This window comes from Chanodichthys erythropterus, chromosome 19 (genome assembly GCF_024489055.1).
Source record: "Chanodichthys erythropterus isolate Z2021 chromosome 19, ASM2448905v1, whole genome shotgun sequence".
NCBI lineage: Eukaryota > Metazoa > Chordata > Actinopteri > Cypriniformes > Xenocyprididae > Chanodichthys > Chanodichthys erythropterus.
Genome location: NC_090239.1, coordinates 26,621,169 through 26,682,779, shown reverse-complemented (window position 1 = coordinate 26,682,779; position 61,611 = coordinate 26,621,169). Strand labels below are relative to the sequence as shown.

General features: G+C 36.7%; 3 protein-coding genes and 1 long non-coding RNA gene across 6 annotated transcripts; 2 read left to right on the top strand and 2 right to left on the bottom strand.

Annotated features, from left to right (window-relative positions):
- The first annotated feature begins 4,045 nt into the window (after nt 1-4,045).
- Nucleotides 4,046-37,642, top strand: LOC137007675 (transient receptor potential cation channel subfamily M member 4-like). Its single transcript, XM_067369285.1, has 28 exons — nt 4,046-4,219; nt 5,418-5,479; nt 5,565-5,742; nt 7,516-7,696; nt 8,475-8,644; nt 12,635-12,803; nt 16,468-16,532; nt 16,616-16,849; nt 16,944-17,046; nt 17,152-17,273; nt 18,728-18,964; nt 20,650-20,751; nt 20,856-20,984; nt 22,491-22,620; nt 22,720-22,865; nt 22,940-23,052; nt 23,788-23,895; nt 23,987-24,036; nt 24,186-24,421; nt 25,750-25,865; nt 26,769-26,901; nt 27,451-27,625; nt 27,728-27,893; nt 27,991-28,172; nt 28,984-29,116; nt 35,912-35,984; nt 36,069-36,162; nt 36,423-37,642. The coding sequence occupies exons 1-28, from the start codon at nt 4,163-4,165 to the stop codon at nt 36,449-36,451; spliced, it is 3,693 nt and encodes a 1,230-aa protein (XP_067225386.1). The 5' UTR covers nt 4,046-4,162; the 3' UTR covers nt 36,452-37,642.
- A 2,881-nt stretch (nt 37,643-40,523) lies between these two features.
- On the top strand, nt 40,524-61,310 carry LOC137008034 (sarcoplasmic reticulum histidine-rich calcium-binding protein-like). The gene is made up of 6 exons (XM_067369826.1): nt 40,524-41,447; nt 57,932-58,032; nt 58,299-58,367; nt 60,163-60,217; nt 60,342-60,378; nt 60,515-61,310. The coding sequence occupies exons 1-6, from the start codon at nt 40,652-40,654 to the stop codon at nt 60,534-60,536; spliced, it is 1,080 nt and encodes a 359-aa protein (XP_067225927.1). The 5' UTR covers nt 40,524-40,651; the 3' UTR covers nt 60,537-61,310.
- Nucleotides 48,696-51,764, bottom strand: LOC137008217 (uncharacterized). 3 transcript variants are annotated; one of them, XM_067370121.1, is made up of 7 exons: nt 51,578-51,764; nt 51,417-51,492; nt 50,351-50,669; nt 49,543-49,747; nt 49,377-49,445; nt 49,209-49,274; nt 48,696-49,086 (listed from the first exon to the last, which is right to left on the bottom strand). In XM_067370121.1, exons 3-7 carry the CDS (start codon nt 50,546-50,548, stop codon nt 48,932-48,934), a joined length of 693 nt encoding a protein of 230 aa, XP_067226222.1. In that variant the 5' UTR covers nt 50,549-50,669; nt 51,417-51,492; nt 51,578-51,764; the 3' UTR covers nt 48,696-48,931. The 3 variants fall into 3 exon arrangements, with proteins under 3 accessions (XP_067226222.1, XP_067226224.1, XP_067226223.1); XM_067370123.1 differs by lacking the exon at nt 51,417-51,492; XM_067370122.1 differs by lacking the exon at nt 51,578-51,764 and having other exon boundaries at nt 50,351-51,455.
- On the bottom strand, nt 52,116-53,816 carry LOC137007376 (uncharacterized). Its single transcript, XR_010892609.1, has 3 exons — nt 53,357-53,816; nt 52,217-52,356; nt 52,116-52,139 (listed from the first exon to the last, which is right to left on the bottom strand). It is a non-coding gene; the product is annotated as an uncharacterized lncRNA (long non-coding RNA).
- Nucleotides 61,311-61,611: the final 301 nt, after the last annotated feature.

Genomic DNA, 61,611 nt, shown 5'->3' with positions numbered 1-61,611 from the left:
GCACGTTCACAACAATGGAAGTAAACACATGCTTTTGAACACATGCTTTTGATGGCGTCGTAAAGTTGCAAAGTGTCTGTTAAAGTGTATATGTCAAATCAGTAAATAAACTCCCTTTGCAATCATGACAGTGGTATCATTTTTGTTTAATGTAGAACCTCTTTAATACATTTTATCAGTTCTTTGAAGGTCCCAGAGTGGAGACATGTAGGCACTGGGAGCTCGAGACTCGACTCGGACTCGAACTCTGGTAATAGTGACTCGACTTGGACTCGACTCGGACTCTTCTTTGGTGACTCGGACTTGGACTCGGACTCGAACACTGGGACTCGAGACTCGACTCGGACTCGACAGTTGGTGACTCGACTACAACACTGCCTGGTTGATACTAGTAATCTATAACAAATCATTTGTAATATAATATATTATGATATACATGTTCTAAATGAGATCATTATACAAATTACATATCAGTGGGGTTTCAGTAAAATACAAATTCAGGTTTTAGTTTTTCAAAGAAAGTGTTTGTTTTATTACTCATATTTTCTTCGCAGACAGGTTTGTTCAATAGTTTGCTAGGTCTTCTTAGGTAAATGGAAAATCAACAGTTTGTATGGAGAGGTTCTTGGGACACCTGCTGTTTTACCTGTTTGCTGCTCAACAGTGGCTTTTTGGTGCCAACTTAATACAATTCATTTGACAGAAACGTTCCTTTAAAATGGAACTCGGTAAGATTTGCGAAGCTCCCCCTACTACAGGTTCCTTCAGTGAATCACACTGTCGTAAATACTCCAAGCACAGCTCTGGACTACAACGACTACAACGCTCACCAGCGCAGTAGTTTTGCAAATACAGTACAAGAAATCTCGATGGAGGTGGGTAATTTTCGAAATTGTCTTATAAAGTCATTGTACATATATGGTATTGTTTTTGAATTACCGTAAAGCATTTTGTCACTCGAATGAACGTGAACATGAGGCGAGATTGTGTCGGGTCGGTGCAGCTCAACTTGCAAGTGCTGTATTCTGGCGTAGACGTGCCAGAGGGGGTTAGTGCTCGCCTCAAACACGCCAATACAAGTCAATTAACCATTGTAAGGACTTAGAAAACTATTTATGAAGGTAAAAAAGTTACTTAGTTCTGCTTTAATAAGCCTTAATCTGACTGAATTCTTCTGTGCTCTGACTCACTCACAAATCCTTTAACAGTTCAATACTCCATTTAGTTTTTGCAGAATATAAGTTGTTCATGACTTTTCAAGGCATTGCACTTTCATGATTTTCATCTTCAGAAAGATCGTTTGTCCTCTCCATATTGTACAAGAACTGTGACTTGCTTAATAATGTGGAACAACTTATTTAAGTAGGTTTTACATTTACCCAAGAAGTATGCTAGAATATGCTAGAAATATGCTAAAGACAGAAAATAAATTATGTGAATGGAATAATAATTACAACATCTTAAATTCAATTAGACAAAAATTGAGTTAGCACTAATCTTAATCGTTTAAAATATGATTGTAAAAATTGTATTCATTCTGTTGAGATGATATTGCCTAAGAGTCAACTAAAATGTGAAGGTACATTTTCTCTTTTAATTGGATATTTGTAATAAATGAATCATTTGTATTAACAAGCACCCCACCCACCAATATCCTCCCATCCCTTTAGTGCCCCTTAAAATGTCTGTGCACGGCTCTGTGTGTGATTTGTTTTTGCACTCCACTTCACCTACAGGACGGTGAAGACATTAGTCTGAATACGTTTGGTGTTCTTCACAGCCATCTTTTGGTGAACAGAGGAACTACTATCATTCACTAGAGGCCTGTCTATTTGACTGACCAGATTTAAATATAGTGATCAAATATCAACAAAAAAACTGTTAAAATGATCTCTGCTCTCACCCACTTATATGTGATCATAAATCTTAAATGTTGAAGCCCATGATTCACATTTGTCTTCTCTCTGCAGAAGGTGAGCAGCTCAGAGAGGCTGTCAGCTCGGAAAATGTCAGGTACACAACCTGGCCGGCAAATTATACCGAATGGGTCAGAGTACGGGAAAAGACTAATCCAAAAAGGCAAATGAACCAACAGGATATGGACGCTAAGAATATATATCCCAGACGAGCTTCTGCTCATTCATCAAAGGACAGAATGAATTTGACTGGTACTGATCAGGATATGGCTAATTATATATATATATATATATATATATATATATATATATATATATATATATATATATATATATATATATATATATATATATATATATATATATATATATATATATATATATATATATATATATATATATATATAATGTGTATATATATATATATATATATATATATATATATATATATATATAATGTGTATATATATATATATATATATATATATATATATATATATAATGTGTATATATATATATATATATATATATATATATATAATGTGTATATATATATATATATATATATATATATGTATATATATATATATATGTGTATGTGTATGTATATATATATATATGTTAACCGTTCTTTATATTATATTAACTAATTAACTTTCTTTTATAGACGTTGTTTAGGCTGCTTATTGTAAAAAAAGTTGTATGTATTCTATTTAAAAATTGTATATAAAGGTGACAAATGTACTAAAATGAATAAAGAACAGGCAGAAAAAAACTTTATGGTTTATTATTTGTGTTGTACAACATAGTGTAGCATCATTTGACATATTTATTTTGCTCTTGTGAATATGAAGGGTACAATGGGGCTTTATACGAAAATAAGCCAAAATTTTGAGAACCAAAATATCTGACAATCAAATAACACACATTTCTGAATATTGCGATATTCAGTAAAAATAAATATTTTTTGATCATTAAATATGTTGGTACTCAAAATATTTGTCATATTTGAATAAAATCAATCAATAATCAATAAATAAAATAGAATATATATATATATATATATATATATATATATATATATATATATATATATATATATATATATATATATATATATATAATTTAAAACTAGGTGATGAGGGGGACCTTTTATCTTACATTTAGGGTAAAATGTCTTTCAGCATGGAGCAAAAGCAGTTTGTACTTTAATAGCTATTAAATGTATATTTAATATGCAATTTTTCATTTCATTTTATATATATATATATATATATATATATATATATATATAATAAACTATGATTTATATATATATATATATATATATATATATATATATATATATATATATATATATATATTAAATTTTCCAGTTTTACATATTACTGAAAGAACGAGGTTACCACCAGATCAAAATTGCATTTACAGTCAAACCAAAATTTATTCAGACACCTTGAACATTTCATTCATTAATACAGTTTATTCACTATAATTTAAAAAAAATGGTAATACAATATGACAAGTTCTCAGATTTAAACTGTGTCAGGAAAAAAAAAAAAAACTTAATTATGTCAGATAACAATTAAGCAAAACATGGTCCGGTCAAAGTGTCTGAATAATTTTTGGTTCCAAATGTTTTACTGGTAGTCCACTGTAGAGATTTTTTGGGTATAATATGTCACAGTTTACTTTATTTTGCTATTCTCACTTAAATGACACATAAATTAATTATGGTGTCCTGCACCCACTAGTAAAAATATAAAAAAAAGGCCTGGGTTTGCCTGTAGTTCCGTAGTACAAGAAATCATGATTAGGGTAAATTGGTACACTTTTTGCCATTGAGATAACAAGGAAAATTTATCTCTTATATAATGAGCGAATATAACAACTATAATCTGGTATTTTGTTGACGGTGATATTTGGAACAGCCTACCTAAACAAATCCTTTGTGTAGCGAACAATAAACCGGATTTTGATTCAAGTAAGCAATGATCATTATCTGTCGCCTCAAAGCTAGTCTAGTCTTTTTCCCACACACGCTCGCGTGGCGTGCCTCTTCCACCCTCTCCTCTGTAGCCACACCCTGCGCGCGCTGGTTACACCTGTTTTCTCAGGTAAACCGACTAGAGAGTTCCCTGACTTCCTCGTTCACGGGTGGAATGGACGTTACGTGCTGCTACAGAACGCTTTGAAGTGGAACTTCCTACAAACAGCGACTTCATAAAGTCCATAAACAAACCAAGATGAATGAAAAGGACATTGAACACGGTGGAGTGACTGCGATGCCGAAAACAGATCTGGTAGGTCTGTCAGAAAGCTACAACAGAAGCACCTCTTGATTTTGTATCGTTACAAACACGCTTCAGATGTTTGTTGGTCATATATTATGTTCTTAAAGACCTACTGCATGCACTCAGTATCGTTTCGATTTAATGTTGGCTATGAGCAGGACTGCAGGGAGTTTCTTCAAACAAGACTGTGCACGTGTGATTGTCATGTGCTGCTCCTATCGTGTTATTATTGGTCATACTTGTAGCAGTGTTCATGTTACAGTGCAATATGTTGTCTTTTTTTTAAGAACAAGTATTTTATGGAAGTTATTTGTGTTTTGCTTTTATATTAACTTTGTACTTATATTAACCCCCTAGTTTACACATATAGCTAGGTCAAATATGTATATATGTTTCCATATATATGTAAAGAGACATATAAGCTGTAAAATGTAGATGTAAAAAAGAAACATTATAAATGGTTATTTCATAATTTTATGAGATTTCAGAGTATAATTTCCAGTTACTACGTCAGTATTTAATTCAAATCAATGTAATCCATAAAAGAACAAAATGCCACCATTACATATATTCAAATAAATGTATTCTTAGCAGTTTGAATTTTATAGTGTAGTTTTAAATATTGTCTTCGTGTTCAGATGTATATATCTAAGAAAGTACATAGTAAGCCGTAATTTGCAGGCAGATGCTTTATATGGTGATTTACGGTCACCTTGGAGCAACATGAGGTTAATCTAAATTATCAATAAATTATAATTTCAATCAAAGTTGCAATAAAATTCTTAGTTAGAAGAAGACTATGAGTGTTCTTAGTGGGTGCACCAAACAATGTAATGGGAAAACTAAACGCAAAGCCTACAAGTTATGATCTAAATAAGTGATGAGGTACTGTAAAGGTAAACTGGTCTGTCTTGCTTTCCTGATGAAAGGGATGGGTGGGGATCTAATGATGAAATTACAAGAGGTGTTGGGGTAAAGTGAGCCATATACCCTAGCTTTGTGATTGATTCTCATTCTGACCTTCCTTGAGCAAAAAAGCATTAGATAAGATAAAGTTGCACTCAGTATTTTATCTTCAATAGATCACATGATGTTTAATATACTACCTTTATCTTGCTAACTTGTTGACAGTGTCACTGTAAGTCCAAGACCACAGTTATACAGTAGCTATGCATTATTTAAAAGTGATTTCTGTTTTTAATTTTAGAGCTGGATTCCAGATTTGTTTAAAAAGAGAGTGTGCACAACATTTGTGGAGGACTCTTTCAGGTAAGATATCTGACTTGGTGAGTATTCAGTATCTCTTGTGTTAGATTCCCTCTGTAGGACTGATCCTCCGTCTGTTGTTTTGTAGCAATGGCGGTCTGTGTCAGTGTGGGTCCATGCGAGACACGCACCCCTCAGGTGCCTTGGGCGATAACTTCAGCACAGCCATCGTCAGTCACTGGGACAGCACACAACACTCCTGCGAACAGCCCACAGATGCCTTTGGAGAGCTGGAGTTCGCTGGGGCCGGCAAGAGACACAGCTATGTGAGTTCCTCTCCATTGGGGCTGAGTCGTATATGAGCTCCCTGAGTTATAAATGTATTATCAAGGCCATAATCATTTTTTGAACATTTGGGAGGGGGGTAGAGAGCGGGTGTAGTTTTATTTAAATAAATTAATGGATTAAAAGGGATTTAAGGGAATAAAGAAGAAATAAAGGTCTAATTATAGTCTTTAGATGTGAAGTAATTTAAACTCTTTGCAAATAATATTTTATTTAAAATTCCACACATTCACTCTTGTTTGTCTAATATGTAACAAAATGGTCTCTTGTCTCATCACATTCAATTATGAATGACATCATTTAAATGATAGCATATTTTCAATTCAAAATGGAGACATTACATAAAGTTGAGTAGTTTGTATCACTGTATGTTACTTTGGGTCGTTAAAGGGATAGTTCACCCAAAAATGAAAATTCTGTCATCGTTTACTCACCCTCAGGTTGTTCCAAACTTGTATAAATGTCTTTTTTCTGCTGAACACAAACAAAGATATTTTGAAGAAAATTTGTAACCAGGCCACTTTGGGGCACCATTGACTTCCATTTTGGGTTCCTTTTGGGTGAATTATCCCTTTAAATGTATCAATCTTAAAACAGTTGTCAGATAATAAATGTTTAGCTACTTACCACGCACGCATTCTTTCATTGTAAAAACTAAAAGCGTCGCATTGGAATTCACACTCGTCTTCACTGAACGGCTTCTACACTTTGGTAAATAGGAACACTAACTTTTGGGGGTAAAAATTTGAACAAAAACTAAAAAAAAATCTTTCACTTAATATTAAAATGGTTTGTTCATTTTACTTTTTGTTTAGAATAATTAAAATTGAATAATATTTTATGATGGAATCTTTGGGTCTCTGACAAGGGTAAAATAATAAAATCTTTACATAAAAAGCATTGTAAAAGAAGCAGCAATAATTATGGTAAAAAGTGTACAGTTTTAATTTGACCCTCATGAAACAAAATTCCTGTTTTGATCACACTGCCCTTCTCTTTAGAATTTGTTTTCACTTTTTGTTTGGAATAATTAATATTAAAAAAGCATTTTAAAAGCATAACAATAAAAATAATCATTGTTAGTGGTGTACAATTTTAATTAAGCCTTCATATAACACAAAATTTTTAATAAAAAATCAACCCCTGGCACATAAAAAAATGCCAGTACCTTGAAAAAACAACCATGCCACAAATTAGTAGTTTGTTTTTGTTTTCACATTTGATTGCTGTTTTGTTCTAACACCCCTTCTCTTTATAATTATTGAAATTGCTCACGTTTTCACTTTTTGTTCATAATAAATGATATTAAATAATTATGTATTTGATAAATAAAAATTACAAACTTGTCTTAGTGCGAACTACAAAAACGCAAATTTGTAAAAACTGTGACATCATGCACATGCATATTACATGTTCAGTCTATAGTTGCGTAGTGTTTCTTTACAAAGTGACATTTTTGCGGATCCTTGTGAATGTGGATTGTTTTGATAATGGTGTCGTCTGTATGTAAAAAAGTAAAGGGAAAAACTTTTCGATTTTTTTGTACATCATTCTCATGGAAACTTACCCCTAAATTTGGTCTTCATATTACAAAAAAAAAAGGTTTTAATAGCAATCAATCCTTGGGACATAAAAATTGCCCATAGTTGAAGAAACAACCATATTTAACAAATCAATACCTTGTTTTTGTAACTTAAAATTTCTTTTCACCTTTGAGTCCTGTTTTCATCTCACTCGCCTTCTCTTTATCCCAGTTTTTGCGTCTCTCCAGCACCACGGATCCTTCCAAGGTCTTCAATATCATGAGAGAACGCTGGAAACTGGCACATCCCAACCTGGTGGTGTCAGTGTTTGGTGGTGAGAAAAGGTCAGAGGTCAAGACCTGGGTGCGAGAGGTGCTGAGACAGGGGCTGGTTAAAGCTGCACAGAGCACAGGTATCTTCTTCTCTCCTCACACATCTCATTGTTTTTCATACATTTCCATGCTATTCAAATGTTTCCATTATGTTACTTTCACAAATGTGTTGAAAAGTTGTAATATCTGAGTAGAACATTTGATTTATTGCCAGGCTGTAAATTTTCAGCATAAATGCCCTCTTATTTATGAAAAGGTTTGCCAGGTTATGCCATGTGACTCTTTGTTTGTACAGTAAATGTCATACCTGAAACGATCAATGAGAAACAGAAGTGCATGACCACAGTGACATGAGCAAACTTCAGCTGTCATTGTGTCTTCTATTGTGAACTGTCAGGATGCAAGCAGTATGAATATGAATAATACTTGTGAAAGTAAATAAATGCAAGTCATCAGAGGCCCAGTTACCAGGACACAAATTCATGCAGGACTAATTATTTCATCAACCTGGTTTATGTCAGGAAAGTTGCCCAGCAAGTTCTTCTGTGTGTGTATATAGTCAATTTTTTTCTTTTACATTTCTCTAAATAAAATAATGCACAATGCAATTTAAAAGGATAGTTCACCCAAAAATATAACTTTTGTCATCATTCACTCACCTTTAACCTGTTCCAAACCTGTATGAATTTCTTTCTTCTGTTGAACATAAAAAAAGTTATCTTAAAGAATGTTGGCAACCTGACAGTTGACGGTAGCCATTGACTTCCATATTATTTTTTTCCTACTATGGAGGTCAGTGGCTACCATCAACTGTCCGATTACCAAAAAAAGTAAATTTTGGATGTTGCTTATGTATAGGAGCATGGATCATAAGCGGGGGGTTGAGGGAAGGCCTCGGCAGGTGTATAGGAGAAGCTGTGAGAGATTATGCCACCGCAACATCATCTGTCACTCTCAGTAAAGTGGTACTCATTGGCATCGCTCCCTGGGGCCTGGTAGAAAATCGCCAACAGCTTGTCAACTCTGAGGTAACACAACTGTCTCTTTTGATGTTTTTATTTTTTTTTTTTTAAATCACAAAAATCGAACCTTTCATTGAAGTAAAACAATTGAAAATGTGTGGAAAATCTCATTGTGAAATGTTTTCTCCAATGCACAATAGCCACAATTATTGGCACCCTTTTATTCAATACTTTTTTGCAACCTCGTTTTGCCAAGACAACCGCTCTTAATCTAAATCTTCTCCTACAATGCCTGGTGAGGTTGTAGAACACCTGACGAGATCAGTGCCCAGTGACCCATTTTTTTTGTGTTGATTTTAATCTTCTTGATGGAAGATCCAACCATGGCCCTAGATTTTTAGCAGAGGCTGTCAAATCCATGACGTCATGTATCTCAACAAGATGTCCAAGACCTCTGGCAGGCCCACAACATTAAAGATCTAGCAGTAGGGCTGGGCGATATATCGCATGCGCATTTTGTCAGTAAAGCCGGTTCCCTGATTACCGCTAAATCACCATCATCTGCTTTCAAATGGAGCGCCATTTAATATACAGAGCCGTAGATCACTGACAAGCCATGCAATATCGCGCTCATTATCGAAGGCGATTCATCTGCGATATGAATGCGATATTGCGTGGCTTTTCAGTGATATTTAATCATACAAATGAGGTACTTTTTATCCCTCTGTGCACCAAACCCATCTCATGGGTTCACTGCCAAAAAGCTCTTTTAGAAAACGGTCCTGTTTGAAGTTCCAGTGGTGTCTGGCAATTGAATATGCTGGAGTTTGTTTCTGAATGAGAGCAAAAGATTTTTCTTGCAAAGTGTATTTTTTCCTTTTCAAACAACTTGTAGTGACTTTTTTTTCCTGACCACAAGACTTAACTAATTTCTGCAATTCTCCAGCTATGATCCTTGGAAAGTCTTTGGTCACTGAAACTATCCTCCTCACTGTGTGTTATAGGAACACTACACTTTTTTTGAAAATAGCCTCATTTTCCAACTCCCCTAGAGTTAAACAGTTGAGTTTTACCATTTCCAAATACATTTAGCCAATCTCCGGGTCTGGTGGTACCACATTTTTAGCATAACTTAGCAAGGAACTTTGCTGCCATACCATGAGTGCAGCAAGCACAATTATATTATGCAGCGTCTCTCACAAATGTCTCCATGGTTGAAAGGCATGCTCACTGTGCAAGCAGGGGGTCACAGGTGGTGTGTAATATCATTGCGTCTGCTGCACCCATAGTATGGCAGCAAAGTTCCTTGATTATTACGCCGGAATGAGAGTACAGTTCCTAGCCATATCGCCCTAGAAAATCGCAACTTTTCATTTTCCGTCGGTTTTAGTACACCATGTAACTACAGAAGAGTCAAATTTTAAATAGGGAAAATATTGAAACTTTTTGGTCATTTTTGAGCGAGATGCTATTGGGCCCTGTCCCAAATGGCACACTCCGGACTTGTGGACTTCCTCAGAGTCCACACTTTGGTGACGTCATGTAGTGCAGACCTATAGGGCCCTTGGCGCGAGTCCACGAGGGCACATTGAGAGGTATTTTTGGCACAGACTCGATCGTCACGCCGGAAATAACGTTCCGGTTGTTTTTTGACAGGAGCTGCAGGTTCAGGGAATATGCTGCCTATTGTGGTTGTTGTTTTTACCATTGTGTTTGCTTGCCATGCAGAGAAATCACATTGCGCTCCGACGTCGTAGTAGATGAGTCCCTTTATTAGATAAATATCACAAATATCTTATACAAATATTATAATATTTCATCGAGAACAGGTTTCTTTTCTTTTGCAAAATATTATCTCTATGTCAACTACACAGCCTGCTTTTGCTTATGCCACCTGGGCATTAGACAATATATACATGCTTATTTAAATAATGTATACAGTTGTCATAATACATAATGTTCAGTTTGAACTAAGATTTTTAACACATAATAAACATTTGCGTGAGTTTCAGATGAATTTACAGGTTTAAATATAAATACTAGGTTTACATATGACTCATAAAGCCCTGACATTCAGTTCTATTTATTTAATGAATCATAATGCGATCGTATTCAACGCGCTATTATAATGTTTGAGATATCAACAACTGGTTGATGACCATAATGTTTGTATAAACTGTAGGTAACAACTGGTAAAATGTACACCTACGTCATAAAAATAGTAATGATACCTACACTTAAATATTTTCTTCTCAGTCATGCTCTTGAGCGAAATCTCCTCCCATCCGTTGTCTGACTGGCATTTCGCAAGGATTCCTGGGTAGTTAAAGTGTGCGAAGCCTGCTTCTATGCGGGCTTCGCGGAAGACCGCTTCAAGGGTACAAAGGGGGCACTGCTGAGCACACTTCAGAGTGTTAAAATGCTGAATGGGACGGCCTACGGACTCGTAGACTCGGCGAGCATGCGCAATTTGAGTCCACGAGACCGCAAGTCCACATGAAGTGCGCCATTTGGGACAGGGCCTTAGTCTCATCAGATTCAATGAACTATGCTAAGCTATGCTAAAAGTGGTACAGCCAGACCCCAGAGATTGGCTGAATGGATTTAAAAACGGTAAAACTCAACTGTTTAACTCTAGGGGAGTTGGAAAATTAGCCTATTTTCAAAAAAAGTGGAGTTTTCCTTATAGACAGACACGCATCCTCTTCCAGGCAGATTCTGTTCTGTTCAGATCTGTTTATTGGAACTTATTAAGGGGAAAGTTCACCCAAAAATTATCCAATAATTTACTCACCCTCAAGCTATCCTAGGTGTATATGGCATTCTTCTTTTTAGCCAAACATAATCAAAGTTATGATAAAAATGATCCAGGTTCAGTATTCAGCACCAAGCTTTACAATGGGAGTGAATGGTACCCTAGATTTTGAAGCCCAAAAAGCACATCCATCCATCCATCATAAAAGTAATCCATATGACTTCAGGGGGTTAATAAAGGCCTTCTGAAGTGAAGTGATGCTTTTTTTTTTTTTTTGTGTAAGAAAAAATAAAGATTAACTAATGCTCTGCTGCTGTAAAGTAACACACACACACACACACACAGTAGTGCAGAAATGCATTGTGGACACTGTGATTGATCAATAAAATAGCTTAGAAACTGAAAAGTTCTATCATATATTTCTTATTAACTGAAGCCCACAGCAGTTTCATGACTGAACTAGATATTCTTTGGTTTTACCCATTGTGTGTACCCTTTTTGCTTCCTCATATTTATACTGATGGCTCAATAATTTCACTTTTCTAGTCACCCTGGTGTGCTAAAAACTGTAAATATGATAAATAAATCAGAGATATTTTAAGATTTTCTAGGTGTACCAATAATTGTGGCCAACATGTATTAGAGAAAAACAAGAAATTCTTGAAAGATCAAAAGGATTAACACTACAGATTTATTATCAGAGCCTTCTTAGATCATATTTACCAATAAATCTGACCAGGACTCTACTGAGAATGGTGCAAAACTAGCATACTACTATAAATATACTACTATATACTGTAGTAATAAATACTACTAGTATTTATCTTAGATTAAAATATATATTTCCAAAAATGAATTAAGCACTATTTGAACATTGCTGAAAGTCAAGAACCAAATCTAAATGTTGAATAAAATATTTAAGAGTAAACAATTTTTATCAATGTATTATTAATTGTAAAATGTTTAATATTTTTTTATGTTACGTTTAAATAAATTAGGAGGTTAATTTATATTATTCTAGAAATTTGAGTTTTTTTGTTTTTAATTATTAACAGTACATTTAAATCATATTACACATTGTGGTTGATATCTCCTTCACTTCTGTGTCTGTTCATATACTGCAGATGGAAGTCACTAGGCCACTTGGACATTTTATGCATACCAAAAAAAAAGCATACTGTTCAGAGTCTACATGCTGTGTATTGCATAAATGGATATAAAAAGATAAACTAGCATTGCACATTGCATTTGCATATGGTTTACAGTCTTTCAGAACAACAATGTCTCTCTCTTTCTTTTAGGGAAGTTTCCCCGCAAAGTATTTTGTCAAAAACACAGCGCGCAACTCTTGCTCTCTGGACAATAGCTACAAGGCTTTTCTTCTGGTGGATGATGGGACCATAGGGCGTAACGGTGGTGATTTCGGCTTCAGAGCCCGTCTGGAGGATTACATTTCACGTCAGCGTACAGGTACAAAATAAAATCCTACTCATTGGTCTTGCTCACTGCCATTATAAAGCTTGGATGTGCCAGGATATTTATTAATAGATCTCTGATTGTGTTCATCAGAAAGAAGAAAGTCATATACACCTAGGATGGCTTGGGGGTGAATAAAGCTTGGGGTAATTTATTTGAAAGTGAACTAATCCTTTAAAATCCTTGTAAAGTCAATTCTGAGAATTCTTTCTAAACACTTTATAAATGTTACAAATGTATTGCTGAAACACATTACAAAGTCTGTGAATTGTGTAATGCTTAATTGTGAAGTTAGAGCATTAAACAGTTTTTCACCAAGTCTCTGCTCAGGATTTTTTGGGCGGCGCTATAACGGGGGTCTGATGACGCACATCGTCCCCCGAGCATAGTCCCTCCCCTAACACTATATAACTGTCGATGACGCGCTGCCTCTACAGCGGTTCACTCGCTCAATCTAGAGTGTCATTAGTTATACAGCCCTTTGCACATTTAGCTAGTAATGCCTTTGTCACGCAAATGCATATTACATGTTTTTTATAATATACAATATGCTCGGTCTCAATTCTAAAGTGATACACCGGATAATTTTACAAACTTTCATCAGACAGCTGGGATTCACAAATAATCCGCTGTTTTTGGTAAATGTGACTGAACAGACCTCGGCCCCCCCTCCCGCCTCGGCCTTCATACCATCCCGACGATAACCGATGATATATGGGGTCGGACAGAGTCTCTCCCATCCCGGCCTTCATCCTCCCGTCTCGCGGCACCGTCATTTGTCGACTCGACAACAGTCCGGCAGTATGTGCCCAATGAGTGCAAGTTGTTGTGTGTGCTTATGTCATAATTAGTAGGTAGTCCACAGTAACTCTACTAAAAAGTGCAACCCTCTAACGTGATTCTTTTGTTTATATGCACCAGTATGTTTGACTCATTAGACAAGTTGAGACGGCAGCTCTCGCGAGTGGGTGTGGTTTCAGCGCCGACAGCGGACACAGCCCCAGTGTTTGAGAGCAGAGAGCGCTGCCTTTTTTTTTCGAGATTTTGATAACTTATTTCATTTACTTACAGATTTTTTTTAATCATTCAAATTTGGCTGCGTGGTTAATAACACATTTTTCTGTGGCGTGACAAACTGAGAACACATACTTTAAAATGACTTTACAGGGACTTTAAGTATTAAAGGCTAATGTCATGTGATTCAGAGAACTGAAATATTAATGATAATCAATGAATATGTTATATTAAAATCCATGTAAAAAAAAATAACAAGGACTTTATACTTTATACTTTATTGTTGCTGGGGACTTCAATAATTGCAACTTATGTAGTATGTGTAAGAAAAAATTACGAGGACGTTGAAGATCTCGATGAAGAAGTTTATTGCAGCGTAGCATTGACAAAGTACACGTAGCACCTTGGGTTCATCGGAGTCGGAATGAACCCAGAACATCCAAATCTCAAACCTTTTATCCTGTTTACAGTTTACCACTCTTCATGTAAATGAATTTCTCATGTTTTACCAGCTGTGGTCTGTATGTTAATGAAGTTGTGACACCTCATTGTCTGAAATGGTTCTCTGTGTCCCACACCCATTCCCATTCTACAATTGATTATCATTTGCTTAGGATTTGATCAATCAAATGGTACATAAACAATATACCAGTTGACTTTCTTCTTCTCTATGATAATTAAGCCATTTTGGGGATGAGCTCACTCTAAAATATACTTGGAGTGGAGTCTGGGTCGAGGCAGACTACAATTTCTTATAATGCTTCCTAAATTCCATCAGAATGTCTCATGTTCAACAATAGGACATACAATTTTGGACCATGTCTACACTAATGTTGCTGATGCTTATAAGGTTAAGCCAGAGATTATGCTTTCCGGTCCGGTGTCCAAGATGCTTACAGGGCCAATCTCAGGAGGGGTATTAACAAAGCCAAACACACCTACAAACACCGGATCGAAGATCATTTTGTATCTTCAGACCCCCGACATATGTGGCAAGGTATTCATTCTTTACAACAACTAGTCCAGTGCCTCAGTCCTGTACTGCCACTATGCCTGACCAGTTTAATCACTTTTATGCTCACTTTGACCAGTGTAATAAAGAGACTACATCAAAAGTGGTGTGGTGATCTTTCACTTTCCTCTACCGAAGTTTACAATACCTTGAGCAAGGTGGATGTAAGGAAAGCAGCAGGCCCGGATGGAATACCTGGGCGTGTGCTCAGAGTCTGTGCAGAGCAGCTGTCGGGTGTCTTACTGATATTTTCAATATATCTCTGTCTCAGGAAGTTGTCCCTTCCTGCTTTAAGGCCGCCACTATTATACCAGTGTCAAAGCATTCTACTGCATCAGCCTTGAACGACTTGCGCCCAGTAGCACTTACCCCTATCATTGCTAAGTGCTTTGAGAGACTGGTTTTACCACATTTGAGTGCCAGTCTTCCCACAGCCCTGGATTCTCACCAGTATGTCTACCGTACAAACAGGTCAACGGAGGACGCCATCTCCACTGCACTTCATTCTGCTCTGACCCATCTGGACAGTCTCAATTCTTATGTAAGAATTCTGTTTGTTGATTTCAGTTCAGTTCAGTTGAATCCTTTGATGCTGGTCTCTAAGCTTAGCTAGTTGGGGATCAGCACTTCACTTTGCAATTGGATGTTGGGTTTTTTGACTAACAGACACCAGACACTCGACAACCTCTTGTCTTCCACTCTCATCATGCACACTGGTTTGCCACAAGGCTGTGCATTGAGTCCTCTTTTATATTCTCTCTTCACTCATGATTGTGTTGCTGCATATGATTCAAACACCATTATCAAATTTGCTGATGATACTACAGTGGTTGGCCTGATCAGAGGGAATGATGAGACAGCCTATAGAGCTGAGGTTCAGTGCATGATTGGGTGGTGTGATGATAATAACTTAGTACTCAACACCCAGAAGACCAAAGAGATCATTGTGGACTTTGGGTGAACTCAGAGTCAGGCACATGCCCCCATTCACATCAATGGAGTCACAGTGGAACGTGTCTCTAGTTTCAAGTTTCTGGGGGGTTTACATCTCTGATGACTTTACCTGGTCCCTAAATACCTCCAAAATCTACAAGAAAGCACAACAGTTGCTTTATTTCTTGCGGAGCCTTAAGAAAGCTCAGCTTTGTCCCAAGATATTTGTTGACTTTTATCGCTGTACTATCCAGAGCATATTAACCAACTGCATCTCAGTATGGTATGAACCTCATCCTAACCATGTTTTTTTCTCTCTTCTTCCATTGAGCAGACAGTTCAGAAGTTTACGGTCCCATACCAGCAGGCTCAGGAAGAGTTTCTTTCATGAGACTGTGACTCTGCTGAACTCTCAGCCCTGAGACACTATTACCATTCCGCATTATTTTTAGTAGCACTTATTCTCTGCTTTTAGCATCAGTTGAACACCTTCCGGTGTTCATGTGACTTATTTATATAGTGTATTCATCTAACTGTATTTTTAATTTTTCTACGTGAAACAATTGCTATTTTATTCTGCATCCTTGTTGGATATTAACTGTCTTTCATTGGCTTTGTCTTCGGACTTTGGCTCAGTGACAATAAATTGAATTGAATTGAATTTTATGCACTTGCTGAAATACATCATCTCATGTGCAGACAGTGCAAGCATTGACATTCCTGTTCTGAATATGCTGATATCTGGAGAAGCATCAATGCTGGAGGTGAGCAGATTCCGGTTTAATTACATGCCAAATGTCCTCGGTCCCATCTCTTTGTTCTCTCTTACGATGCTTCTTAATTTCAGGTATTAGATATCTCTCTGAAGAATTCAATGCCCTGGTTGGTCCTGGCTGGTTCGGGGGGGCTTGCCAATCTTGTGTGCGACATCGTGGAGAACGTACAATCTGCACCGATGACCTCAACTGGAGGAGCAGAGAAGGAGGAAGGGACTCACAACATGGAACTTAGAGAACGATTGGCAGAGAAAATAATGAAATATTTTCCTTCAGAGCAAGAGATGGACAAACTTGTTGATGAGGTAAATGTCACACTCTTTACTCGATCATATAACATGAAAGTACTTAAGTTTTTTTTTCTTTTCTTCTTCTTGTTTCTTGGCTGGTACCTGAAAGGTTTTAAGCGTCTACCAAAACAAAGACCTCATCTCCATTTATAACGCAGAACAGGAAGGATCAGATGATTTTGACACTGTGATGCTTAAAGTGCTTGTTCAAGGTAAATTTTAAACTGTTTATTACAGTGTTTGTACATCTCGGACCTATGGCGTGTATAATATTTCTTAAATCTTTTTCTGTATATCATTTTTGCTGTGTGTGTTAGCGAGTAAAAAACACGTTACGGGTGGTACTAATCCCTATACTGATGAGTTGAGGCTTGCTGTAACATGGAACAGAGTGGACATTGCCAAGAGTGAACTCTTCAATGGAAACATCGACTGGAAGGTAGAGGATTGTGGGAAAAATGAATTATCTTTTAAACTAGGGAAAGTTGTCGAGTGTTCCTGTACTTTAAACAGTACAGCATTAAAAAAGCCAAGGTCATTTGATTCCCAGGGAATGCTTGAACTTATTAAATGTATAATATTATGTTGCTTTGGATAAAAGTGTCTGAAAAATGCATACATGTAAATGGAAAAAAATTTAAATATCTAAAGGAGGGATAAAATTTTTGTCAACGCCTTAGTTCAGGGTTCAATTCTCACTATTAACAAGTTGCTTATTAACATGCATAATTACTAGGATATTGGCTGTTTATTAGTACTTCTAAAGCACTTATTAATGCCTTATTCTGCATGACTATATTCTACATCCCTTAATCCTGCCCAATACCTAAACTTAATGACTACCTTACTAACTATTTATGAGCAGTAATTAGTAGTTTGAGGCAAAAGTCATAGCTAAAGGGTTAGTTCACCCAAAAATGAAAATTCTGTCTTTAATTACTCGCCCTCATGTCATTCCACACGCTTAAGGCTCATCTTCTGAACACAAATTAAGATATTTTTGATGAAATCCGATGGCTCATGAGGCCTGCATTGAGAGCAAGGTAACTTAGATTTTCAGATGCCCAGAAAGCTACTAACAACATATTGAAAACAGTTCATGTGGCTACGATGGTTCAACCTTAATGTTATGAAGCAACGAGAAAAAAAAAATGCACAATCCAAGTACCGTTCTCCTGGCAACCGCCAAACCCAGACTCGCTCGTCGGATTGCCAGACAGAGAACTGTGATTGGTCACTCCAGAGAGTATGTCTCCACTGCTCTATAGTCCAGTGGCGATGTGCTTTACACCACTGCATCTGATGCTTTGCATTGCACTTGATGTAAGGCTTGGATGCAGCTGCTCGGCCATGGAAACCCATTCCATGAAGCTTTCTACACACTGTTCTTGAGCTAATCTGAAGGTTCAATGATTTGGAGTGGTGTCCCAGTACTTTTGGCAATAAAGTGTATCTTAATTTGTCTTCTGAAGATGAATGAAAGTCATGCGGGTGTGGAACGACATGAGGTTGAGTAATTAATGACAGAATTTTCACTTTTGGGTGAACTAACTCTTTAATAGAATTGGACCCTAATCTAAAGTAAAACCAAATTTTTATACACACTACTGTTCAAATTCAAAACTTTGGGGTCAGTGAGTTTTTTTTTTTTTTTTTTTTTTTTTTTTTTTTAGCATATTAGAATGATTTCTGAAGGATCTTTCTGGAGTAATGAAAATTCAGCTTTGCCATTACAGGAATAAATTACATTAAAATACATTAAAATAGAAAGGTTATCTTAAATAGTAATAGGCTAATATTTCACAATATTACTGTTTTGCTGTATTTTTGATCAAATAAATGTTTTTTGTGGTATGTGGTGATAACCTGGTATTTCTATCTTGCAACATGCAGTACGATGATCTGAAAGATTCCATGACTGACGTGCTGATGAACAATAAACCACAGTTTGTGCGTCTCTTCATTGACCATGGTCTGAACATTTTGAGCTACCTGACTTACGGCCAACTGGAGGATCTTTACGACTCCATCTCTGTCAACTGCCAGGCCGGCAAACTGCTGAAGCAGATCGTGAATGAGCGCAAGAACGAGTTCAGCCATGATAATAAATGCCGCATTAGCCTTTATGAGGTGAGATCTGGAAATTATCAGACAAATATTTGCAGATTAATTGGTCTGTCACACCCCTATAAGAACACCCACTGGAGAGCATAACAAGGATTTCCCTTGCCAGTTATTCTTACCAGTATTGTACTTTTGTACTAAAACAGCAATATTAAAAGACCAATATTCAGTATATACCTTATTGATAAAACATATAGTTACTATATGTTTAATCAATAAGGTATATACTGAATTTTGGTCTTTTAAATATTGCTGTTTTAGTACAAAAACTACAGGCAAGCACATGAGCCCAGAATATGAACGCAAAGCTCTAACTAACATGTTAAGCATTTTCCCATTGAAAACTATTATAAAGAAAATGCTCATGTGGCTTAATGCATTACTGGGATATTTCACCCAAAAATGTAGTCATTTACTCAGCCTCAAGTTGTTTCAAACCTGCGTGAGTTTTTCTTCCACTGAACACATGGGTAACCAAACAGTTAAAGGGCCCCCAATGGCTTCCATAGTATTATTGAAGTCAATGGGGCCCAGCAACTGTTTGGTTACTGACATTCTTCAAAATACCTTCTTTTGTGTTCAACAGAAGAAAGAAACTCCTACAGGTTTGGAACAACTTCAGGGTGAGTAAATGATAACAGAATTTTCATTTTTGGGTCAGCTATTCCTTTAAGACCGTGATACTTGAGGATGTTGGAAATCTCAGAAGCGAAGACCAGGAGACTTGGATGTATCTTCAGCAAATTCTTTATTGAGAACATGTGCTGTTGGTAGCTGCAGTCATCAAGTGTACATTGGCAGTGTAAGGCAGTGTACATTGTAGTTTATATACATTTTAGGGGGCAGTGCTTAGAAATAGAGACAAAGCACTGGGCTGATGACCTTAAACAAAGCATAGAAAAAAATGAAATATCCAGGTATAGGAACCCGTCCCAGATTCTACAGTGTCGCAAGTCCTAATCCAATCAGCATAACTATTCAATAAATGGGACAGGGGCTCCAAGAGCCATTAAAAATAAAAGGTGAGATTTTCAGTAATCAGACTCATTTAGACATACAATAAAGAGAACAGGATCTGGCAGAAAACTTTTGCTGGAAACTTTGCTTATCAGAATCGTTCATCTGATATCATTTTAACCTTAAAATGCTAAATACAATGTACTTCACCTTAGTATTTCATTTGATGTTATGTCAGGACATAGGATCCGCAGATTTTAAAAAGATTCTTAAATTTGTAATCCCACAAGGACCAAGTTTTTGCCAAGAGTGAAACTATTATAAAGAAAATGCATAACATGAAATTTATTGTTCATATTCTGGGTTTATATACTTATTCTTATGCATCATCAATAAGATGTATACTGAATTTGATCTTTTAAAATCACTGTCTTAGTACATTAAGCATTTTAGACTGTCCCACTGTTTTTTTTTTTTAAGTAAATACTGTGATGAGATGGTTGTATATGGATCCAAGTGCCCAAAACGTGAAGTTTTTTCACATTCCTTTGTTTTTCTTCTTTTGAGATGTGTTATTAATATTTGTGTTTACTAAATATACTAAATATTTGATTGAAACCAAAGCAAAATCGAGCGGCCTGTGCTGCTGTTCTACAGATGTTTTGCCCGCCAATCATGTTACTGAAAACTATAAATATGCACTGTTGTAAATTTCACCGATTTCTCGTCCCAAGGTGTCCCAACTGCTGGAGAATCTGTTAGGGGAGGTATGCCAGCCTTTCTACAAGTCTGTACTCAATGTGGATGCAAATTTAACCAAAAGAAAAGCTTTTAAGGTACCAGACTTAGTACCTAGTAGCTTAGAATTTAATTCTGTCTATTAATTTTTCTTGTCTGCTCAGTCCCCAAATATAAAATGTTTTTAAATTCCACCCTACAGAAAGCATGCCAGGTCCTGCAGGGGGATTGTAGCTATCGGAAGAACTTTTGTAAGCACCCGTGGTTATGTCTCTTCATCTGGGCAGTGCTGCAGAACCACAGTGAGATGGCCATCTTCTGCTGGGAAATGGTAACATGATTTTGATGGGTTATTGTCATAATTGTAGGGATACACAATGTATCATTTATGGAACAATATTAGAGATTATATGTTTTGTCTTTATTAGTCATATTGGGTATTTAATTGTTCATACTCATTTCCCCTATTTTTATATTTAGATTACATGTGCTCTCTTTCAACGCTCACTTAGTTAATATTCACCCATTAACTAATATGAGCAATATTGAGCAATTTATATCAGCACAGCTGATTTCAAGAACCAGACAGAACTTTTTGCATGAAAAAGTATGTGAACCACTTGCAGAATCTGTGAAAATGTGAATAATTTTAACAAAATAAGAGAGATCATGCAAAGTGCATGTTATTTTTTTTATTTAGTACTGTCCTGAGTAAGATATTATACATAAAAGATGTTTACATTTAGTTCACAAGACAAAAAAAATAGCTGAATTTATTAAAATAACCCCATTCTTAAGTATGTGAACCATTGATTCTCAATACTGTGTGTGGTTACCTGATGATCCATTTTTATGTTTTGTGATGGTTGTTCATGAGTCTCTTGTTTGTTCTGAGCAGTTAAACTGAGCTCTGTTCTTCAGAAAAAATCCTCCAGTTCCTGCAGATTCTTCAGTTTTCAAGCATTTTTTGCATATTTGAACCCTTTCCAGCAGTGACTGTATGATTTTGAGATCTGTCTTTTCACACTGAGGACAATTGAGGGACTCAAATACAACTATTAAAAAAGGTTCAAACATTCAATGATGCTCCAGAAGGAAACACTAAGCATTAAGAGTCAGGGGTGAACAGGAAGATGATGTCAAAATGTTTATTATTTTATTTAAATATCATTGTTTTTCATTTAGTACTGCCCTTCAGAAGCAACAGAAGATACTTGCATGTTTCCCGGAAGAAAAATTTGAAGTTGTGAAGTTTTCACCGCCCGGCTTTTAATGCATCAAAATATACACAAATACACTGAATATATACCTTTTATACTGTACCCTTTCGGCTTTGTGATTGTTTATAATGTCGCAAATTGCATTATCACACAGTTCTGCAAATAGTTAATTTAAAGTAGGATATCTAACTTTACCTGCATATATACAGTAAACTCACATAAAGCAATTTATAATATATAGCAAATCTCAACTGCTTGACTTTTATTATCATAAAATGTAAATATATTATCGCCCAGGCCAGCTCTTTATATATTGTTGAATATAAAAGTATGTCCAACTTTATCCGTTTACCTACAACGGCGATGCTATGTAGCAAATAGTAATTGCTTGATTGCTGGTATTGTCCCAAAATTTGTCAAAAATTTCCCAAAATCATTGCTATATGCAACTATAAGGCATGAAGATATTAAGATATTATAAACATCAACATCATGATTTTCTGTAATGCTTTGAAACTATGTTTTTTATTTGTATATTTATAATGTTGTGATGCCTAAATTCACTTTTAGCATTTAAAATGACCAATTGAATTTTACTTATTTATCTTCTCTCTCAGTGCGGCGAGTCGGTTCTGACAGCTCTGGGAGGATGTAAACTGTTGAGGGAGCTCTCTAAACAGGGGATTGAGTCGGAGGCCAAGATTTCCATGAAGGAGATGGCCATGAAGTTGGAGAATATGGCTCACGGTGTGATGCTTGAAAGTATTTGGTTCTTGCCATCATATAAACCCAGCGATTAAAAGAAGGTTTTAACCCTCCGTTTTCTTCCTTGTATTTTTTTAACAGATGTGTTTAGCATGTGCTACCAAACCAAAGCAAGTGATTCCTATAAGCTACTGATTCGCAAGTCTAATATGTGGGGTGATGCCACCTGTCTGAAGATGGCCATGGCCGCTGACGCCCGTGTTTTCTTCAGCCATGATGGAGTACAGGTCTGTTAACATGCAAACAGTCAATAATAAGATTTTTATTTATTTACATTTTTTTTTTTTTTTTTTTTATTTAGTCGCTTCTGTCTCAGATCTGGTGGGGTGACATGGAAAGAGGAACTGAGCTCTGGAAACTGGCGCTGACTTTGATCATTCCTCCTCTCTGCTACACCAACCTCATCAAATTCAGGTCAATACTTCAGCTTTGCAAAAACACTTTAAAGTACAGTCCCATCAGTGAACATTAGTTAATTCATGAACTAACATTAACAGTGATCATTACATTTGTTATGGTATTTATTAATTTTTGTTAATATTAGTTAATAAAAATACAACTGCAACTTTATAATTGCAGTACCTGTCAAAAGTTTGGAAACATTACAATGTTTTTATGTTTTTGAAAGAACTGTCTTATGCTCAATAAGGCTGCATTTATTTCAGAAGTGACAGTGATGATAATTATAATGAAGTTTTCTATTTAATAAATGAAAATAAATGCTGTTCATTTAATTTTCTATTCATAAAAAAAAAAAAAAATACAAAAATGTCAAGCAGCACAACTGTTTTCAACATTGATGATAATAATAATAATAATAATAATAATAATAATTTTTTACCTGAGCATCAAATCAACATATTAGAATGATTTCTGAAGGATCATGTGACACTGAAGACTGGAGTAATGATTACAGGATAAATGACATGAAAATAGAAAACAGTAATTTTAATTTGTAATAATATTTCGTAAAATTACTGCTTTTACTACATTTTTGCAGCCTTGGTAAGCAGACGAAAATCAAAATCATTGAAAAATAGTGAATTATCAATGTTTCCATTTTTACAAGCTGTGTTTAACATTATGCACATTATATATTAAATAACATAAATGCATAGTAGGAATGACCAAGTTCTTTCTTTCTTGCAGGAATGAGGAAATCACAGAAAGGGAGAAATCACTGATGGCACCTCCACCCTCAGCAACAGACTGCCACTATGGAGAGACTGTCTTCTCCTTCAGTGACATCAAACAGCAGTAAATTAGGTTTCATTTAATACTTCATGCATAAATATAAGATATCTGTAGACAAACATGCCTTTATCTGTGATCTTCTTATAACATTCAGCAGTGAAGCCGAGCAAGATGTCTCAAATAATATCAGACGACCAACAAAAGGTTTGACTGTGCATTTGGAAACCCATGGGTTTATGAACAATTTACACAGAAATGTGTTCATTAATTATCTTTTTTGGTCTTTTGATTTGATGAGGTTGAATGAAATTTGTTGCCCTTATTGTCTGTCCCTGTTTTTCTTCCTGTAACAGGTACTCCTGTATACGGCAAACCTAAGCAGCCCTTTCTGTTGTCCCGCTGGAGGCAGTTCTGGTACGCTCCTGTCACTTCGTTTATCGGCAACGTTCTGATGTACTTCCTCTTCCTGTTTCTCTACGCCTACGTGCTATTGGTTGACTTCAAACCGCCGCCTCCTGATGGCCCTGCCCCTTCTGAATATGTGCTGTATTTCTGGGTTTTCACTATCGTGTGTGAGGAGATTCGAGAGGTGAGTGGCAACTCACTTGTAAACAATCAGCTTAAAAGTGATCAGTGTTCAGGGTAACGCATTACAGCTAAGCTGAGTTACGTTATCAGATTACTTTTTTCAGGTAATAGTAAAGTAATGCGTTACTTTTAAATTTTCAACAGTTATTTTTTCAAATACTCTTTTCCCATTTATTGACTGACACCTCCCTTGCCCCTGTGTTGAGAGAAATCAGGATTAAGTGCAGATAAATGTGCGTGTAAACATGATATTATAGTTCTAGAGTTCTGTAGTACATGTTATTGTGGTTCTAGACTAAATGTGAGCATGCATTTACTCATCTCATTTGCACAAAACATACAGTATTCCTCAAAACGAAAAAAAAAAAAACGGAAATGCAAACTCAGAATATAACACAAACCTGCAATAATTAAACGTTACTTTTAAAATACACTTTAATATGTATTTAATCTCACTTGATCACACTAATCACACTATGAACCAATGTGTTTGTTGCTGACCTTCAATGATCCAATTCAACCATACGAATCAGCAAAAAAGACTTTAGTTAAATATCACGTTTCACATATTTGTTTGTTTCTTGCAATCCTATTCCTCTGCAATCCAGAATGGTAGCAACGCTGAAAGGTTTGTTTGAACTGCGCTCTCTAATCTACTGGTGTGAATTTGCATTTCCTTCAACCTGAGGCTTATTAGGGGCCCCGAAGGGCTGTAGCCCCTATTGTAATTGTTATTTTTGTTATTATTATCAGAATGGGAGTCTATGGTAGCCCTATCAATGGAAATTTGTCATAAATTGCAATATATTTAAAATTATTAGACATATCGGCAAAATAAAAAAAAATTGGTAGCGTAAATTTGATGGGGTAAATTTAAAAAAAAATTGGTAGGGTAAATCATCAGTATGTCCTGAATGTACCTGAGAAGTTTGAACACAGCGCCAGCTAGTGTTCCAGAAATATAAGTATTTTTGCAAAAACGCTTATAACTTTTGAAAACATTGTCAAAAGTTTGTTTTCTCTGTTGTTTTGTTCTCTGGCTTATGCTGGTGCTCTTTCTGCTCCGCATTGCGCTACAGCAGATATATTACATTTTATTTCTGGTGTGAAAGGGCCTTTTATATTTAACAAAAATACAACTTTTTTTTTTTTATTATTTAAAAACAAACAAGCGAGCCCAGCCCAGGTGAGAAAATGTAATTTAAAAATAACTTAATGCATTACTTTCCATAAAACGTAACTAAATCAGTTAGCTAAAAGAGTTTTTCCTGTGTGGTATAATGATTAATCCATCAATTTATTCCACTTTTTGCTGTCTCTCATTCCCAGACATTTATTGTGGGCAGTAAGACATTTTCTCAGAGTTTGATGGTGTATGCTCAGGATATGTGGAATAAGTTTGATGTTCTTGCCATCTCCCTCTTCATTGCTGGTTTGTGCTGCAGGTAATGGCCCTTGACAGTTCTGCAAGTTTCTACAAAATATTAAGCAGCAAAAACTGTTTTTAACATTGCTAATAATAAGAAATGTTTCTTGAGCAGCAAATCAGCATATTGGAATGATTTCTGAAGAATCATGTGACACTGAAGACTGGAGTAATGATGCTGAAAATGTTAAAATAGTGGTTATTTTCAGTTTCAGTTCAGTACAGTTTCACAATATTACAGTTTTTACTTCATCTTTTCAAGTGTTTTCTAGGGATGTAACAATATATCATGTCACAGTATATCTCAATACAAAAATGCAACAATATGTATCGTGAATAGTGACAATATGTATTGTGTGTAATTCACCCAAAATGAAAATTACTGTGTGAGGGGAAAAAATTCAAGTTTACAAATTTTTCGTGTCAGGACTACATTAATCTACTATATATTATAATGTTGAATATAATGTATAATAATGCAGTCGGGAAATATTTGTGGGTCCTGATAATGCCAAATGTCTTGTTACCAGTAAAAAGTGGCCTACCTACATTATTTTAAATATATCTAGTCAGTGATAGAGTGCAAGCATATTTGTCTAAAAAATGTCTATATATTCCGCTTCAGATCATGAATGTTTTTACTCTGGTGTCACCGTTGTCCTGTGCATTGATCAGCATCAAGTTCAAGCCTGTTCATTTCCACTCCCAATGCAAATTTAGCATTTTAATCAACAGTTAATTTTTTTGGTAACCTGTTACCATATGTCTTGTAGTATCACAATAATATCATATCGTCAGTTCAGTATCATGATATGTATCAAATCGTGACATGAGGGTATCGTTTCATCCTTAGTTTTCAAGTATTGCAGGCTCGTAACAAGCTGAGGTGTCACAACTAAATGTGCCTTTGTGTCTCTGTCAGGATGTTCAGTTGGTCATACAACATGGGACGTGGTATACTGTGTATGGACTACATGGTCTTCACACTCCGACTCATTCACATTTTCGCCATTCACAGACAGCTGGGTCCAAAAATCATCATACTTGGCAAAATGGTGAGATAAACAGAATAATGTCATAGTTCTAGGTTCAGTGCAAATTAAGATTTTAATTCAAACCCTCCATCAAACATTGGTTCTGCCTTGAGAAGTAGAAAGATGATTTAGACTTTTATATTATTTTTATATTATAGACTGTAGATTATAGGGACAGTTCACACAAAAATGAAAATTTTTCATAAATTTTCATTTATGGGTGAACTATCCCTTTAATGGTGAATATGTGTACCTTAATATAAAGATTTTTGTTTGATATTAAGAATTGAGGGACAAATTTAAATTATCTTCTGTAGTATTAAAATTTTAATTATCTTCTGACATCATGCTAGCAATAGAGTTTGATTTGTTTTGAACCTGAGAATGGGTTCATTGATCATTAATTCTGTTCAATAAATAAAGGACTTCTTTAGAAACTAAAATCCCATTGTGTGTTGACCATAGTAAATAAATAAAATAAAACATTTCAGTACTTGAGAAATACTGGAGACCATTATATCTACTAAATCACTCCTCTTTCTATTTTCCATTAATGTTTTTGAACCACAGATAAAGGATGCGTTCTTCTTCTTATTCTTTCTGGCGGTGTGGCTGAGTGCGTATGGAGTGGCCAATCAAGCGCTACTATATACGTACGATCCAAGCCCTAATAGAGCGTTTCGACGAGTATTGTACAGACCATATTTGCATATATTTGGACAGATTCCTGTTGAAGAAATTGACAGTATGCTCACTTCTGATTTACACTTCACTTGACAATTAATAATATTTTGCAAGTTTTTGTTAGCATCCACTGACTATATTGTATATTTGTGTGTATGTTAAGCTGGCAGGTATTGGGATCGGGACTGCACAGATAATCTGACATTGATTAATGAAGGGAAAGAGCCATGTAGAGACACCAGCCACAACTGGCTTGTGGTCATTTTGCTGGTCATCTTCCTACTGGTCACCAACATCCTACTTGTCAACTTGCTCATTGCCACATTCAGGTATTCTTTTTCTGTTCATCCATTCATCTGGTGTTTGTAGCCATCAAATGATCCATCCATCCATGTATTTCTCTTCTCCTTGTGTCTGTTTGTGCAGCTATACCTTCTCTAAGGTTCAGGAGCGCAGTGACACATACTGGAAGTTTCAGCGGTATAATCTGATAGTGGAGTATCATTCTCGTCCAAATCTCGCTCCACCCTTCATCATCCTATCCCACATCAACCTCTTTATCAAAAGAAACTTCCGCAAAGTGCCATCCACCAAAATCCATCATTTTGGTAAATTATAGTAAACATTTTGGTAAATTTGGGTGTGTTCACACTTCGGTTATCTTGGTTCTTTTGGTCCAGACCAATTAGTCCTGGTTCGCTCTCATTTTTAAAACCGAACCTAAAGATACAAAACAAAACAAAATTATAGGTCTTTATATGTCAAAACGGCATATATTTTGCATCAAAAGAACACCAGGAATTCCTCCATCACACACAAACAAAGATCTGCTGCAAGAAGGTGTGGTTCTGAGGCCTGTACTGAACTGTGATGGGCAACATTGTGACTATGAGGTCGATGGATGATAGGCGAATGTTTGGATTTCCTGCCCAACATACTATAATTACCACAAGGACCCACTATTAACAATTCGTCCCTCACAGACTCTGTGACTTCGCCTTTAGACGCTGCTTTTTTTTTTTTCTGTGACTAACCAACTAATCAAATTTTTGTTCGAATAAGCCTCTTCTAGTCAACTAATAATTAGTTCAAAATTAGGGGTTAGGGAAGCCCTAGTTTGTTTAGATATCCTTGATCTGTGTTGCGTATATATTTCAGTCAAATTGCAACAGAGTTCATTTGGAATTGAACTGAGACCTTTTCAGGGGTCTCGGTCTGCTTGTTTGATGCGCACCAGGGTTCATAGCAGCGTTCACACTTACTCAACTGAACCACCCTAACAGAGCAATCGCACTAGAGTGCGTTATAATCAAATTGAACATGCCAAGTGTGAACACACCCTTAGAAACATAGTTCAAAAAGGAGATTTGCTGAAGATGAAATATGTAAAAATTTGTGTGTATTTATCTTTTATAATAGCCATTCAAATAAAGGGTAGAGAAGCTAACAAGCTGGTGAAATGGGAGAACTTGCAGAAGGAGAACTTCCTGGCTGTGGAGAGCAAAAAACAAAGAGGGACCGACTCTGAGAGGCTGAAACGCACGAGTGCTAAGTGAGTTAAATTTGCATGAAAAATAACATTTTCCTCCTTTTGAAATAAAGTTCATCAAAGAAGATGTAGGCCACGTAAAATCATGTCAAATGCTGAGGTGCACAGTGCGCAGAAGTTGCAAACTTTCTGCAGAGTCAATAGCTACAGACCTCCAAACTTCGTGTGGCCTTCAGATTAGTTCAAGAACAGAGCGTAGAGCTTCATGGAATGGGTTTCCATGGCCGAGCAGCTGCATCCAAGCCTTACATTTTATTTTTATTTTTATTTAACCTTTATTTTTCCAGGAAGGTCCCATTGAGATAAAAAGAAATATCTTCTTCCAGGGAGTCCTGGCCAAGATGGCCATATTAAATTTTCACATAATTACAAAACACATTCATAACAAATTCTAAACCGACAAGGTAAATACAATAACATTAATCATATATCACCAAAATTAATTAAAACAGCCGCACACTTCATTCATTTTACATCGCAATATATTTTTAAACACATTCAAAGAAGAAATTCTTTCTAATTGAGCATTAATTTGAAATTCATTCCACAGCCAAGGAGCAAAGTAAGAGAAAGCTGATTTTCCATGTTCTGAGTGTATCCTAGGTACTTCTAATTTAATGCCAATCGATGATCTAGTGCTATAGTTCTTTTTATACAAGCATAAAAGCCTAGTAATGTAATTTGGCAGCATACCCAACAATGCCTTTACTGTAAATACTAATATATGTGATTTCCTTCTTTGATGTAAAGAGGTCCAGCCTACACGGTTATATAACAAACAATGATGTGTACGTGAACAAGCATTGGTTATAAAACGCAACGCAGCATGATAAATGCAATCTAATCTTTTTAATAAATATATAGAAGCATGCATATAAATAATATCACCATAATCTAAAATGGGTAAAAAAGTACTGTAAATAATTTTCTTTCTTGCTCCAAAGGAAAAAAAATTTTTTTGCCGAAAGAGAAATCCCAATCTTGGTTGTAATCTTTTTACTAAGTAATCAATATGAACATCAAATGCCAACTTCTCGTCTATCCATATTCCCAGATATTTGTAGGTTGTTACTCTCTCTATAAGCACGTCATCAGCAGTAAGAATAGACGGAGCAGTGATCATGGAACAACTACGTGAAAAAACAATGTACTTAGTTTTATTCACATTTAAAATTAATTTTAATTTGAGTAAATTATGCTGAAAAGTATTAAAAGAATCCTGTAACATTTCAATAGCTTGTGAAAGAGAGGCTGCAGCTGAATAAATTATTGTATCGTCAACATAAAAGTGTAACTTTGCAGATTTTATTCCCTGCCCTAATTCATTTATAAAAATAGAAAAAAGAAGTGGTGCCAGTAAAGAACCTTGCGGGACACCCTTCTCAACTGTTAACACAGATGAAACATGATTATCTATAGCAACACATTGCGTTCGATCAAATAAATAATTTTGAAACCAACTCAAGGCCGAGTTACAGAGGCCTATACTTTTAAGCCTCTGCAACAGTAAGCCATGATCCACTAAGTCAAACGCTTTTGTCAAATCAACAAACAAGGCCGCACAATGCTGTCTCTCATCGAGAGCGGTGATTAAATCATTAGTAACAAGTGTAGTAGCTGTTATCGTACTATGGCCCGTTCTAAATCCTGACTGAAATGCGTTTAAAATATTTCGACTAGCAAGGTATTCTTTCATTTGATCATTTACTATAGATTCAAAAACTTTTGCTAAAACCGATAATTTAGAAATAGGGCGATAATTATTCAAATCAGAGGGATCTCCTCCTTTTAATAATGGCATAAACATAGCTGCTTTCTAAGATGTTGGAATTACATTTGTGGATAGACTCAAATTAAAAATTGATGCAATAGGTTCAGCAATAATATCTGCAGACATTTTTAAAAAAACTGGTTCAATCTTATCAAATCCACCTGATTTCTTAGTCTAAATTTGAAAGTAACTTATAAACTTCGGTGGACAATATAGGGTTAAAAGAAAATAAATCTGATTTATTATAATTTGTCGTCTCATCAATTTCCTGTTTATCAGTGATCAACGAATTATTGGTACCTGTTATCAAACTAGCTGAAACAAAATGATTATTAAAAATATTAACAATATCAGCCTTGTCTGTAATTAATCTCCGGTCCACTTTTAAAACTTTTGGAAAATCAGTAGATTTATTTGTCCCTACAAGAGATTTTGTTAATTTCCAAAATTTAGAAGGATCATTCATGTTATTATTAATTAGATTAAGATAATATTGACTTTTAGAACTTTTTATCAATTTTGTGCACTTATTTCGTAGAAATCTATAATTGGACCAGTCCTCATCAATATTTGTTTTTTTTGCTTGTGACCAGGCTAAATTTCTTTGTTTAATAAGATTAGAAACAGATTCACTGAGCCAAGGATTATTTTTTCCACTCACTCGATATCTACGTAAAGGAGCATGTTTATCACAAATTTTAAGAAAGGTAGATTTAAAATAATCCCAAGCATCAACCACATCAGGTATAGACGAAACTAACTGTAAGTCACTATTATACACATCATGCAAAAAAGCTTGTTCATTAAAATGTTTGAACTGTCGTTTAAATATAAATCTGGGTGAACTCTTAGGCAACTTAAAATTTCTCACACAAGATATTGCACAATGATCGCTAAGGTCATTACAAAAAACTCCTGTCGCAGGTATATTGGTTAAAATAATATCGATCAAAGATGATTTGCTCATACTCTTTCCATTTAGACGAGTTGGTGAACTTATCAATTGTTCCAAACACAAGGAGTTACATATGTCCTTAAATGAGTCCGATGACTGAGACAACCAGTCCCAGTTTAAATCTCCCATTAAAACTAAATCATAGTTAGACCAACTGTGCAACATATCTGTAAGCAATGAAATTGCCTCACTTGAAGCTGAAGGCGGGCGGTAACAACCGACCACCATCATGTCAGACCCATTAAGTAAAGAAACTTTAATAGCTAAAAGTTCAAAACATTTTAAAATACTAACTGACTCGGTACAAATACAATTCATATTTACTTTAATATAAATTGCAACCCCTCCTCCTTTTTTGCCATGATCAGCTCTAAAAATATTATAAGCATTAATATGCACCATATCATCTGTAATTGATTTTTTTTTCAGCCAAGTCTCTGTGAGAATTATGATATCAGCAGCGGTCGAATCTGCCCAGATTCGAACTGCGTCCAACTTATTTACCAAACTTCTCACATTAAGATGGAAAAATCGTATACCATTACTTGATTTTAGTTCCTCTGGTGTTTGAAGCTGAGCCAACTCTGGGCCTGGGTTGGGATGAATGTTACCTGAAAGCAGTAGCAAAAGCACAAACCACTTTCTCTTCGCCACCACCCTGCAGCTCGGACTGTTGCTGCCGCAAATAGATGTAGCATAATGGGTCAGTTTTCCATTTCCTCTGACCAAAAGGCAAAACAGTCTTTGTGGTGGATCACCAATCCAAACGGGCCATAAAGAGTAAAATTCAAAGCCTCTCAGCGACTCAACCAAAACTGGTTCGTTCTCCAGCAGTCTCAGCACTTGATACCCCCTTAATTCCAGTGAAAGGAAATCTTAATGCTTCAGCATACCAAAACATTTTGGACAATTTCATGCTCCCAACTTTGTAGGAATAGTTTGCGCACCAGTGCACAAAGCAAGGTCCATAAAGACATAGATGAGAGATTTGGTGTGGAGGAACTTGACTGGCCAGCACAGGGTCCTGACCTCAACCCGACAGAACACCTTTGGGATGATTTAGAGCCAGATGATTTGGGATGACTGTGAGCCAGGACATCAGTGCCTGACCTCACAAATGCACTTCTAGAAGAATGGTCAAAATTCCCATAAACGCACTCCTAAACCTTGTGAAAAGCCTTCCCAGAAGAGTTGAAGCTGTTATAGTCTTTCCGGAAAAAGCCGAGCTCCTGGAGGCGTGCCTGCCGAGTTAAAGAGTCATGAGCACCTAGCTTCTGCGTAGAGATCGTCTGCTAGCTGTGACATCATTATAAATAAAAAGGGAACTGCTTCCGTATCCCGAATATGCAAGGAATTCTGCCCTTTATTACGTGATAAAGGGCCATACTAGAAAAAAACTCTCAAACCTGTACCGAAACCAAAAGTAGTAATTTGGCACAGAAATACTCCGCCATACATCCAACTCGTATTTTGAAACTTTGGCCATTTTTAGCATGAGAATCCAACTCTTCAAGGAATGCATGAAATGGCATTGCACCCCCCCTTTAAGGTGCTGTCACAAGGTGCTAAAATGTATTCATACGTATTCCTATTAAAATGACTGGATTTCTCCCACAAAATTTAGTAAAGCAACAGTACATGATCGCACCTTTATTATACCACACCTATATATTTTTTTTTTTTTTTTTTTTTTTTTTAAGGTTTTGACCTCAATGTTTTAAGCAAAATGTCATAACTGGACCTTCCAGTGAAATTGAGATTTCTCTCTGGTGATGTATGCAGGAATTCTCCAGTCATTTAGTTTTCAAACTTTGCCCCTGCTTTTGAGTGCCATGCCCACATCTCAACATCCAATCAACAACAGATGAATAGAACCACACCAGGGCTGGGCAGGGCTGAGGCTGGTTAGTACCTGGATGGGAGACCTCCTGGGAAAACTAGGTTGCTGCTGAAAGAGGTGTTAGTGAGGCCAGCAGGGGGTGCTCACCCTGTGGTCTGTGTGGGTCCTAATGCCCCAGTATAGTGACGGGGGCACTGTTCTGTGACAAGCACCATTTTTCAGATGAGATGGTAAACTGAGGTCCTGACTCTCTGTGGTCATCAAAAAAATCCCATGGCACTTCTCGTAAAGAGGTGTAACCCTAGTATCCTGGCCAAATTCCCTCCATAGGCCCTTACCAGTCATGGCCTTCTAATAATCCCCATCCATTTGTAACGAAATGTAGCGGTTATTAACCAATTTATGGATGAAATATGAATATAATAATTCATAAGATTATGAATAAATTATGATTCATATATCGACCCAACAGGGAATTAAACATATAGTGTGAATCAATTACAACGAATTATAATCAATTACATATATGATTAGTTCTGGTTTAATAATTATTTAGAGAAACTGTTCGTTTGTCCAGCAAACTAAGTCCCTCACAGAATATTATAAACAGAGTTATTATCTGGCCATGAAAACAACCTGCTCTTATAACATCAAAGCATAAAGCGATCAAAAAACGTTAAAGTGACTTGGTTTTCAGCTGAAAGAACAAACAGAACAATCGAGCATGAATAACGTTTTAATATATGCAAACTACGAATACAGAGGTTATACATCTAAATATATATACAAGAATATACACACCTATGTACAAGAATAGAAGTAGAGAAGGAAAGAGAGAAGGCAAGTAGCAAACTCACAACCAGTCCAAAGCCAGCACGGAAATCAGTTTCATCATCTAAGATTGAGAAACGGCAGTATACTTGCATTGGTTGTGTGTGTCAAATTTCAGGTTAGCGCTGGTGCAGTTCGTTGGCTTCCTCCGTTCAGCGGGAAGGTTTGAACTGAGGACGAGAGTGAGTTTCGCTGGAAGATGGCGATCCCGAAGCTGAGCGCGATGGCAGCGCGTGGTCACCGGAGATGTCCGGGAAAAACGTGCACGAGATGCTCGTGAGACAATCAGGAGAGAACACCCAAGAAATTGTGCGTCTTTGCTTTTATGACAGATAAGCCGACACACCTCCTTGAAGTGGGGTAGCCAATAACATGGGTGCAAAGTTGGCGGGAAAGCTTTCCCTTTGTTTGGCCTCACGACTTAATCCAATGATTTATGACTACCAGATCAGATCTCCAAAAGGAGTGTGTTCTTCACAGTAGCCTATCATTAAACACACAGAAAAATGCATTTGTCCGTTCGGTGACATGTCTCAATGAATAGCTCGAGTCCGGAGCTTTGAAACGAGATCAAACTCGATAGGTCAGAAAGGCATAGGAGAGAAGTTATGGTTTACAGACAAAATTATATCATTAAAATGCACACTAGCACAAATACACTCATTTAAACACTAGGAAACATGCATAGGCCCTAAAATATATGAAATATATATTTCAGCATAGCGGTAGTGTATATATATATATATACACAGTTAAAAGTGTATGTTTCTGTGTTTCTGTATGTGTGTCTGTGTGTGTGTTTTTGTGTGTGCCAGTGTGTGTGGGTGCTGGAATGTGGATCTGGCCCGTAGTCCACATGAGGGGCCCCTTTGATGTCCTAAGAGCAAGGAAATTGGGCCTGCTGTGTTACCTCGGAGGGCCACAAAGGTGTCAAGTGGGCTCATCTTTAGTAGACAGTTCGGAGCCGATTTAGTGATTAAGAAACAAAGTTCATCAGGTTAAAAGCGTTCTGAAGACTCCAAAGTTTATTGATTATCCTGATACGTGTGCATACGCTACACATTGAATTGGCTCTCTCACTCTCTCTCCTCTCCACCTACAGCTGGTGTGTGGTGAGCGCACTGACTCCGTTATACTGTGGCTGCCACCGCATCGTCCAAGTGGATGCTGCAATGGTGTAATAATAAAAATAAATGCCTCATTCATCGAAGTCCCTGCCCTATATTTTTTCCTTTTTAATAATCCGTTTCACTCAGGTGTATGTCAAAATATGGAAGAAAACAACATCTGTCGCTACTACTTTTTGTCTGTTGATTTTCTTCAAGACGTGATGAAAATGTGATTGTAAACCTTATTTTACCTCAGAATAATGCGTAATTTTGATTTTTGTGCATGTTTCAGGGTGGATGGTGTCCTCAAGCAGGTTGGCGAGATCAGAGATGTTGACCGCAGGCTGCGAGCACTAGAAGCAGAGGTAAAGACATATGATGTGATGTCTGTATTGCACTGTATAGACTGTCAAGCTGTTGTCCACAGATGAATACTCCTCTATATGCAGATGGAGTTCTGTACATCTTCTCTTCAGTGGATTATGGACACACTGTCTCAAAGCAGTGCAGCGAAGGGCGTTAAAGCACACCCTACACGCAAAGGTACACCTGCAGTACATATAGCTTAACTGTGTTTCTCAACTGGTGGGTCACAACCCCAAAATAATAGTCAAGGATAGCATGTAAAAAATAATAAATGGTAATTTAAAAGGAGGAAGAATATTATATATGAATAATATTAATATTTATTTTAAATTACAATGGTACTATAAATTAAAAAACCTTAGCTTTAGTGGATGTATTTGCCATTGTATGGCAATTAGCAATTTTTCAACATGTACGGTTCATCTTTTTGTCATCAGCTGTTGTGTCGGCTTCCCTTGAGAAATGAAAGAGCCTTCTCTTCTGTCTCCGTCTTCTGTCTCTCACTCTCATGGACGCATACAGCTAGAAGCAGCACTAGAAGCCAGTGAAAGGAGGGGCGATGACTTGTCAAAAAACCCTTATTGTTCTGGTTTCCAATTTTAAATGGGTCATTCTGGCCTTTTCAAGGTTCATCCTGCTCTTTCGACTTTAGTACTCCCAAATGACCTGTCCTCGTTTTCCATGTGATTGTGGGATTGACTGGAGTAAGAGAACAGGGCACAGAATGTCCTTGAACTTACTGTACACTGAAAGGTCACTTATGTCATGTTGTCATGTCAGTCATGTTACATTCATAGATCGATCAAATAATAGTTTTATGGTCAGTAAATCTAGTTATTTTTTTTAAAGGTCAACATGATTGTATTCATAGAATCAGATTTTATAGAGCTATAACATTATTTAGAAGAAAGCAACATGGCTTAAAAGCTGCAGTGGGAACAAACAAAACATTTTAAAACTTCTACAAACAACATGATTTGCTTTATTGGTTTTGAACAAAAAACATTTATTATGTAATATTGCAGTACATCAAATAAGCCTAATGTTCAGAAGGGTTTAAAAAAATACTTTATTATTTAACAAACCAAAAAAATCTATAATTGAGTGTTTTTACACTCAAACATGAAACTGAATGACGCAGTGAATGATTGCATTTGAAATATAGCAAAATATGTTTACATTTTTCTTAAGATCAAATGTATTTGCATGCTGTAACGATATTCTTGGATTTGGCATTTTTTTTATTTTTTATATTTACATTGTTACATTTTGTGATGACATTTCATTAAGAGTTCTTCATTATCTTTTTATGAAATTGTACTTTGCCTGTTGTTTTTGTATTAGACTACATTTTAATATGTTCTGAAACCATAATATCTAATAACTATTTAAAGGACTGTAACCGTAACTGTTTAAGGGATTGTAGAGTTTTGGCAACCTCAGCAGACAGAGATAAGATTAACAGATTGTGTGTCCAAGTTTGCCTCTCGGATTTCAGGGGCAACAAAGATCCTTCACTATGTCCTCTCTATCCTAATCCTCATCCCTGCAAAACAAATTAAAACAAACTAAAAGAATCCCAATGTACTCTTTGGACTGGTACACCCAACTATGTTTTCTTGAAAGTGTAATCTATTAAATGTGATCTACAAATTATCCAAAGACTATTAAAGTGTCTATATTTAACATGAGTTCTTCTTTTGTTAATTTGTAAGGCTTGTGTTTTATGTAGGTCACTTTATTTAAACAATTTATTTTGATTCAACACCATTGTATCAGGTTTCTGGCTTAAATGTGATTGATTCATGTTAAATTGACTTGGAACGATTACTCTTTGACTTAACTTGATGTTTTCATATTGAAATAACATGTTTCAATCAAGTAACCCAACCAGGACTCAATCAAACAGGATTTTCACTTCCCATCATGCTTTGCAAAGGGGCTGAACTAGGAGTGTAAATGTTGAAATAAAGTTTTATTTTAAGCAGTTTTTAGGAAGATGAGAAAATTGAAAGACTTTTTAATGTTTACTGTTCTATTGTGTTGGTATTTAAAAGTTTCTGTTAATTAATAGTTTGTTTTAGGGTTACCATTGTGGTGAATTGTTGCATTTGTGCTTGGGTTGAGAACTGCTAACAAACTTTCAAATTACTTTAATAAGAGAGTAATCACTGTGGTAGTGCTCTGGGTTGCATTTTCCCAAAAGCATTGTAAGCCTAATGTTGATTGTAAAACCATTGCCACCAATGGACTTATGATCAATTTAGCCTTTACAGTGTTTTTGGTTTAGGCAATTTAGGAAGAATCCAGTATCACATCTAGATTTCTAACACAAAACATCACAAAAGTTGTGTAAATCACAAAATTAAACAAGAAGAATTAATTGTAAAAATCAATGTATATGAGAACAATTTATTTATTTACTTGTTGCTTTTTATTTATTTTATTTTAAATGAACACAATTGATTTTAGTTAATTTAACATGGTTGATTCTATTGGATTTTACTTGTCTCAATCATGTGGAACCACTGTCCATGATTGAATTGAGTAAGTTGGACATCCTTAGTCAGTTGTTTTGTCAGACTGTGCCCAACCATAGTAAATAAGTTGAATCAACCTTAATAAATTAAGTTGACCCAACATAAGTACAATAAATTAGAATAACAGAATTGCATAATGCTGAAATAAAGCAACTTAATCATGTTGAAATCCTTTCCATGATTTTTTTTTTTTTATGTTCGTTCAGAGTTTTTTTTTTGAGTGTACATATCAATTTTGATTTTTCATTTCATGGCCCTTTTAAGTATGTACTGCTAAAGTACTTTTTGTCCACTTTTAAGAGTATACCAGCATATAGATGGCTTCAGAGATAACAGACTAAGGGCCAGATTTACTAACCGCTCACCCCAGCACAAACCCTGTTTTGGCAGTAAAAAAAACTTGTACTGTAAAAAAATAAATAAATGTTAAATTGTTGGTTTAACTTCAACAGAAACTCAAAATATTATGTTAGCTGAACTACATTAATTATCTAAGTTGATTTAACAAAAGAAAAAATGTTATGATGAACCATGAAAAGTTTTTTTTTTTGTTTTTCAGTGCAGGATCAGTAATGAAAAGGCGTGGACAGTTATTTTTGTGGCTGACCTTATTGCATATATGCATTTATAGGAGTTTACCTTTCAGATGCAAAATTTGAGTAGTTAAATAAATACTGTAATGTTATATACTAAAATTTTGTAGAAGTTGATTTAATGGTATTTGCACCATTATTTAACAGCCAAAAAAGTATGTCTTAAACCATTTTGTGCTTAACATGCAGCAATAGTTGGAGGAACCATAGAGAAACACAGTGCTCCTGGTAGAAGGAAGAGTTTTCTCCAAACATGTTCATATTTGGATTGCCAGAGGAAGACATTATCTGAACATGTTGTTTACTCAGCCACATTATTTTATTTGTTATGGAAATGAGGTGGCTGTGTTCTTTAATTTGCGCTTTGTTAGTAGATCACCCACTTTTATGGGATTTCGACCAGTTCATTGCCAGAACTAGACTCGTGTATGGCTGTTACTGGAAGAAGACAGTTATACTTTTATAAAGTTATAAATTTGGATATTTTTCTTATAAAATGCATCGCTTCACTTCAGAAGGCCTTTTATTAATGCCATTGAGCCATGTGGATTACTTTTATGATGGATGGATGTCCTTTTTTTGTTTTTTCAAAACATGGTAGGCTACCTTTTACTCCCATTATGAAGCTTGGAAGAGCCAGGATACTTTTTAATATAACTCACATTGTGTTTGACTGAAAAAAGAGAGTCATGTACACCTAGGATGACTTGAGGGTGAGCAAATTATAGGACAATTGTAGGATTTAATTTTTGTGTGAACTAACCCTTTAAGTTAAACTTCAATCTTCTGGTACAGTATACTAGAGGAACCCGTGGAGAACTCCACTGGCTGGGTTTTAGATGTGAAAATCTTCTGGAAAGTAAGTACAAATTAATTTAATTTTCATCGCCTGAAAGGTAGCAGGTGCAGAGAGTGGAGATTGTAAGATATAGTATAGAGTATGGAGGTGACGTTTAGAAATGGACCTGGTATAGGGAAAGAGAGAGCGAGTGAGGAACGGATGGAGTTTCACCAGCTGAGTGATCTATTGAAGGTCAGATCATGCAGTGTACTGCTGCTATTGAGAGCCTCTTTATATAGCTTCCCACCCTCCAGGCCTAAGGAGAGTCGAAATGGGTCTGGCTTCACTCAGTTGTGTGAATGTTTGAAAAAAGTTGGTTTCTAAAGTTAATTTGTGCTTCCCTGTAATCTTCCTTTTATTTGCCTCACTTTCTCTCACACATTCACATAGACAAAGATGTAATAATACAGGGTGTTAGAAGTGTGTCTCGTGCATGTGGCCCTGTCAATCATCTCAGTATGTTCCTCTGTGCTACACCATGCAGAGAATGGTGTGAGTGTACATGTGACCGCACAACAAAGACCAGCCCCTCTCTTTCACTCAGCTAACTCTGGTGGATCCGGCAACTGCAGGGTGTCCCTCTGTGTGATCGTGACTTGTCAAGTCTTGCAATCTTGGGTGGATACAAACACATTTTTTTAGATTGGACTCTGGTTTTTCCTGCTGCTCTTGTGTGAGGGAGTGGCGGCAAGATGGCAGTTTCACGCAGTTGGTTGTTGGGGCTTATCGTAGCTCTGTTTTGCACTGGAGCTTTCAGGGATTCTGTACAGGCCGAAGAAAGGCTGCAAAGTGAGGAAGCCGAGGAGCTGGGAGGTCTGGAGCCTACTGGAGGTGAGAAAGAGGAGGTGGTTGCTGATGAGGAAGGTGGAAACACAGCTGATGACGCAGGAGGAGATGGGGAAGCAGAGGGAGCTCCTGAGGCGTCAACGGAAGCAGAGTTTACGGAGGACGAGGAAGAAGTCGCTGTGGCTGAAGTAGAGGAAGCTGAGGTGGAAGGAGCAGATGAAGAGGAAGATGATGAAACGGAAGTAATAGAAGATGAACAAGAAGCTGCAGAGGAAGATGATGAGAATGAAGTAGATGAACAAGAAGCAGCAGATGATGATGAGCAAGAAGAAACAGAGGAGGATGATGTTAACGGAGGAGTAGATGAACAAGAAGCAGCAGATGATGATGATGAACAAGAAGAAACAGAGGAGGAGGATGAGAACGGAGAAGTAGAAGATGAACAAGAAGAAGCAGAGGAAGATGAGGAGGAGGAAGAAGCAGATGAAGAGGAGGAAAATACAGATGAAGTAGTAGCAGAGGAGGCGGAGGAGGAGCAGATAGAGGTAGATGTAGAAGAATTAGAAGATGAGAAATCAGAGACAGCAGATGAAGAAGAAACAGCAGTGGAAGAGGAAGAGGCAGATGGGGAAATGGTAGCTGCTGTTGAAGATATTGAGGAGGCTGGAGATGAAGAGACTATAGTTGAGGATGATGCTGAAGGTAACTACAGAATTAGCCTTTACAGAGGATCACTGTCAAGTGTTCTTACACATGCCATTTAAAGGTGCCCTAGAACTTTAAAAAAAAAAAAAAAGTAATATAAGTCTAAGGTGTCCCCTGAATGTGTCTGTGAAGTTTCAGCTCAAAATACCGCATAAATTTTGTTTTATTCATTTTTTTTAACTGCCTATTTTGGGGCATCCTTATAAATGAGCCGATTCAGGGCTACTGGCCCTTTAATTCTCCTGCTCCATGCCCACGGAGCTCGCGCTTGCCTTGAACAGTGCATAAACAAAGTTCACACAGCTAATATAACCCTCAAATGGATCTTTACAAAGTGTTCGTCATGCATGCATCGGATTATGTGATTATTGTATACTGTTATATTGTTTACATTTGATTCTGAATGAATTTGAGGCTGTGCTCCGTGGGTAACGGCTAATGCTACACTGTTGGAGAGATTTATAAAGAATGAAGTTGCGTTTATGAATTATACAGACTGCAAGTGTTTAAAAAATGAAAATAGCGACGGCTCTTGTCTCCGTGAATACAGTAAGAAACGATGGTAACTTTAACCACATATAACAGTACATTAGCAACATGCTAACGAAACATTTAGAAAGACAATTTACAAATATCACTAAAAATATCATGATATCATGGATCATGTCAGTTATTATTGCTCCATCTAACATTTTTTGCTATTGTTCTTGCTTGCTTACCTAGTCTGTTGATTCACCTGCACAGATCCAGACGTTCTGCCCTTGTCTAATGCCTTTCATAATGTTGGGAACATGGGCTGGCATATGCAAATATTGGGGGCGTACACCCCGACTGTTACGTAACAGTCGGTGTTATGTTGAGATTCGCCTGTTCTTCTGAGGTCTTTTGAACAAATGAGATTTATACAAGAAGGATGAAACAATGGAGTTTGAGACTCGCTGTATGTCATTTCCATGTACTGAACTCTTGTTATTTTACTATGCCAAGATCAATTCAATTTTTCATTCGAGGGCACCTTTAAGTAAAAGGGAAAAGCATAGTTGTTGTTTTTTTTTCTGCACATCACTCAAATCACTGACTCATAGTGAGCTGCCATTCAAGGCCACATCCTATCTGACACTGAACCTCATTAGTGACTGATTTGGAATGCTCTGCATAGGCTAAACAGCACTGTTCTCAGATTCAACTCTCTATTGAACTGATTTCAAGAGTATGCCATTAACATGTTGCTATAGGCTACATTAACAATTGTTCATCCACCATTTTCAATTGATTTTTTTTGGGACAGACCTATGCCTTGATACTCTAAAGCCTGACATATTAAGTAATAGTCAGAAAAAACTAAAGAATGAATATTACTTTAATTTTGAGTATCATATAGTAAAAATCTAGAGCTCATAATCAAAGTGGAATAAAACACCCCAGTTTTATTCAGAGATATGAAATATGCAATTTAGTGCAGAAGCTGTTATTTATATGGCCAAAAAGATTTAATTCTGATAGCTTGTAATGTAAATCAATGAGATCTTTGTAACAGTACAGAAGACTACTCACTTAAAATGCATAGTTGTCATGTATATCTCCAAATAATATGACTTAGTAAGATTATATTTAAATGCTTAGGTTTATGATCAAAGCTCTAGTGTTAATTGCGGGGGCAAAACATATAATGCAATACAATGATGACTGAGAGATGAACAAATAAACCTTCCTCTCGTATCTTATTTGATATTTACATTTTTCTAAAAAATAAAAAGTATGGACAATCGAGTGGTTGCTTCAGTCCAGTAAATGTTTATCTTGAAATATCTCTTCTAACAATATAAAAGTTTATTTTTTAAAAATCACTTCAGATTTTACAGCAAAAAGACATGAATTGCCATACTAAAAGGCCTTTAACTTGTTAAAATAAGAATTATCATACAGCAGAATGTTTTTCAGCAGTTTTGATCATGTTTATAATTTAGAGGCCTTGGAAATTTTGTGTATCAAATATGAACTATGCTTTATAGGTTTATGCGGTCTACGTATGCATTTCTCTAGGTTTTGGAACAGAGCCATTGTTGGCTGTCTAAAATCCTGTGTATATCCTTCAGTGAGTCTGTGAAGTCACACATCGACCCTAAAATAGCTCACTATATCTGAACAGCTACAGCAGCTGAAATATTCCAACTACTTTAAGTCCTTTCTGGTTGAATGCTGTTGACATGAACCTAACACACGGCATATATGTTACATGACTGTAAGCCACCAGTGAAACCTAGGATCTGTTATCAATTTACAAGTACAAAGTACATTTCAGTTTCAGCTGCCATTTGATTTAGAACAAAGCAACCATATCTGTTATCTATTAAACTAACTACTGTCACGTGAGTATGTTTATTACCAAACTTAGCAATTAATTGGCAGTTTCCATGAATGGAGCAGGAAAAATGGTCTGAAGCAATTTATCAAATAAATAAACTGTGAAATAATGGTGACTTCAGGCTGGAGTTGGTGTTGTTGAACCCAGCTGTATAATGACGTTATGGTTGACTGATGTTCTGGATTGAGATTTTATCTTAGCAAGAATCAACTGAAAAGTGGCGAAGATGTCTGGATGCAGGGAAACAAATTGAGATAGCACCGATGGCTTAGAATGTCACGTAGCTGTCATCATCTGTGTAGCAGTGAAAGAAGCAATGTGCCTTTATGATTTTGCTCAGTCAGGTTGAGTATATATCGAGAATAAAAAAAGGTCTAAGCGCTGAACTTTGCATCCCTGTGATTAGACTTGGATGCAAATTCACTCCAGGAAACCTGAGAGTTGACTGAGCACAACTATTTCAAGAGCTTGTGACAGAAACGTTGACAGGACTATTCTGTAGCTTTCAAACTGCTGTAGGGTTAAGTGTTGTAAAAAAAAAAAAGTAGCCAGTAGTAGGACATGCATTGATGTGAGAGTGGAGTTGGAGAGATCTCTTGTTTAAGATTCTGTGATTAGTTAGCATGTGTCTGAAGTGTTGCTGATTTGTTTGGGTATTAATTGACCTTGGCAGCAAAAAACAAGAGGAGATAAGAGATTTATACTTGCAGTAGTTGCATTAGTCGACAGTAATGAAGGAAGAGTTACAAACAAGTGGAGAAAGAGGTGATTAGAGAAATGCAAAGAAATACCAAGATTATGCTAGGGATATAGTTACAGGTAAAAGTTCTCATGCATGTTAGTCACAGCAATTTTTTTTCTTTGATTAAACTTCAAAATACTTTGGTAGCACTTTATTTTACAGTACGTGTACTTTCCTGGTACATATATAGTAATTATGTTGTACAGGTAAAAGAGTGGTAACACAAGGTACTTACCTGACATGTATGTACATGGGAACTAATAAGAAACACTGCTGTACTTTCCAATGTACATACATGGTAACTACTTTGTACCTATAGACAAGTGTTGGGTAATAACAGGTGCTTACTTATAGTGTCGTATATGGTAACTAACAGACACATTACTGTACTTACTATTGGTATGTACATGGTGAATATTTTGTACTTACAGACAAGTGTGGGTAATAACAGGCACTTATGTGTGGTAACTAGTAAGACACATTACTGTACTTACTAGTGGTATATACATGGTAACTATGTTGTACTTTTGGACAATTGTCAGTAATAACAGGCACTTACTAGTGGTATATATGGTAACTATGTTGTACTCACGGACAAGTGTGGACACAAATAACAGACACTTAACTACTGTGAAACAAATGTGCTTACCAAAATGATACACTGCAGTAACTATACAGCACTTTAACATAGTGTTAATACTTATCCTTTTAAGCAAGGCTTTTGACACATGACAACTGAGTATACCAAGTACAGTAGTGTTACTGATCTGTATGTATGTCATCAAAATACCCCTAAGTGAATTATTGTCCTGTAAAGATTAGGCAAGTTGAACCGCAAAAGTATATCATCCAGTACTCAAGACATATCTTGAACCATGCTTATACCTCACCCTAAGTAATGTGTAATTTACGCATTAACTAACTGGTATATTCACTAGTACGTTCATAATAAGTACATGGAAATAGGACTGTAAAATAAAGTGAGCCCTTGTACATAAACGTTACATAGGAATTACCGTGATCTCATGAGAATACATCATGTGTATTTTTTCATAAAATGTGGTTTAACCACACATACGTTTTCATACACACAAAAACATACATTACGTATTAACAGCAATAATAAATCATGTAACGTAAAGTTTGAATGTAAATGAATTCCCCTGTAATAAAATCATGGGATTAATGTTTTAAATCTGTTGTATATGTATTCAATACATGTTTTCAGTCACATTTTTTGAATACAGTTTACTCATCTACTTAATATGAAATAACATTTCTGTTCGTGACTTATAATATTTAGTTTGTTAGCTGTGAGACACAGAAGATGTTTTCTCCTATGCAGCGACTGACAATACAACCATAAGATACATCAAAACACAACATTCACAAATCACACCCATTTTATTTGTTTGCTGTACTCCATATCTTTAGAATCCATGTTTGTAAGGAACAGATCCAAATTCAACCCTTTATCCATAAATCTTCATCTTCATTCTCAGCAGCGACGTCACAGTCAAAGCTCGCGCTCGTTATAATTTAAATTTGAAAGTAGCGCCAACCTCGAGAAGCGTTACGACATGGTTTACGGCACTGATATCAAACGCTCATTGGCTCTCACCGCGTGATTTTTTTCCCCAAACCAGTTAAGTGCAAACCACGCCCCTTTACGTTAAAACCCCACCCCGCAGCCTTGACTCACGTCTCTAGCTCGATTTCATTGGTCAACTAAATCACGGCGCTGATTTGCCACACCGCCCCACATGAAAAAATACTATAATTTATATTAAGTACGATAGTGTTTGTAAACCGCACTATGGTAAAATGTAGTATAGAGTGTATATTTAAGTATTTACAACACTTTGTTTATGAATGCTACAGAATACTGTAGCATTAACTATAGTGAACTGATAAACTGTAATGAACAGTACAGTTTACTCTAGTAAAAACTAAAGTATACTATAGTGTATTGTAGTATAAGACACCCTATAGTTGTAGAATACTTACAGTATTGGGTAATTTGTTTATATTACTATAGTTTTTATATTACCACTACAACTAAAATTAAATTTGTGGTGGTAAATTCTAAAGTACTTTACTATAGTATGGTTCAAAACACTATAGTAATTACTATTATTTACTATAATATTTTTCATGTGGGAAACTAATTTTAATACAATACCCAATATACAAAAGGGATACACAAGTGTATACAAAGTGAAACGTTGCACACACAATTTACAACTTAAATAAAAAGGATGCATAAAGTGAATTAAAAGTGCATAAAACTACACACATATAGATTATAAAACACCCACAAACAAAAGGGTTTAAAAAATATATATATATATATATTCTTTAGCTTATTCTTCATTCTTTAGTAAACAATATGACCTCATTACCCTGCAGTCTAAGGCTACCTGAAGCTGCGCAGACCAATCAGAGTATGACATCAAAGTACCCAGAGACTGATTTGAAAGCACACCTTTCTTTGAAATAATTTAATGATTACAAATGATCACAGAGCTGATTAAGAAAAAATACCACAGCACTGTGTGGTTAAAAAGATAAAATGCAAAAAATGCCATGGTACACAAAAACAATATTACATACAATTCACAATGCTATCAAGAACTTTAAAAGGATGCATGAAATTAAATTTGTCTGTGCAGTTCCTAGTGTAAACAAGTTTATGAATATGATTTTTAATATAACTTCATAACCTGCAGTCCTAACCTAGAATTCATAAATAATACTTGCAGTATAGGGTTTGTTCACCCAAAAATGAAAATTCTGTCATTAATTACTCACCCTCATGTCGTTCCACACCCGTAAGACCTTCGTTCATCTTCAGAACACAAATTAAGATATTTTTGATGAAATCTGAGAGGTATATGACTCGTCCATAGACAGAGATATATAAATCAACACTTTCAAGGTCCAGAAAGGTACTAAAGACATTGTTAAAACAGTCATATGACTGCAGTGGTTCAACATGTTATGAAGAGACGAGAATTTTTTTTTTTTTTTTTTTTTAAGCGCACAAAATTACAGCTTTATTCAACAATCTCTTCTCTTCTGTGTCATTCTCATAATTGTTTACGTCCAGCGCTTCCAGGTTCTACGTCAGAATGCCGGCTCAGTATTGGCTAAAGCTGATCATGTGATCAGCATGATGCATGCGTGTGATGCTGACGCAGGAGCCGGCCAATAATGAGTCGGCGTTCTGACGTAGAACCTGGAAGCGCTGGACGTAAGCAATTACAAGAATGACACAGAAGAGAAGAGATTGTTGAATAAAGTTGTAATTTTTGTTTTGTTTTTGCACACAAAAAGTATTTCTCATCATTAATAAATTTAAGGTTGAACCACTGCAGTCACATGACTGTTTTAATGATATCTTTAGTACCTTTCTGGACCTTGAAAGTGTTGATTATATTGCCGTCTATGGACAAGTCATATACCACTTGGGTTTCATCAAAAATATCTTAATTTGTGTTCTCAAGATGAACAAAGGTCTTACAGGTGTGGAAAAACATGAGGGTGAGTAATTAATGACAGAATTTTCATTTTCGGGTGAACTAACCCTTAAACTTGTCTACTAATTGATATTTTGAAACATTCAAACATTGGTACCATTTTAAGTTTGATGCGAGAAGTTCATTGCCACAGATTCTGACAATTTGTGGCTAACCCTGACAGCCCTTTTCCCCCTTTTCCTGTATATCTGCTGTAGTCATGCTCTGGACCAGAACTACTTTTTCTGGGCCGTCCAGCTGTCAAACGCCGCCTAGAACCGGTCTTATTTGTTCTTCGGGCCACTGCTGTTGGCTGACAGCCAATAATAGGACCTGGTCTTCTAGCAGCTCGTCTTAATGCTGCTGCACGTTTTGACACAGACATCCCTTTACCAAAACAGTAAAATGCAGAGATCAGTTGGGTCGGATTGTGCTGCATCTTTTCAAGCTGCTTGGCCATTGTAGTAATGGCATCACTGTAGTCAGAGTTTTCAGCCAGATCACTGAGCAGTCCCAGCATCCGTCTCACAGGAGACTGAGGTATAGATGCTGTTTAATAAGAAAACAATAAAACAATTAAACAACAACAAACACTTTGACCAGTAAACAAAACTGAGGGATGTCAATTTAGTCAAAACTAAATTATGTAACAGTAATGTCTTTCCACACAAACATCTGAATATAGCTGCAAACACTGCAAGCCCAAGCACTGCATGGCACATGCTTTTAACTCCCTAGTAATCTTTGCTGTTAGTTGTATGTTTTGATTTTTTACATCCGTTTACTTTTTCAGAATGGTATGATACTGAATCAGAATGATGATTTTGGTAGCAAACTTCTTTGGCTCTAATAACAATTAGACAGAATTTTTAATGTAATTAAGCTTCATGGACTCACCTTCCTCCGAGTTACCCGGCACACAGTGTCGTTTGGAGTATGTGTCCTCTAGAGTAGGTGATGTTTGGTGCAGTTGTGCAGAGCTGAGGGTAGACGGGCCCAGTTGATGCAAGTCTAAGGGTTCATAACAAGCACAGAGACAAAATGAAATGTAGCATGAGATATGCCACCATTAGAAAAAAAAAAAAAAAGGAATACATTGTAAAAAAACAGCACCTCTCTCCCTTTATACTGACCGTCATCTTGAGCACTGAGATGGTACTGATGATCAGTATTGAAGTATTCTTGCCTGGGAGGCATGTCTATAACAATTGTATACTAATGTCACACTGCTGTACAAGTTGTTTTTATTAAGAATTAAGTATATATAATGAAGGTTTTATGTCCCACTTGAACTTTCTTACCTACAGCTAACGTGCTTGGCTTAGGCATATTTTGCCGTAAAGGTTTCAGGAAGTCAAGAGAAACTGAGGCTGTGAAGATGATAAACAGGATATATTTGTTAAAATATCTTAAGAGGGTAGTGTCAGTCCATGTGTGAGAACCTATGCTGCAAAGAAAGAAAATTACCTTTTGTTATTTTCAGCAGCTCAGCCCTCATTTCAACTGTTGTGGGAAGAAAGTTGATGGAGGTGATGTTGTAATTTTGCACTATTGCTGCCTGGTGTTTGCATGGTGCTCCACTATGACCAACAGGACAGAGCTCCAACTCCATGTCCACTGTATAGGTGTGCCCTGATGTGGAGGATATCACCTGAAACTTCTTCTCTCCAACCTAGATATTGTTGAATAGTCGTTATTTTGTTGTTTTGTTTTCTGGAGATGAACAAAGGTCTTATGAGTGTAGAACGACATGAGAGTGAGTAATAAATGACAGAATTTTCATTTTTGGGTGAACTAATCTTTTAAGTACCACCATGGTACTTAAATGGTTAGTTCACACCCAATGCACAATAAATAACATTTTACCTTTACATTTTAAATTTACATTTTACAGATGTTATAAATAATGTTTCAATAGGTTATATTATTTATATATTTTTTATTTTACTGCATGTATTCACAAAAACAAATATGCATATTTAATGTTACTAGCGCTTTGTCAATGTTAAGATTCTTTTTAATATGCCAATAAAACATACTGCAGGCTATCTCCAAGTCTCTATCACTTAATTTCTGTGTAATTTCTGTAAAACAAAATGACAAATGTTTACTTTTTACATAGGGGTACTTTCATGCCTCCTTTGTACTTGCGTTCTTATTGGAATTGAACATTGACAGTTGATGATGACACAAGGCTGCAAGATGGCTTAAAAACATATAATGAGAAAAAAATCGTCAAGTTTATAAAGATTTATATTTAAAAATCATACTTTACCTGAGAAATATCAGATGTTTTAATATTACTTTCTGTAGCAAGGAATCTTGATCGGTGGAATGCCTCCCAGTGGCCAAGTGCAACGTCTGTCACACGTGCTTCATAGTACATCTCTAGTCGGGTGACGAAAAGGTTGAATAATTGAGGGAGGTTGAATGCTTTTGTCCTCTGAAGTATTTTGTCTTTCAAGACTCGCATAGCAGCTTCCACATAGTTATTTGTTTGGTTGCCACGTGTTGGCAAGTCCCTTCTATAGCTGAGAGCCCAACTCTCACGTCGACTGAAAAGACTCTGTAGGTAGGTTAGGAACTTCTTGTATCTGTAATTAGTTAAAAAAAAAAAATAAAAAATAATAATAATAATAAGTAAAGAATAAATACAGTACAATAAAAGCCTCTAAATAGGCCTCTCAGGGTAAACACACCAGAAATAATAAGAAAATATTCAAGCTACCTCTACCAGTCTACTATTTTCTCTACCTGGTGGTCAAAGGGTTGTTCAGGGCTTGCTGGTAGAGTAATTCAACTTTACTCATCTCCCTGGCATAAAGCATGTCTTTTACTATGCTGAACAGTGTCTGTCTTTCCTTCATCTCAACTTTGTGTTCTTTGTTCCACAACCACCTCCACACAGCTTGCAAAAGATGAAATATGCAGAGCAGCTGTGTGGCTTCAGGAAAGACCTGGGCTATAGCTCCCTTTTCTGCCTTTGAGTCATCTGTAAGAAACACACAAGGGCCTGCCTCACCTCTCCCTCCAAAGGCATCTTTTGTCAATAAGGACTTAAACAGCGTCAATCCCTCACTAACTGTCCTCTCATCTTCCGACTGGGTTATTACTATCCCAAGAGGAAGACCACCTGCACAGGTGTGTGTGAGAAGGAGAAACACCCTGCAGTTCTCCTGGTCCATGTTACCAGAAGAATCCATAAAACACATCTCTCCACTATTGGAAAGACTGTGTGTTTGTTTCATCAAAGGTGAACAAATGGCTACAAGTGGTGTTCCTGCTGAAGACATTCCAAGCTTTGCACAACTGTCATCACATGCTGCATTGTAGGATTTTACCTGCCTTTCCAAAGCTGCTAGCATTCCCTCCCCACTCTGCTCTCCAAACTCCTGCTTATTAACCTTCTGATACAGTCTGCAAATGAAATTATTTTTTTGAACTACATAGGTCTGTCAAAGCTACTGATTTTACTTTGTAGACCTAGTACAATTTCACATACCTGTAGCAAAACTGAAGGTCTGGGCAAAGGGCACGGTTGGCTGAGGCATATAGTTGTTGCCATGCTCAGCCAGCAGGTCACTTTTAAGTACAGCCAGAGCTGATGTTGGGCTGTGCCCGATCTCAAACAACTGCGTCAGGGACTCTATTGCCTTGGCCCCTACATCCCTGTGTCTCAGTGCCTCCGCAACAAAGATGTTATGATTATGTCAACGCTATCTCACGACCAATTCGTACTTATTCTACGAGGTGGCTATTTCGTATAAATTCATACGACCTCACTCGTGCGAATTCGTACGATTTGTCTAAACCCCACTGACGGTTAGGTTTAGGGGCGGGGTTTGGGGTAGGTCATTCGTATGAATTCATACGAATTTGTCAACTCGTAAAAATACATACGATTTAGCAAAAAACGTATGAATTAGTACGAGTGAGGTCGTATGAATTCATACGATTTAGCCACCTCGTAAAATACGTACGAATTGCCGTGAGATCGGGTTGGATTATGTACATTATACAAATGCACAGAAGTTGGGTAGGTGGGTATATGGGGATCATTGCTCCTGAAAAATAAAAACAAATCTCACAAAGCAGCTGGCAAAAACACTTATTTTATCTCATCTTCATATTTCTAACTCACCTACTAGATCCTCCCCTTTTGTCTACAGCCTTCACCAGAGTGCAAACCATTTTTGCCTCACAGCATGTATTTTTTGACAACCGTCTTTGATTAGCCGTGCCTGATCGAACACAAACATTGTGCTGGCACCTATAATGAGCCTACAGATAGATATAGATCAAATATGAATGTTTAAATATACAGAACTGTGCGCAAATCTTCGGCATGTTAGATTTTATTTAGTCATTTATATCTGTTGTATTAGTGTGCCAGTAAAAGGAAAAAAAAAAAGTTTACATTTCTAAACTTTCATTTTGCCATCAATTGTTATAATAATAATAATAATAATAATTACTACCACCAATTTATTTATCTAGGAAAACATAAAATTGTGATGCATCTCTTCTTCCAGAGAGTCCTGGCTGACAATGACAGCAACAACAAATAAGCCAATGAGATTTTTGTATTCACAAGGAGTCCAACACAGAGTTCTGATCTCACCATCATCATCGAGTCTGACTGGGATTACATGAGACAAAAAACTGAGACTGATTAAATCCTGTGGCAACATCTCTAATACTCATCTACCTGCAAAGCCGAAAAATGTAAAAATGTGTATGCATTTGAGAAAAATGCTGTAAATTGAGGATGTTTGAAAAAAATTCATAAATAAATGTTTTATTATTGTTTTAAATTTTATTGTTTTTAGATTTGCAGGTAGATTTCTCCAAGTGTATTAGAGATGTTGCCACAGTTTATTTTTCTCTTTATGCAATCCCAGATGGACTACATTATGGACTACATTATCTATGTGCGAACCATACCATTCTGGACTCGCTGTGCATACGAAAATCCACTTGTCCTAGGGTTGTGTAAATACTGGAGCCTACAGATGTCCAGTCCATCACAGGGATACAAATCTCACTGAACTAGTACAATTAATGGTAAAAGGAAAGTTTGAAAATGTTAACTGATATTTCTTACTGGCACACTAGTGAAATATATAATCGTCTTAAGATTTAGGTGAAGAATCTAATGTGCCTTTTGCACAATACAGTACTGTGTGTTAACACCATTTAGACTACTGTAAAGACATTTTCAGTGTAACAAATTGTCCTACACTAATTAAGTGTAAAGATGAATGAACTGATTTTACATTACCTTATAAAGCACACGTTGTCCCTTTCTTGGTTTCGTCACTGCCACTCTCCAACTCACTCCTGATGACTCACTAAGCTTTTTCACCCATTCCTTTACTTCACAACTTTCTGTTAGTGCAATTCTGAGCGACGCATCAAGTGTGGTCCAACTTTGATTGTGTAGTGCATGAACGATAGGCGCAGAAGTGATAGTTATACCCAGGAGGTAACAAGTTCTGTAAAAGTAAAAAGAAATTAGTCACCCTGCTACTTAACGCTGAGAGTTTGCCCATAAGCATTTTAACTGAGATGGCCTAGCGTTTAGACACACAAAGTTTTTTAAAACATAAATCATTATCAGAAAAGTGATGCATCAAATTAATTTAATTTAAATTTTTAACCCTAAGATGTACGGCTTGCTCTTCATCACAGCCAGAACAGGCGTAACGTTACTCCCCTGAGGGCGTCAGGTTGATCGAAATAAAGATAAGAGTAAAAATGAAAATTATAATAATAATACAAAAAACTCAAATTGAAACCTACAAATAACGTTACTTATGATAATAAAATGCAATTAAAAACAATTGGCAGGCTTATCTTACCGTTTGTCAGCGACGGATCCATCAACGGCCTTCATTATCGCCTCAGGTGACAATGTAACAGTGTTGACCAATGAAATCGAGCTAGAGACGTGAGTCAAGGCTGCGGGGTGGGGTTTTAACGTAAAGGGGCGTGGTTTGCGCTTAACTGGTTTGGGAAAAAAAATCACGCGCTCTCACCTGCTTCGTCACAGATTACGACATGCCGTGTTTCAGTGGATTGACATTTGAATGAGTGCACACTTTCACGACGTAGAGAAGCCGGATTCATCATATTCTGCTCTGTAAAAAACTATTGTTTACCGCCAGAGAGGACGGCGACTGCAACTCATCATTTGAACTACTTTTGGAACAACATTTTCGCAATAAATAAATTGTTGTGATTACGCTTGTTTGTCTGTCTTTCTATTTAAAACAGCACGGAGTTTTAATAAATGTTTATGGGTTATTTTAAAGGTAGGTGTAGGATTAACAGCTCAAAATATCGTTTTGATCTTATATTTTTAATAAAATTATCATTTTCATTTACAAAAATGTACGTTTTGTGTCTTTGAAAGCTACATATGCTCTTACCAGGTGTAACTTGCACATTAACTGGTATACTGGTAATTAACTGGTATAGTCACTAGTACGTTCAGAGTAAGTACATGGAAATAGGACTGTAAAATAAAGTGAACCCTTGTACATAAACATTACATATGAATTACCAGGTGTAACTTACACATTAACTAACTGGTATATTCACTAGTACGTTCATAATAAGTACATGGAAATAGGACTGTAAAAAAGTGCATCCTTGTACATAAACATTACATAGGAATTACCAGCTCTTTAACCTTTGCAATAATAAGCTTAAGCATTTTAAACTATTAGTAAGTACAGTAATGTGTCTTACAAGGTACCATAAATAAGTGCTTATTACCCACACTTGTCTGCAAGTACAAAATATTTACCATGTACGTACTATTAGGAAGTACAGTAATGTGTCTGTTAGTTACCATATACAGACACTATAAGTAAGCACCTGTTATTACCCAACACTTGTCTATAGGTACAAAGTAGTTACCATGTATGTACCATTGGAAAGTACAGCAGTGTTTCTTATTAGTTCCCATGTACATACATGTCAGGGAAGTACCTTGTGTTACCACTCTTTTACCTGGATGTACAACATAATTACTATATATGTACCAGGAAATTACACGTACCGTAAAATAAAGTGCTACCAATACTTTTACTGTTAGCAAACAGTGTTGTCAAAAGTACTGACTTTTTTTTGGTACTGAAATTTTAAAAATGTGATGCTTTGAGCACTGTTGAGTGGATTTGTAAACACCTCTGAATGCTGTTTTACCTGCGGTTGAGTGTTGTTAAACTCACCGCTGAATGTTGTTGCCTATGAATGCTACCCCTTTTGCACAGATGGCAGTTTGATATCAGACTGCGAGGGATTTCATAACAAAAAGAAAAAAGAAAAAAGTTGGGTGGCCAGATAAAGATGATCTGGGGGCCACTGTTATGACCCAGATTAGGGACCAACATAAAGAGCCATTCAAAAGAGGTTATAAACAGTTTGCAATGGCCAGGGCAAAAGAGATCAAATTTATTGGCAGTAAAAGTATCAACTATAAAAAACAAAAGGAAAAAACAAAGCAACAAATAAACATACAAAACTCAAATCAGGACTGGTGAGCTAACTAATCTAAACTACAACTCAGAGTTAAACTTTCCACACTCCCGAGGAAAAATAACAAACACAAAAGAATCTTCTGGGTCAGCTTACTTACCTATACTTTCCCGCTAACCTAATATAGCTAAACAAACAAATCTCACCAACCTGTACAAAAACAAAGAAAACAAACTCCAAAACCACCAACAACAGGTTTCTTGAGGTAGGCCAAAGTGGAGTGCCACCAACAGCTCTTAAATAGGCAGAAGCCACAGGTGTTGAAGATAATCAGGCTCCGCCCCCATCCAATTGGCAACTTTGCTCAGAAAGGAAAAAAAACAAAAGAAAGAGCAGGGGCTCGTAACAGCCACCATTTGACCAGCCCTGGCATAGATCATTTATTGTAGCCTATTCCTATTTATTCTTATTTATTGTACAACGGGGTCCTGTTCGGTGTCCTATAGAAGTCTATCGGACTGCCCTGCACGTTGAAAAATGACGGCAAAAGGATACCCAGTGCATTAAAAAGTGATGCAAGGAGTCCTGACCAAGTGTCCATATGTGACGAGTTGGGAGGATGGAAGACAATGGCCAATGAAATGGACAGGCCAGTTAAACACGTTCTGTGTTTAACTGGCCTGTCCATTTCATTGGCCATTGTCTTCACGTGCTCATCAGATGTCAGTGATTGGCTACAATGATCAATGCTTCAAAAACATGTTGTAAATATACATCAATAACGCTCTTCACTGAGCACTTACACAGATACACTCGGGAGTATTTAAAAGCAGTGGACCAGTCCGCTGATAGACGCCTGCTTTCAAACGCTCCCACTTTCAAATTCAAGCACTTCTGTGTGATTTCAAATGCTCTCGTGCGTTGATCATTGTAGCCAATCACAGACATGTTGAGCGCCTGAACACAGAGGTGTTTAAAAATCCACTCAACAGTGCTCAAAGCACCACATTTTTAAAATTTCATTACTGACTTGGTACCGAAGTCAGTACTTTTGACAACATAGCGAACATCCCAAAGCTGCCTACACTGCTTATAGCGGCATTTAGCTGCAGAGTTAATTTTTAATTTTTTTTATTTTTTAAACTGCTGTGTGTAATTTTTTGAAAAACACGATATGTTTGTAGATATTTAGGAAACATGCTAAGTTACAAACCAATCGAAACCAATCGAACTCAGCCAGTTTGAAGGACATCTCAATTCTCTAATTGTACTGTGAGCAGCGAGGAGCAAGGAAGCTTGCTGAGGACTGCTAAGACACGAGGAAAGGAAGAGAGGAAAGGAAACAAGGATGCACAAATAAGAAACGAGAAGCACCCAGTTTGTAAGTCTTCTCGTAAATTGTGTTCACTCCTATTGCATGTCCTCAATCTGGCAACCCGCGCGAGTATTGAGTCTGAGGAAGATGGAATGGGGGAAACAACTCTCTCTAATATTTTGAATTTGTACTGCAGTACCCATTTCGACTTATTACATACTGCATCTTTTAGCTGCAACACATCTGTCTGAGTGGAAATTTCTGCTGGGCCTGTGCCAAGACTCATACCCAACACAGGTGTATTTAATTAGGCCTGGAGCTAAGTTCCTGCTCTAGGCAGCACCATTGCTGGATAGATTCATGTTTTCTGATTTGCAGGTTTTGACATGATGAGGGCTACCACTTCCTCTTAAGTATCAACTACTTGTATTTGTTAATTTACACTTGAGCCTAACACTGTGAGTCTAACCAGGCGCAACAAAGTATACATTAGCTTTGCTGTTGAACTTAAATCGGTGCCTTACCCATTACAAATGAAGATTTTTGTTAAAGGGTAAGTTCACCCAAAAATTTTGTCATTTATTACTCACACTCATGCCGTTCCAGACCCTTAAGACCTTCGTTAATCTGCTGAACGCAAATTGAGATATTTTTGTTGAAATCCGATGGCTCCGTGAACGTGAGGCCTGCATAGGGAGAAATGACATTTCCTCTCTCAAGATCCATTAATGCACTAAAAACATATTTAAATCAGTTCATGTGAGTTCATGTGAGTACAGTGGTTCAATATTAATATTATAAAGAGACGAGAATATTTTTGGTGCGCCAAAAAAAAAAAAAAAAAAAAACTACTTATATAGTGATGGCCAATTTCAAAACACTGCTTCAGGAAGCTTCCGGAGCCATCGGATTTCAACAAAAATATCTTAATTTGCGCTCCGAAGATCAACGAAGGACTTACAGGTGTGGAACGGAATGAGGGTGAGTAATAAATTACAGAATTTTCATTTTTGGATGAACTAACCCTTTAAACCTCATCTTTCCCTTGTGCTGTAGACGCTGCTGAGGAGGAAAATGTAGAGCCAGAAGAGGTGGTTTCCATGGAGGATGAAGAGTATAGATCAGGCTCTTTCTGTGGCCTTTGCTCCATCTGTGAGGTAAAACATCCTTCTACCACACTTTACTGACTTACCCATACCACAGCCCAACATATAAGGAGTTTCAAACAACAAACTCAACAGTTCTGGAAAAAAATCATGACATGTCACCATGATCAGTCCATGCGGAGACCACAAGCCCACTTGCAAGACCAATGAATGTGCTGAAGTATAGATCTTGTTCGATCCCTTCCTAAATTTAACCAGTAAAGAGCAGAGGTGTAATTTACGACTCTATCCGTGTCTGGCTCTCTCTTTCCTCTCAGCACTGTGGCACCTGCGACAAATGTCCCTGTAAGGAAGGAGACATGTCAACACATTGCCATCACTGTGAAGTAAGTGTTATTTTCTTAATATGATCAAAATCTATATTAATAAACTACATGGCCAAAAGTATGTGGACACCCGAACACTAGACCTATAATTCTAACCCCAAAAATGCTCATCAACATGTTATGTATCAACTACCCTCTTATGCCCGGTACACACTCTACGATTTTGGGCTGTCCCAAAAGGAAGATGATTGATTATGGTGATTTCTGTGGCCGTGGCTGCTAAACGGCGGTCCTATGTAATACAGTGAAAGAGTTTCAAAAGATAGCATGAGATAATTTTCTGACAGTGTCAGAAATTTAGCATGATCATCTCATAATGTGTTGCTACGACCTATATCTACTGACTAGCTAATAAAAATGCAACATTAAATGGCGTGTTGATCAATGCACCATGGCACTAAAACTTAAAACTACTTATCTCAACCTGCATTTGCAAAATTGGCAGGCCAAGTTGGCCTCTTTTCTCTAGCCATCTATATCCTTTTCCTTTTTTCTCCACATCCTTATTCTCTTCTTTTGCCTCATTTTTTTTTCAGCACACTTAAAAACCACAATTGCCAAATTGCGATTCATCTTTCTCTATTTGTTTACCATTAGTGCATTCTGATGCTGTTTTAGTCTTCTAAATTAACTTGCGTTGTAGCCTACGGTGTCATCATCGTACAGTTTACATACACCAGTCAGGCATAACATTATGAGCACTGACAGGTAAAGTGAATGACACTGATTACATCTTCATCACGGCACCTGTAAGTGGATATATTAGGCAGCAAGTGAACATTTTGCCCTCAAAGTTGATGTGTTAGAATCAGGAAAAATAGGCAAATGTAAGGATTTGAGCGAGTTTGACAAGGACCAAATTGGGATGGCTAGACGACTGGGTCAGAGCATCTCCAAAACTGCAGCTCTTGTGGGGTGTTCCCGGTCTGCAGTGGTCAGTATCTATCAAAAGTGTCTAAGGAAGGAACAGTGGTGAACCGGCGACTGGATCATGGGCAGCCAAGACTCACTGATGCACGTGGGGAGCGAAGGCTGGCCCGTGTGGTCCGATCCAACAGACGTGCTAAGTTAATTCTGGTTCTGATAGAAAGGTGTCAGAATACACAGTGCATCAGTTTGTTGCGTATGGAGCTGCATAGACACAGACCAGTCAGGGTGCCCCTGTCCACCACCGAAAGCGGCAAAGGTAGGCACGTGAGCTTCAGATCTGGATCATGGAGCAATGGAAGAAGGTGGCCTGGTCTGATGGCAAGGTGCATTTGCGTCGCTTACCTGTACCAGAATGGACTATTGGAGGAAGGCAAGCCAGTGGAGGCGGTGTGATGCTTTGGGCAATGTTCTGCTGGGAAACCTTGGGTCCTGCCATCCATGTGGATGTTACATTGACACGAACCACCTACAGTACATAAGCATTGTTGCAGACCATGTACACCCTTTCATGGAAACGGTATTCCCTGGTGGCTGTGGCCTCTTTCAGCAGGATAATGCTCCTGCCACAAAGCAAAAATGGTTCAGGAATTGTTTGAGGATCTCAATCCAATCGAGCATCTGTTGGATGTGCTGAACAAACAAGTCGGATTCATGGAGGCTCCACCTCGCAACTTACAGGACTTAAAGGATCTGCTGCTAACATCTTGGTGTCAGATACCACAGCACACCTTCAGGGGTCTAGAAGAGTCCCTGCCGTACAATTAGATTCATGTCGTACAATGTGATTTGTAATAATCTTATAGAATTGCTGAAATCACACTGAAATTGTCTGTAGCAGGCATTACATTTATGTCTCCTTTCACAGGGTTGTTCCTACTGCTACATTTGTCCTGTGATCTGTGAGACAGTCTGCCAGCCAGGTAGGACACTGCTGTGAAAGGATGCACACACTAGTGTTTCAAAGTTTTAGAAAATTTCAGTGCATATATTTAGTTTATGCTAATCTAAATATTTTACTTTCAATGTTTAAATGTTTGTTTTTAGGTGGAATTCTTGATGTTTTGAGCGGTTCTCTCTACCAGTAAGGATGCGACATTAATCCAAAATTGACTTGCAGGATAATAACATTGATATATTCAATATTCATACCAGCTATCAGCATAATGTTATACTGTGCCTTATTTGTGTTTTGTTTTTGCCCTCCACTTCACCTACAGGACGGTGAAGACTTTACTCTGAATGTTTGGTGTCCTTTACAGCGCCATCTTTCGGTGAACAGAGGAACTACAGACTTGCGGTCAAATCATTCACTTGTAGACCTATCTATTTGACTGAGCAGATCTGACGATTTTCACCCTGAGGCCAATAGTGAGAGGAACTGCCAGGACCTTATTGTTTACTATTTAATGAAACTTTAACCCTCTATGGTATGCATTATATTCTAACCATGAAATATTTTTGAATAAAAATATCAAATTAACTTACCAATGAAGCTGCAAAAAAAAAAAAAAAACAAACAAAAAAAAAAAATCCCACTTGAGAAGAGATGTTTAGCAATTAGGTTAATAGAGCAATTTCTGGAGCACTTCAACAGGTGTCTTCCATATGAGGGAGACAATGGGAAAAGGGGCTTTTGAGGGACAGTCCAATGTCATGTGACTTAAAAACATAACATTTTTGGCTACCTTAAGGCCTGAATCCGGTGTGTTTGATTAAGGAGACATGGAAAACGCAGTGTTGGGGGGGCTCCAGGAATGTGGTTGGGAACCCCTGCCATAGAGGATTAAAGGTAACTTTACATGCTGCATTAAATGAATAACAATTAAATATGATTAAGTGCAAAGGTTCTTAAATAATATTTCACAATAGTACTATTTTGACTGCATTTCTGATCAAATAAACACAACCTTGGTGAATATAAGACTCTCCTTTAAAAAAAACCTAAGCTTTTGAATGGTAGTATATATAGAATAATAATAGCGAAAAGTTCATGTATCAGTTCTGTCTGGTATTACACCCCAAATCATAAAGTGTCATTCTGGTTTCAGATTAATCATTGTCAATCTCAATAATGGGTACAATTTATAAGTGTGTGAATAAACAGAATAAACAAAATACAGTATTAAATAGATAAAAACAATACAGTAGGTATCAATATAGTGCAGAAACATAAGCATATTACATTCAGTCATTTTTTTACACTGTTTCCCCTCAGCTTCCATTGTCATTGTGTCTATTTAACATGCTATGGGTTTTTATACTAGTAGTTATTATTAAAACTAATGACACCCACACATTTGCCATGCTTTGCTCA

Coding starts and splice junctions, on each gene's coding strand:
- LOC137007675 (XM_067369285.1), top strand. CDS start 4,163: ATGAATGAAAAGGACATTGAACACGGTGGAGTGACTGCGATGCCGAAA. Junction 25,866..26,768: donor ATTGCTGGTTTGTGCTGCAG/GTAATGGCCCTT, acceptor TGTCTCTGTCAG/GATGTTCAGTTGGTCATACA. Junction 26,902..27,450: donor TCATCATACTTGGCAAAATG/GTGAGATAAACA, acceptor TTTGAACCACAG/ATAAAGGATGCGTTCTTCTT.
- LOC137008034 (XM_067369826.1), top strand. CDS start 40,652: ATGGCAGTTTCACGCAGTTGGTTGTTGGGGCTTATCGTAGCTCTGTTT. Junction 58,033..58,298: donor GCCTTTGCTCCATCTGTGAG/GTAAAACATCCT, acceptor CTTTCCTCTCAG/CACTGTGGCACCTGCGACAA. Junction 58,368..60,162: donor CACATTGCCATCACTGTGAA/GTAAGTGTTATT, acceptor CTCCTTTCACAG/GGTTGTTCCTACTGCTACAT.
- LOC137008217 (XM_067370121.1), bottom strand. CDS start 50,548: ATGCGAGTCTTGAAAGACAAAATACTTCAGAGGACAAAAGCATTCAAC. Junction 49,748..50,350: donor AAACATCTGATATTTCTCAG/GTAAAGTATGAT, acceptor AACAATATCTAG/GTTGGAGAGAAGAAGTTTCA. Junction 49,446..49,542: donor GCTGCTGAAAATAACAAAAG/GTAATTTTCTTT, acceptor TCATCTTCACAG/CCTCAGTTTCTCTTGACTTC.